At 37.9% G+C, this 72,089-nt stretch overlaps 1 protein-coding gene across 1 annotated transcript; it reads left to right on the top strand.

Moving 5' to 3' along the window:
- The first annotated feature begins 14,651 nt into the window (after positions 1-14,651).
- LOC143027049 (thiol S-methyltransferase TMT1A-like) lies at positions 14,652-55,342 on the top strand. The gene is made up of 7 exons (XM_076187933.1): positions 14,652-14,669; positions 15,651-15,782; positions 15,900-16,017; positions 45,150-45,310; positions 45,533-45,667; positions 46,811-46,929; positions 54,765-55,342. The coding sequence occupies exons 3-7, from the start codon at positions 15,911-15,913 to the stop codon at positions 55,023-55,025; spliced, it is 783 nt and encodes a 260-aa protein (XP_076044048.1). The 5' UTR covers positions 14,652-14,669; positions 15,651-15,782; positions 15,900-15,910; the 3' UTR covers positions 55,026-55,342.
- Positions 55,343-72,089: the final 16,747 nt, after the last annotated feature.

Genomic DNA, 72,089 nt, shown 5'->3' with positions numbered 1-72,089 from the left:
TAGCTTTATGAACTTCAGTTTACCCTGTCTGAAGAAGGCTGAAGTAGTATCAGACCCACTAAATGCATGTAAGAAAAGGATGTTGTCCTTGATAACTGAACCAAATTTCATGGAAGATGGTGTGTAGAGTTTACTTTCTATATTTCCTTTACCTGGTTTTAACATATAGATATTTGTGTTTGATTCACCCAAGGCTGTAAGGATAATTAAGAGGTCTACATCTTCTCCAACTATTGTTACAGATTTAGCTTTGGTTGACTCTTCAATAGCAGTTGCAACAATCAGTGTGTCTGCATCTTCAATTGCTTGTTTGACAGTAAACCCCTCGTTGGTCAATTTAGTGCTAAGCATTGCAATAAGTCGGCTCTTATTTCTTTCATTTAGAAGAAACTTACTTTGGCTTAATATTGCTGACATTGTTTCCTGTGTCACGGAAACAGATCACTGGTTTTCTATTTTTGTTCACAGAAACAATAATATCATGTCCATATCTCTCTATCAATTCAGATTTTATGGTTTTATCAGTTGGTAGCTCACCCTCATATTCTGAAAAAATCTCACTGAAAGTAAACTGGCATTCCTCTCGATTTTCCTCCAAGTAGTTAAAAGCATGACTCATTGCCTCAGAAACCGTAGAGCTTTTGGGACGACCACGTTTCATACCAGAAGATGTTTGGTAGAATTTTTTCATGCAGGCTGAATGGTACCTTGCCTCAGGAGCAACTAAATCCACTACGTTACGTATACGAGTACATACTTCTTTGCCCCATTCATCTTTTCTCATTTCACCAGCTTTCAAAATAGTATCCTTAACATGCAGCATCTCTATACAGTGCACAGATTCACGATCACCTAAATATTTTTTGCTTTCTTTTTTCAAAAAGTCACTTGATGCATCTTTTCCACAAAAGTGACAATCATGAAGAAAATCAAACTGTAATTCTTGACTTCTCAGTGACGTTGTCGGCACTTGCGAGGTTTTCTGCCTTGCTTGGAAAGTTTCAGCTCTCCGTTCTTTTGTATACACTTTTCTACATTTTTCATGCACTTTCACACTTTTTAGTCCTTCTAACAGAGAATGTTTTCCGTCTTTCCACTTAATGCTATAATCAATCAGTGTCTTTATTCCTTTCTCTTTAACTTCTCTAGTCTCACCCACAGAAAGCTGTCCATCGCATATTAAACATTTCCCCAAAGAAGACATTTTGCACCAACAACTGCCTGGGGTTTCACTGAAGCTTTAACTATCTATTTTAATAGTTCTGAAACAAAAGAAAGACTATAATCAAGTTAGGAACTTAGATATTTTATTCAGTATAGCATACAAAGGAAATTATTATATGATCTTTGTGCACTGTAGGTATCAAATAAAGATAAACACAATCTTTTCGCACATTTAGCGCAAAAACAGTGAGGTATATCACAAAATTGAATAAAATAACTTTTGTAGAAAATTTTATGTAGAATAAATTTTGTTTCGATACATTTTTCGTTAAAATTAGTTTCTAGTGAGATATTTGGAAAAAACTTTTTGGTCACAATTTTTTCAAGATGGCGGCCAAATACGGGGGGGGGGGTAGAGGGGTGCAAAATTAATATGTTATTAAGTAAGGTGTTATAAACACATTAAAGCTTATTGCAGCTTTCCCTGATTTTTTTCCTTATTCGCCTTTTTTTACTGCTCTATTGACTGGCCTAAAATCCAACAGCTCAGGCCATGACATCTGTATCAGGACTCACTATAACACTATTGTGATTACAGCGTAGATCACTAACTTCAGCTACACACATAGAGATACCATCAGAAGAAGAAAGGCTATGGCATTATTTTGTTACCATGAGCAACAAATAAAGTGACATCTTCAAAGAGGGATGAATCACAGGTTGTTCAGTATGAGTACAGTAACTCAATTAGTATCTCCTTGTTCTTTACACACGGCATTTTTTGTAATTATCTGGGCACCTTTTGATCAGGTCTTATGATGTAATATATCTGAACTCCTTTAGATGCTCTTTTATCCCGATCAACGTGGGAATGAAAATTAATATAGCAATGAGTGACGATATTACAAGTTCTGATGATGAATTCTAAATTAGTCTGAAAATGTACTATTTTTTAATTAATGTAAATACATTGTATTTACTTTAAATGACTTACATAAGTAAATATATATTTGCTAGGTATGTGTAAATGATCAATCATGACCGTAAGCGCGCGCCATTTTTGGCGGGAACATCGACGACAAAAATGGCGTCTTTATTACTGACGTATCAAATTCACAACTAAGAAATACAGAACGCTATCATAATTTCCTCCCTGATTATTCGTTGAATTTTTTTTATATAAAAGAAATGAATAAATTCCGGTCAAATAAGAATATATATATATATATATATATATATATATATATATATATATATATATATATATATATATGTATATATGCACATATATTGTATATATGCACATATATTATATATATGCATATATATATGTATATATATGCATATATATATGTATATATGCATATATATATATATGTATATATGCATATATATATGTATATATTCATATATATATATATATATATATATATATATGTGTGTGTGTGTGTGTGTGTGTATACATATATGCATATATATATATTTACACACACACACACACACACACACACACACACACACACACACACATATATATATATATATATATATATATATATATATATATATATATATATATACAAACATAAATATATATGATACTAATGACCCACTTTCGGAAAATAATAGGCGAAAGTGGGTCATTAGTATTATTTTACCGATGTGGGACGACAATACTTTGTTGTGATATATATATATATATATATATATATATATATATATATATATATATATGTGTGTGTGTGTGTGTGTGTGTATATATATACATATATATATGTATGTATGTATTATACACTATATATATATATATATATATATATATAATATACATATATATACATATGTATATTATATATATATATATATATGTGTGTGTGTGTGTGTGTATTATACAGTATATATATATATATATATATATATATATATACTGTATAATATACATACATACACACACACACACACATATATATATATATATATGTATATTATACAGTATATATATACATATATGTATATATATATATATATATATATATATATTTGTGCAGGCAGGTAGGATATTTTCTTGTAGGCAGACGTGGTTAAAAGCTATTGAATATTCATTTTTTATTATCTTCTTGCGTATAGTCTCTCAACTAAACATACGAAGCAGAAAATAATGGATGCCTCCCCTTCCATGATGTACTCGTCACCGCACGAAATACAGGCTTCGTCACCACAGTATACACCAAACCGACAAACACTGGACTCTGCTCAAACGGAAATACCGAGTGCCCGAAGCGCTACCTGCAGTCCACCATCGGCGCTTACGTTAGAAGGGCCCTCTCACATTGCTCCACCTGGACACAGACCCACCAAGAATTGGAGAGAATCACACAAGTCCTTATCAACAATGGATACGCTAATTCAGATGTATCACAAGCAATACAAACACATTTAAACAAATGGTACATCGACGGAGACAAAAACACCACAAACGAAAGCAAACCTATAAGAATCTACTACAAAAGCCACATGTCCACAGAATACAAAGCAGACGAAAAGATCATAAAAGACATTATTCACAAAAATGTACTACCTACCGACCCAGCAAAGCACATCCAGATCATCATATATTATAAGACAAAGAAGACATTCCATCTAAAGTACGCAATCGCCCCAGCACAACGAAAGCAGATTTACAAGAAGACCATGTTGTATACCAATACAGCTGCAACAGTGAGGAGTGTGGGCCTCACTCTTATATTGGTATGACGACCACAAAGCTAACAAGACGCCTGACATGCCATTTGGGCGACGGATCCATAAAGTTCCACCACACTTAACAGACCATTAACAAGAAAAGATCTGGACCATAACACCACAATCATTGACAGAGAAAGAGATCCCCGAAGGTTGTTACTCCTTGAAGCACTCTATATCCAAGCAAAGCATTCATCAATTAACATCCAGGTGGAAGACCTACAGATATTGCCATCTATGAAAAGAGTGAGTGCTAAGAGGCCAACGAATCCCATCGCTTCGCTCACTGGGAGACCCCTCCGCGTGTGAAAACAACGCACGCTCATTGGCTACCTTTAACCAATGAACATCCAAATTTTCCACGATATAGTGTCCATGATCCGCACATCCCATATGTAATGAGCACAGAAAACTTGACCAAAATATCTGATGGATAGAGCACAAGAAAAAGCCAGAAGAACATATTGTAACACCTCTCAAGTAAACAAATTGAAGAACATTTTAGCAATTCCATATCATGAAAATTTTATCACCCTTCCTCAAATATTTAAAAGCTTTGGTATTCAGGTGATATTTAAGAACAACAATATTGTTAAGAACTATCTTATTAGGAATTCTCCAAATGAAAAAGAAGGATGTATCTACAGTATACCTTGTAAAGTGTGTTATTCTAAGTACATAGGCCAAACAGGAAAAGATTTAAACAAAAGGATTAGTCAACATAAATACAACATAAGAACGGGTCAAATGTCAAGCGGACTTTTCGTCCACCAAAAAGAGCTCTCCCATAGTATTGACTGGGAAAACACAAAAATTATTACATCATGTCATAATATTGTAGAACGGAACATATTTTGAAAATAATATGAGTTTAAGCTTAGGTTTGTATAAATTAGATAATTTTATTATTAAAAAGATTGTAAATAATTCTTCTGGAATCAGGTAACATTGGACCTTTCCCAGTTCCTCTACCACCTTGTACATATTGTGACCTTTGGTAATTTTTTGTATCCTGATGATGTCTTGAATAGACGAAAACGTTCGGTATTCATTTCTTTTATTTTCCAAGTGGTTTCTGCAAGTATTGTTGTCACGTGTGTTTAGTGATTTGTCGCATAAGTACCATTTTATTTTATTTCATTCTTTTTATTGCATTGTTTCATTGTACTTTATTTCACATTGTTGTATTTTATGTTATTTTATTATTTATTTTATTATATTGATTTCCTCCGCGTACAAGTGCGGAGTACATTTTTTTCAAATTGTTGCACAAATGTCAGTTTATCTTATTTTATTTTATTACATTTTATTTCATTGCATTTTGTTATATTGTATTGTACTTTGTTGTATTTAATTTTATTATATTGCACTTATTCTTTGTAAATTGAATATGTAAGGTGGTCCAATCGTTCGGTACTCGGAGTGACTGAAAGAGGAGGGGTACCCGGACAGCTTCGGCTGTGCGGAATACCTCTCCCAATTCCAACCACGGACAGTTAATAGCTCATGTGAACACTACATTCCCACACTCCTGAAGACGGTCCTAGGACTAGGACCGAAACGTCGGGCATTCAACTTCCTACTTTGAGTCTGGTGTTTACGCTTCTCCCCTTACAACATGGATCTCAGACTCCAGATCTTCGCACACACATATATATATATATAAAACATATTATATTTACTAAAAGCTTTTTCGCCATTATGGAGGAGGTAGCTAAGTCAGAGGCACGTACCTATTCCCACCCATTTCACTCCCCTCCCTCACTCTTTCCACCCCTCCCATCTCAGCTCCTCAAGGATGACGGGTCATCCCATCCATCCACTAACTGCCCTGGGTCAAACTCAATGCAGCAAGACACAGTACATCCACAGCAAGGCCGCTTCACTTAATCGGCAACCCCCCCCCCTCTCCGTCCCCTCATGCAGAGAAAGAGAAGACGAAGAGAAATTCCTTTGGGCTGCGTCAAGATATCATTCACACATAAGCACCCTCCTACCTTGATCCCCCATACCTCCCTTCCTTGCATAACGGTATCATCCATACACAGTCATTCTCTACTCACCCCTACCTCCCGCCTTGCTCAATAGACATTTCCCTCTTGCTCAGTGCTCTTTCACCTCATCCATCCATCTCATCCTCGTTCGTACCCTCAAGTTCACTTGCTCCACCTCTGCCTCCCATACCTCTTTTGCTAATCTTTCTTCACCTATTCTTTCCATGTGTCCAAACCATCCCAATAATCTTTCATCACCCCTATTTGCCATCTCCTTTTCCACTCTCGCTCTCCTCCTCACCTCCTCGTTCCTCACTCTATCCAACCTTGTAACGCCTACTATATTTCTCAGGCATTTCATCTCAAACACATTTAAACTTTTCCTTTCCGCCTCTCTTCAATTCCGAATCTCTGCACCATACAATGCCGTCGGCACAATCACCCCTTCATACAAGCTCCTCTGCATCCAGTTCCCTATTTCTCGTAATACTTTTTAATCCCTTAAGGCATTTACTCGCCTCTCTCATTCCACAATTTACCTTCACCTCCATTCCTCCCTTTCTGCCACATGCGACCCCAAAATCCATCCACGTCCTCCAGCATCTCTCCATTTAGACTTACTTCCAACTCACTGGCATCCTCTACCCTTATAATCTCATCACCTTCCTTTTACCAACATGTACCTTAAACTTTTTCCTATAGCACACATTTCCAAATTCCGTCACTAACGCTCTTAATCCCCCTCAGTTCCAGTCTGTTCCGAAACCCCAGCTTGTGAACTGCAATCTGTTCCGAGATCTCAATTAGTGAACTGGTTTTGCTGCCGAGACACCAACTAGTGAATACCTACTGTGAAGTTTATTACTTCATATGAACTTTATTACTTCCTGTGAAGTTTATATCTTAGAATAGTGACAAGTGATTGTGTTATGTTTCTTGTAATTGTATTCGTATAGCGTTATACAATTACAGGTATAAGATAAAGCGTAGTTTTCTAGTGATTTTAAATCAAAATAGTAGTCTGTTACTGTACTCCAAAGATAAGAATAATAGTATATGGTAAGCAGAGTAAGCTTAGTGCATTTAGTTTATTTAGTGACCGCTTTTGTTTTGGTCATTTATATTTTATCTTTGCCGTTTGTATTGCCGAAGGAGGAGCGAAATGGCTTGTGAAGGTTGTGTGAACCTGGAGGACCGTCTCAGGATGTGTGAGGAAGAAATTCGTCTTCTCAAGAGTGCGCTCTGTGACATGAGTGAATCCTCTTCACAACCTAAAAAGCGTTCCACCTCTTCCACTTCTGCCACTGTCGTGAGCTAGTGGCGCTCCATAGGGTCCCGTTTGTCGAGCCCGCGTTCGGTAAACGGGTGCCCTGCGGAGCAACCGCTAGTTCTAGCCAATTGTTTTGCTCTGCTGGATGATGAATTGGCTGAAAATCAGGAGTTCTTGGTGGTGGGTTCTCCATGGTGCGGAACTATGGCGACATCCTGCAGCGGATGACTAAACAACGTTGCAAGCTTGTATGTCAACCGGGCCGTGGGATCGGCGGTTGTACCCAGACCATCAGGGAGTAAAGGCGGACGAACACGGTTACGATTGTTCGTACGGGAAATAACTATTTGGGTAGGGTGAGATCAGAGGAACTTGTTCGGAATTACAAGGTCCTCCTTCAGGAGATGAAGGAGCGTGGAAGCCGGCACGTAGTATGTGTGATCCTTCCGAGGATCTACGCTGGCTCATGTTGGAACAGTAGAGCCATAGGGATCAATGAAAGGATATCACAGTCGTGCACGCAACTGGGATACCACTTTCTTGATTCTTGGTATCTCTTTTCTAGGCGTCATGACCTTTATGCTTCCGATGGGATCCACCATACTCGTAGAGGTAAAGATGTTTTTACAAACCTCATTCTGGGAGTTTGTAATTAACTAGTTCCTTTTTTTGGGTAGAAACAAAGGGAAGGGGAAATACTGTAGAGTGTAATGGGGATAACAGAGTAGGGCGAAGCAATATGTCAGTGTAGGACGAAATATTATTTTAGGATATAATGTCGGTAGAGGACAAACTATTACATTAGGATATGATATCAATGAAGGACAAAATATCACGATGGGATGTAAAGATAATGGAGGACAATATATCATGGTAGGATATAATGTCAGTGGAGGACAGAATATAATTTTAGGAAGTGATGCCGCCGGACAGAATGTCAACGAACGACAGGTGGCCGGTATGGGACACGGTGACGTGGGGGTGGGGTGGGGGCAGAGTGTTCATGAGAGACCGGATGATCGTGGGGGACCAGATATCTGTGATGGGGCAAATATCCATGAGGTACTGAATGTCAATGAAAGACCAAATGTCATTATAGAGCAAGGTGGCAAGAACAAAATTATAATGTAAGGCATGATGTTGAAAATCAAAACGAGTAAAAATGAAATAATAATGATTTTTCTTAAAATCATATACTTTAATGCTCGTAGTATTAGAAACAAATTCCAAGAAATCCAGGCGTATGTCAAAAGCGAAAATCTCGATATGATAGAAATAACCGAGACATGGTTAAATGGTGAAGAGTTTGAAGCTGAATCTAATATTGCGGGATTTATACACTTTCATCAGGATAGAAACCACAAGAAGGGTGGGGTGTTCTGTTGTACGTTAAAAGCAATGTCCATGCCTGTGTTTTAGAGAAAGTGAAACAAGATGCATATGGTAGTTTGTGGGTAGAATTAACCCAAACAAATGAACAAGAGATAAATGTAGGTATGATACATAGGCCAAAAACATTATCATTAGCAGACGACAAACTGTTGTTTCAAGAACTGTCTAGTTTCTGCACCAGGGACTTTTTGATAATGGGTGATTTCAATTTTACTGACATTGATTGGATGACCCTTGAATATAGCCATATTGGAAGTCGCTTGCTAGATTTTCTCGATGACATTTACTTAGTTCAGCACGTAAAAGAGCTCACAAGACTCGATCTATTGATTACTAGCCGCGAAAGCATGATAACCGAGTAGAAGTTGGCGAAACCATTGCAAGTAGTAATCACAACTTAGATTCAAACTGCTATTTTTTTTTTAGAATAGATACTTGTGTATCTAAAATATCCGATTTCAGTAAAGTTCAGTTCATAGGACTACGTCAGGAGCTTCAGCTTACAGATTGAGAGGCAAAATTAAGCGAAAGACCTGTAGATCAGAAGTGGGAAATATTTCAAAATACGATAAGATGAAAAAATATTGCTGAAAAGAGACAGGCTTATAAGAAATACAAGTGCTCGGGGGCACCTAATGATTATCAAAATTATGTAATAATAGAGATAAATAAAAAGAATATATAAAAAAAACGACAGTACGAAATAAATATCACTGATAAATCCAAAGAGAATCCCAAAGAATTCTATAGTTACATTAGAGATAAAAAGGTTATTAGGAATCACATTGACCATCTTTTATCTGCTGTCAGTCAACTTGAATATTCAAATGAAGGAATGTGTGATATTAAAAAAAATATTTTAGCTCAGTATTCGTAAACGAAATACCTTAAAGTGAACTTCAAACTGAAACCTGTGAAAAGTCTAGGGTAAACCTACTCACTACAGTAAATATGACAAAAGAAAAATTTAAAGGGTGTATAGAGAAACTCAAAATTAATAAAACACCAGGGCCTGACGGTTGGCACCCAAGATTCTTAAAGGAAATGAAAAATGAGATTGTTGTTCCATTAGAAATTATTTTCAAGAAATCCATCATATCCGGAGATGTCCCGAGAGAATGGAAGCTAGTTAACGTTACTCCCATATTCAAAAAAGGTGACAAAAAGAAACCAAATAACTACAGGCCTATAAGCTTGACTTCAATCGTAGGAAAAATGATGGAAACTATCATCAGAGATGCTATCGAACACCATTTAGAAAATAACTGTTTGATAAATGATAGCCAGCATGGATTCAGATGGAAACGTTCTTGCGTGACTGACTCGAATTCTACACCACAGTAATCTCGAATCATGACAAAAGAAACAATATAGATCTAATACATCTAGATTTTGCAACAGCTTTTGATACCATCCCCCTCGAAAGATTACTTTCTAAATTAGCTTTACACGGAATAAGTGGTAGCCTATTAAATTGGACTAGTAATTGGTTAAACGATCGAAAACAGAGATTTGTTTTAAATGGCAAAACTTCTAGATGGAAAGATGTTACGAGTGGAGTTCCTCAGTGTTCCGTTCTTGGGACACTTCTATTCATAGTAAATATAAATGATATAGACCACTGACTGAAATCTATTGTCTCCAAATTTGCTGATGATACCAAACTGTGCGGAATGGTAAATCAAGAAGATTCAGATAAACCACAGCAATGGTCTGAAAAAGTGACTGATAAACGGCGAGTAACGTATCAATGCAATTCAACTTAGGAATTTGATAACACGGCTATTACTCATTTCCAAGTACTTGGTATTGAAAATAATTTTCTTGGGAAAGAAATAATTTCATGAATGCATAAAATAATAAAGATGACACTGACTACAGTCTGAAACTCTACAGATACTCAAGCGTCAAGCAACAATACCTGTGGACAGTTATTTCAGCAGTCATCATGACAATAAAAATGCACGGGAATGCGATATCAGATATGAGTAGGAGCGAGAGAGAGAGAGAGAGAGAGAGAGAGAGAGAGAGAGAGAGAGAGAGAGAGAGAGATTGCCGGTCATTCCCACCATTCGGAAGTGTGACGTTTGAGTAGTCAGACATCGCTATTCACACTACATTGTTAAAGAGTTAAATATTGAATTTATTTAATAACTGTGAGGAAGTTTAATAGTTAAATATTGAATTTATTGAATAACTGTGAGGAAGTTTAATATATCATGGTCTATTGTGTAGCTGCTGAGTGTAAGAATGGTTAAAGAATGTACAAACAAAACCAATACTGTCAATGGTTTGGACTTCCACGTCTTTAAGACTAAGCTTACAACACCTGTTGATCTGTTCCATACTATTTCTGATGTTTTGGGGTCCTCCCTTCTAATATATAGTATCCTAACATATATAAATACAAACATTTTCATGCAGAGGGTACCCTTATCGAGTATAAAAGTCCCTCCCTCTATGACTGCGGAATATTGAACAAGGCATAAAACATATATATATATATATATATATATATATATATATATATATATATATATATATATATATATATATATATGCGTAAGTAACCACTAGGGAAAAGTAAACTACCGAAGCAGAGCACTTTCGTATAATTACATCTTTGTATCTGCACTGAAGATGTAATTATACGAAAGCGCTCTGCTTCGTTAGTTTACTTTTCCTAATATATATATATATATATATATATATATATATATATATATATATATATATATATATATATATATATATATATATATATATATATATATATATATATGCTTTTTGTTCATATAGCTATACTGGTTACAACATTTGATAGTCCAATTTGACGCATTTATGTTACAATAAATGTCTTTCTCATAATAAACAAAAGTCGAAAAGACTATAAACTAACCGAGCAAGTGGGTTTGCCCCACATATATCAGAACTCTTACTTCTTTCCATTTTCGTTCTTTCCTTCCACTAAACCACTAAATCCCCCCTCCCTCCCTCTCCCCCATCTTATCTATCCTGCCCCCTTTTTTTTTTCTCATAATCTTTATAACTCAGAATTGTATATTTGGTTGACATTTTCCTTATGATCCTGAAGAGTGATTTATGGGACGTTCCGCGCACACGAGAACCCCCACCCCAATAGATTATAGGCCTAGATAGCCTGTGTAACGCACATTTTGTGAATCTGCACAGATTATGAATATCCATGATATGTGCAGCACCAATAATGAATTCATATGTGGACGCACAGATTACGAATCCATATGACATGCACATATTGTGAAGATTCGCAAAAAGGCTAGGTTAGGTTTATAATGTGTGCATGTTTAATGGCTTTGTTAATTGTGCGACCAATTGTGAATTCCTCATTGGTGCTGCACATATTAATGGGTATTTAGAATATTTGCAGATTGCGTGCATGATAGCCTACACAAATGACATACTTAAGCCTAGGATCTATGATAGACCATGGAGCTAAATATGAATGTCCCAGCACTTCCAAGTGATGTCCTGTGTTTTTGGCCTATGCTAAAGTACTTTGACATGAGAGTGAGACTGACATAACTGGCACTAGGCCTATGGATGTTCCCCCCCCCAGATTCCCCCGCCCCCCTGGCCAGCGAGGGGGTGGGTGACCAAAAGTCATGGTTTGGCCTATGACCACTGCACCAATACATTGAGTAGATTAACTTAAGAATAATATGATGATTTTGTGTCACCATAGGCCTAGCCTATTCTTAGACATAAGCTACTCGTACCAGTCAGTATTTCCTATTTTTTCTGCCCTGTATCCCTGGTTTTCCTGTTCCTGTTCCTGTTCCTCCCCATTTTCCTCACTGCTATGGTCGAACTTCCCATTTTCATCATATTCGTCAAGAAGGTCAATTTCGGCGTGTTCACTAATTTCCTGATCATCTTCGTTTGGTGTTGCATTATTGGCTCAAACATGTATGGTTGGACTGATAATGAACAATCTCCACCGTCTAACTCCTCTTCACACTCACTTAAATTCTGCTACTTATTTCAATAGAAACAGCGAGTGTGTACGCAACAGTTCTAAGGCGTTATTATTTAGCTACAATGTTTGACTACTATTGGTTCGGCCATGTGAAGAGAAGAGATGAAGAGTACGTGGGAAGGAGAATGATGGAGATGGAGGTACAGGGGAGATGCAGGCGAGGGAGACCCAAGCTGCGTTGGAAGGACAGACTGAGAGAGGACCTTAAGCGGCCCCTAGACGTTCAATATTATTGCACAATGTGGGTTGCACAATATTTTGGCGCTGGCCCCTACACGGTCAATATTATTGTACAATATTTTGGGTTGTGCAAAAGATTGTGCCGTATGGAGGCAATATTGAAGGTTGTGCAATATATTGCGCAATCGTGAGCGCAGACGTGCAACCACAATGTGCAAACAGTCAGTCCTTGCCAGAACGTCATAACGTGAACATGTTGACTGACGGTGATCTCTGTTGCGTGATCATTGCTATGGCAGCAAGTCATAAGAAAGGAAAGAAAAAAGGCTCGCAGAAGGGCAGAAAATGGGCCAAACAGTGGCTTGTTGATAGGGAGAAGTACACACACGAAAGATTACTAAATCAACTGAGAGTGATAGAACCGAATGATTTCCGCAACTTCGTACGAATGAACACAATCATTTGATGAACCGCTGGATAGACACTGACAGGATATTGCGCAATATAGCCTACAGACGACACAATGTTATCCCGTTTGCGCAATATGTTGTCAAGTTTTTGAAAATCACACAATATATTGCACAACCTTTCAATATTGCCCACACACGATCAATTATATTGCACAAACCAAAATATTGCGCAATAATATTGAACGTCTAGGGGCCGCTTTAAGGAGAAGCATATGTAGGAGCAGGTGATGGACCGAAACAGGTGGAAACGACTAGCGAGGAACGGCGAACCCATATGAAAATGGGAAACGTCAACAGGAAAAGAAGAAGAAGAAGAAGTTTGACTACTATGATGTTCCACCGATGCGTGACGAATGGCTGCGTGTATCGGCGATCTTCGGAAATTTTTCGGAAATCCGCTCTTATAAACACACAGTTGAAGCAAAAATATGATTATTAAGATGGTGTAATCGACTAGGATAATTTACAAAACATTTTCTGAAAGGGAATGGGTGGTTACCGTGGTTTAAAAAAGTCACTTTATCTATTGCACTCAATAAATAACATTTGTCGAGTGGGAATCTTGTCCCAAATCCTCTTTGCACCAACTACCTGTTGATGCTCTTCAATGACGTCCAAGCCATAGTCAATCGGGTGACTGTGTACGACGATTCTGTGCTGTTTATCCTCGGGATTAATTTTCTGAATCGTCACAGGACTGCCGCTGAGTTCCTTGATCGCTTCCAGCTCCTCAACGAGTCGGTAGGTGCTTAGTGTGATTAGCATGCCATCGTCATGAGGCTACATGAGGCTACGACCTAAGCTGGGAAGCTTAAGGTTCACCGCCAAAGTGGCCTCATCCTCATCCTGGCTCACTTGTTGCCTGACGCGCTCGCTGGGGGATCAACTGCCGATTGGGTCGCGAAACGAAAGAGAGAGAGAGAGAGAGAGAGAGAGAGAGAGAGAGAGAGAGAGAGAGAGAGAGAGAGAGAGAGAGAGAGAGAGAGAGAGAGAGAGAGAGAGAGAGAGAGAGAGAGAGAGAGAGAGAGAGAGAGAGAGAGAGAGAGAGAGAGAGAGAGAGAGAGAGAGAGAGAGAGAGAGAGAAAATATGGGGGGCGCCGGTGCTAATTGCCGCAAACGAGTAACGTTTGGTCCATTTATCTGGCAGTGAATGGTAGTCCTCTAGTTAGCCTAAGTACGCTAGTTATAGAACAAGTGGTCTCCCTCCTCCTATTGTGCCAACAAGCACAGGCGAGTTATAGAGAACATTCCCTGGCAGAGCAGATTTGGCTCGGGTACCAGAACTTCAGGAAGATAAACAAGACCTGACAGAGCGAATATATCGGGGAGCAGGCTTGGTGGAAAATAGAGTGTGGATGTACTTCATAGAGAAGTGCTAGTTCGAATGAGTCTCTAAGAGACTTAACATAATTAGACGTGATTGGAAAATGAACAGTTTGGTACGAACCTTTTTACAGATGCAGTGCTAGTATGACAACATTAAAAGATAATTAATTCGAATTCTGCACTCTGTGGTAAAAACCTCTTATGGTTTCAAGTCATAAAGACGTGATGAGATTTAAACGAAACGGGACTCTCGATGTTGCCAGCGGTAGTCCACATTTTCCACAAGGATCTACAGACATGATATAATTGACAAGTAGTGGGTGCCAAGCAATTTTATTCAGATAAAACTGTTTGGTATAATAGGATCCATTATGATATAGGAATCTATAGGTAAGGATATCAGTAATTATCATATATGAATAAATACACAGTAAATGTGGTGATGGAAATTTGCGAGGGGAAGGCAAGGAGAATCATAATGGGGTACAGAAAGTGCGCGACTGTGAAGAATGCAGTGGGAGGTAGGAATGCAAAGATGGCGTCTTTGTATGCTCTATGACGTCAATCCCCCCCTCACCTCCACCTCCCAAATGCACAAGCATCAAGCATATGCACTACTTTGTAAAAGAAGCAAACACACTTGTGCTTACATGAATCTGACAACATGTGTCAGGACTAATGCACTTGATAAACATACGACAAATATAAACAATCTAAACCAAATATCTACTGCCTGTTGTAACATGGAAATTGTACGCACAATGCAATGCACATGAAACGTTGATGTGGAAATAAACGAAAAACAACGCATAATACTGGTTATGCATGATTGTAGCAAGTAACTTAATTGAAAATAGGAACATATAGATAATAGACCGTAAATTTCTCTCTAACATTCACTTGTATTCCAATACACATTTTCATTTATTTTCGCTCATTCTTATTGTCTTACGAACTTGGCCAATGTATTTTTCTTGATTTATTTATTTTTCACATTTTCTAAAAAAATATATTCTTGCAGTCCACCATTACATTTTTCTTTTAAATATTTTTGCCAAAAAAAAAAAAAAACGCTTATCAGTTATTTGAAACAGATACGGCGATAGCTAAAGACAAATACAGCGATGTCTCAGTCCCACCGTCCCCTGTTCAGTCAAGCATCAACGCCGAGCTCAGTGGGACAGAAGCAGTATCGTTGTTAGTACTGCGTTGTAAAACGGTTAAAGGTACGAGTAATCTGATATCTCATCCCCATATTTTTGACATTCTAGCAATTTTATGTGCTATGAATAGATGGATTTATTTTAAGAAAACGAATTGCATTTATGATACATACGTTTCAGATATCATCATCATGGATAAAATATCATGGAAAGATTCGAAGGAACTACAGCTTGGAGTAGCCCTTATTATCGGAGGGATTATTATTTTGTATCTCAAAGGACGGAACATAAAACAGAGGTAAGATGTACGCCTAGTGTTGTTTTGCATAAACACTGCTATGCATTTAGGGGTTAAATGGCAAATTGTTGGCTATAGTGATCGTCTGGCTAAGGTGTTGGCGAAAAAGTGTAGTGTTTACGTCTCCAGCGGATTTTCGCTAGAAACAGTTTCAGTGACTGGTATTCATTTCCCGCCAACCATGAGTGTCCTTCATGGTATTTATCTTTGTATATGCTATTTTTTGTTTTCACTATCCTAATTGTAGTTCTAAGGTTTCAACTACTTCGTTGATCGTAACACCTCTTCAGCATACGTTTTGGTTTGAATTATTATTATTATTGTTATTATTATTATTATTATTGTTATTATTGCCATTATTAGTTATTATTATTACCATTATTATTACTATTATTAGTATCACCATTATTATTATTATTATTATTATTATTATTATTATTATTATTATTATTATTATTATTATTATTATTATTATTATTATTATTATTATTATTATTATTATTATTATTATTATTATTATTATTATAATTATTATTAATATCATCATCATCATCATCATCATCATCATCATCATCATCATCATCATCATCATCATCATCATCATCATTTATTTATTTATTTATTTATTTATTTATTTTTTATCGTACGCGCAAGTTTCTTTTGTAGAGGAAGGGAGGGGTGATGAGTGGGAGTGAAGTGTGTGGAGATTAAATGGGTGGGAGTGGATTTATGCCTGTGATTCCGGCTACCTCCCTTGTAAGAGTGTATATATATATATATATATATGTATATATATATATATATATATATATATATATATATATATATATATATACTGTATATTATATATATATATATATATATATATATATATATATATATATATATATATATATACATATAAATATATATATATGCGTGTGTGTGTTAACACGCCTGTCTGGGGACACGCTGCCCTGTGTATAGTGAGAAGCACATGTGAAGCTTTGGTATGTTGGGTTGGCTGTGGTTGTGAATGAAGTCTTAAATCAGTGTAATCAGCTCGATCATACTGATTAGGTGCTAACACACACACACACACACACACACACACACACACACACTTTCAACGAACGGACGGCTTGAAGAACGTTCTGAAGAAAATATTTCTTTGTCGCGGCTCGTGCCGCTTAAATTCTTCTTATCGGCTTAAGAAACCTGCACAGCGAAGCTATAGCGATAATCCTATACCACACTCCTGGTCATATGGCCATTTCCCGAAGGTTGAGTGTGGTTTGAATTTTCCGCCAAAATCATCGGAAATTTAAAATTCCCGGCTCTGTGCAGGCATGCGCATTGTCGACCCCACCTCCCCCTCCCTATCCCCTCCCTTCTTACCCGGCTAGCTCGAGCCGGGCGTCGCGTCACTTCAATGAGAAATGAAGGCTTCGCCTGTGGGAGGAGGGAGGGACCCTAAATCTGTGCAGGTTTCTTAAGCCGATAAGAAGAATTTAAGCGGCACGAGCCGCGACAAAGAAATATTATCGGCTGAAAGAAACCTGCACAGCGAAGCTATGCATGAGACGAGGACAGGTGGGAGGAGAGGTGAAGCCTGAATCAAACCGTTATTACGTGTGTCTTTCCTATGGGAGACTTATTCATTTTATCACTCAGTAGAGGGGAGACAGAAACGTCAAGTACCCACGCCGAAGAATGTGACATGCACAACATTGCACTGTTCACACAATGCGTAAATTATACGAAATTTGTATCCTGTTCAACGGTTCCTGGCCCCTCCCCACTCCTCGGTCGCCCTTTGCCCCCTCCACTTTTTTGAGATGAGAGGGGTGGAGCCGTTTCCATGGCGACACATGGGACAGGGGCGACCGAGTGGTAGAGACACCGTGTCCCCAAGGGAGTCGTCGATGTCCAGTCCCTAGGTCCCGCACCCGCTCCACAGAGTGGGTGCGGAGAAACTCCAGCGATGCCACAAAGTCCCTGATGCTGTGGGCGTGCGGGGCATGGCCCGGGTCGGCTCTCTCCCAAAAAACGGAAGGGCAGGTGCGCCCGGGACCTCGGGGTTAGGGGAATCCTAAATTTCGAGTTGTAGAAGATATGATCCTCAGAAATCTCTTCCGTGTGGTCCACGTAGTCTTCGAACGCACGGACCGGGCGCAGTGGATGTGGGCGTCCTCCCTCCCGGAAGGATTGTATTCTGAGAGGGCCGATCATGTCGTCCGCTCGGCCGTTCCTGGCCAGGAATGTTGGTGATGGAGAGAGGGTTAGGGCCGAGCTGTCCTCCTCCAGTTTGGAGACGGACGGGTGGCGGGTGATTGCCGCCAGCTGTGAAGCCCTGTAGTCCGTAGTCAAGGCGAGCAGAAAGGCGACGCGTCGAGGGAAGTGTTCTTCCTCCATAATGGCCCTTTCGAACGCCAGGTACTGCAGAACACGATGCAAGGACCAGGCCAGGACCGGTTGATGTCTCGGCTCTCTCGAGGCGCTGGTCCCCTTCATTAGGAGGGTTCACGCCCTCTGTGGCACTCGGATGTTCATGCCAAAGCGTAGCGGATCAGTGAGGGCTGTATAATGAGGCAAGATAGTCGCCGGTGCCCTGTTGGTGGAGGTAGCCAGCCAAGTCAGGAAGTCCGGGACCATGCTGGCGGAGATGGTCACCATCGCGCGTCTCCGAAGGCAGTTCCGGAATCTCCGTCAGCAGGACCCACACTGCCGCACTGAGGACGGAAGGTGAGCTCTGAGCATCTTGTCTGCTGCCTCTGTAGAGAAGAGTTGGCTGAGAGCTCCCCGTAGAAACTCCAATGATCAAGTTGGAGTGACGCTTGGAGAGGCGCGGTAAGGCTGTTGGTTAGGCAGGCTGACCCCAGTAGAAGGGGAGAAGGGCCCCATCTCATTAGCTCCCCGAACCACGGCTGGGTTGGCCAGTAGGGAGCTATCAGGAGGACCTGACCCTTGAAGGATCTGAGGGTCTGCATCACCTTCAGGAGGACTAGTGTCGCTGGAGGAGGAAAATGAATACGTACCTCCAGCTGTTCCAGTCCTCCGTGAAGGCGTCTGGGCCTCCTGTGCGTGTCCTTTGGATGCAGGTGAGGTAAAGGGGGAGCTGGGTCGTGTTTGGGGAGGCAAACAGGTCCACCTCTGGGGTGCCGTAGCGAAGGGAGAACGACTCGAACACTTGTGGGCGTAGTTGCTACACTACGTAGATCTCTTGAAACCTGGATAGAGCGACCGGCGTAGGGGCCCCCGACCGAAGCCAGGGACGCAACAACCTGTGGAGTGCTGAGGGTATCGGCCCGGGCAGGTCACGCGGGAGAAGCAGTATGCTCCTGTCGACCTCCCGTACCAGCCGTCGGCGCCCCAAGCGGCTCAGTGGAAGGGCCGGGGTCGCGAAGTTGAGGCCCCCCCCCCCCGCCACCGAAGGAGGGAGGACGTGTGAGAGAAGCACGCTCTTTTGGCGCAGGGGAGCACCCGAAGGACGCTGACTGTGTCCCAATCAATCCCGAGCCAATAAAGTCTCTGTGTGGGAGCAAGGGCAGACCCGTCCCAGTCCACCCCGAACTCCACGTCCGCCAACACACTCAGAGCCACTGAGATGTCGGCCGATGAACCCTCCCCGGTGGGCAAATGCATCAACTAGCCGTCTAGGAACATGAGTGTGGAGACGCTTGCTTCCGTCCAACGTACGCCTACCACTCTCACTAGTTTCGTGAAGATCCTCGGGGTAAGCGAGAAACCGAAAGGGAGTATGCGAGGCCAAGTTCGTTTCCGAGCGACCTCGTCCGTGGGCGTTAGTCAAGAGGCTTCGTCCTGGGTGAAGACGTTCCCTGAGCGTCTCCCACGAAGACGGGCCTGGACCCTCGGTATGTATCCAACTCACCCCAAGTCTTCCCGCGGGAAGTCCTCGAAGCCCGTGGCGAGCGTCTTCATCCAATAGTGTGCTATGGCAATTTGTGACGTCTCATCACCCACAAGCGGACTTCTATATGTTTAATACCTAGTGACATCATGTGATTATACTGTGACGTCACCGGATTGATCATGGCGCCATAGGATCGTCTCGTGACGCCACAGGGACACAAATTGACGTCATAGGACTACATGGTGACGTCAATTGATCACAATGACGTCATCTTATCATACCGTGACATCACTGAGTCACAGTGAGCGTTGAAATACATTTTGACATGGTAAAATTCTGGACCATCATGACTGTAGATTAAATTAAGTTGAATAGGAAAAGTCATGTTCATTTCGACCTAAGTCACAGTGAGCGTCGAAATTAATTTTAACATGGTAAAATTCTTGACCATCATGACTGTAGATTAAATTAAGTTGAATAGGAAAAGTCATGTTCATGTTGACCTGAGTCACAGTGGGCGTTGAATTAGTTTAACATGGTAAAATTCTTGACCATCATGACTACAGATTAGCTTAAGTTGAATAGGAAAAGTCATGTTCATTTCGACCTAAGTCACAGTGAGCGTCGAAATTAATTTTAACATGGTAAAATTCTCGACCATCATGACTGTAGATTAAATTAAGTTGAATAGGAAAAGTCATGTTCATGTTGACCTGAGTCACAGTGGGCGTTGAATTAGTTTAACATGGTAAAATTCTTGACCATCATGACTACAGATTAGCTTAAGTTGAATAGGAAAAGTCATGTTCATTTCGACCTAAGTCACAGTGAGCGTCGAAATTAATTTTAACATGGTAAAATTCTCGACCATCATGACTGTAGATTAAATTAAGTTGAATAGGAAAAGTCATGGTCATTTCGACCTGAGTCACAGTGAGCGTTGAAATTAATTTTAACATGGTAAAGTTCTTGACCATCATGACTATAGATTAGCTTAAGTTGAATAGGAAAAGTCATGGTCATTTCGATCTGAGTTACAGTGAGCGTTGAAATTAATTTCAACATGGTAAAATTCTTGACCATCATGACTATATATTAGCTTAAGTTGAATAGGAGAAGTCATGTCCATTTCGACCTGTGTTTTTTTTTTTTCAAGGTCAAGGCATTTTATTTATGTAATACCTAGCACTTTGCGCCAACTTAAACTGTACTATTTAAAACTGATTCTCCTCTTCTCATTACACTAAATGATTGTAGTTTCTTTGAACTAATTTATACTCATTTTAACTAACACTAGACTCCCTAAGTCTAAAGTTCTTTTGTGTTTTACTTGAGGGTGGAACATCAGGTAAGTCATCTTTAAACTCAAGCCAAGTGAAGTTGATAAGAGGTTGGCTGTGGCTCATGAGAAGGGCTGGGTGGTGATTTTTTTTTTTTTTTTTTTTTTTTTTTTTTGCTTGAGAAACCTGGAAGGAGGGTGGTGCCGTGAGGCGTTAGAAGACCATTGAAGCTCGGAGGTATGGGGCTGCCGAGGCCTGAGGATCCTCGGGGAGCCACCCTCCGTATCATAAGACACGTCCCCTTGTCCTCCAAGAGGCCCGGGTTCTTACCACGGACGACTTGAGGACGTATGGGGAACGGAGTACGAGTGGAAAAGGTCAAAGTCTACGCCTAGGGCCTGACAAAGAAAGTTATAAGGCGTGAAAGGACCATTATTGATCGAAGGTATGGGGCTGCCGAGGCCTGATGACCCTCGGGGCGTCACCCTCCGTATCATAGGACACGTCCCCTTGTCCTCCGAGAGGCCCGGATTCTTACCACGGACGACTCGAAGACGTATGGGGAACGGATTACGAGTGGAAAAGGTCAAAGTCTACGCCTAGGGCCTCACAAAGGGAGCCATTAAGGCGTTAGAGGACCATTATTGGTCGGATGTATGGGGCTGCCGAGAGGCCTGATGACCCTCGGGGGCACCCCCTCCGTACCATAGGACACGTCCCCCTCTCTTCCGAGAGGCCCGGGTTCTTACCGCGGACGACCCGAAGACGTATGGGGAACGGATTACGATCGTATAAGGTCAAAGTCTACGCCTAGGGCCTGACGAAGCAAGCTATGAGGCTGTTAGAGGACCATTGATGACCGGAGGTTTGGGGCTGCCGAGAGGCCTGATGACCCTGGGGGGCGCCACACTCCGTACCATAAGACACGTCCCCCTGTCTTCAAAGAGGCCCGGGTTCTTACCACGGACGGCCTGGAGACGGGGACGAATTGCGATCGTATATGGTCAAAGTCTACGCCTAGGGCCTGATACAAACCGTGAGGCAATAGAGGACCGATGATGGTCGGAGGTATGGCGCTGCCGAGAGGCCTGATGACCCTGGGGGGCGCCACACTCCGTACCATAAGACACGTCCCCCTGTCTTCAAAGAGGCCCGGGTTCTTACCACGGACGGCCTGGAGACGGACGTATTGCGATCGTATATGGTCAAAGTCTACGCCTAGGGCCTGATACAAACCGTGAGGCAATAGAGGACCGATGATGGTCAGAGGTATGGCGCTGCCGAGAGGCCTGATGACCCTGGGGGGCGCCACCCTCCGTACCATAAGACACGTCCCCCTGTCTTCCGAGAGGCCCGGGTTCTTACCACGGACGGCCTGAAGACGGGGACGGATTGCGATCGTATATGGTCAAAGTCTACGCCTAGGGCCTGATACAAACCGTGAGGCAATAGAGGACCGATGATGGTCAGAGGTATGGCGCTGCCGAGAGGCCTGATGACCCTGGGGGGCGCCACACTCCGTACCATAAGACACGTCCCCTGTCCTCCGAGAGGACCCGGGTTGTTTACCAGGGACGGCTCGAAGACGGGGACGGATTGTGCTCGTATAAAATCAAAGTCGAAGAATGAGACAAACCAGCAGCCAAGCGGAAAGCGATAAAACTAACAGACGATTAACCAGCAGGAAACGGGACCGCCTGCTCCCATGTGGGCAGCGAGTTAACCATTCGGTCCCGTTTCCGCGATCTAAGGGACGCGACGCCCGGCTCGAGCTAGCCGGGTAAGAAGGGAGGGGATAGGGAGGGGGAGGTGGGGTCGACAATGCGCATGCCTGCACAGAGCCGGGAATTTTAAATTTCCGATGATTTTGGCGGAAAATTCAAACCACACTCAACCTTCGGGAAATGGCCATATGACCAGGAGTGTGGTATGGGATTATCGCTATAGCTTCGCTGTACAGGTTTCTTTCAGCCGATAAGTGCCGATTGTGGATCCCAACGCAAAGAGAAGTGCCTTTTTGTATTTACAGGGTGGGGGGGAAATTGCTCGTGGGGTAGTGGGAAAGTAAGGAAAGAGGAGAAGGGGAGGGATTGCTGGGGAAATGGAAGGAAATGAGGAAGTAGAGGACTTGGCCCAAGCAGACCGCCGAAAAGTAAACAAACGACCGCAAGCCCAACTGGAAGACGACGAAATGTCTAATAAGAATGTAAAGATTAGAAGTATAGATAGGAACAATACAGTAGAAAGTGATGAGAATATTTTCAAGGGATTTAAAGAGGGTGGGGGGACACAACCCCCCCCCCCCGACTGACAAGACTAGAGGAGAAGGTTGATAAGGTGATCGAGGACTTGGAGAGTAGGTTAGGTCATATGAACACCATTTTACAAAGGGTTGAAAGATTGGAAGAACTAGAAAAGGCGAATAAAAACTTAACTGATGAAATAGAAGACCTAAAAAGACAGTTAAGAGATGTAAAGGTGGAGAATGAGGAATTGAAGAAGAATAGTAAAGAAAACAGAGAGACAATAGCTAAAGAAGCTAAAAATTGGAAAACAACCCAAGAAGGAAATAAGGTTTCATTCACTGACATAGTCAAACAGCAATTGAAAGAATATACTGAAGACTCAGTTATTAAAGTGATGAGACAAAAGGAGAATATAGTAAGAGATTTAGCAGACAAGAAGAAATGTATAATTATATTAGGAATGAAAGAGAAACACAACCCAGATAGAACCACAAGAATCAAAGAGGAAAATGAAAAAGTAAGCCAATTACTAGAATCAGTTCAGGAAGATGAACCAGAAATTATGAAACAAATCGAAGAGAAATTTAGACTCGGAAAGTATAGCACAGACAAGACCAGACCAATTAAGATTAAATTCAAGTCACAAACAACGGCAGAGAATATCTTATCCAAAACAGGGAAACTAGCAACAAGTGAACAATATAAAAAGATATGGATAAAAAGGGAAATGAATAAAGAGGAAAGAGAGGAAGAAAAGCAGAAAAGACTGGAAGCTAAGGCAAAAAACGAGAACAGAACGGAGTCAGAGAAAGAGAGATTCTATTGGAGAGTAGTGAACATGAAACTAAGGAAGTTCGACATACAAAAGAAAAACATAAGGGAAACAGAGAACACAATGGAAGTGGCAGAAAACTAAGAGTGTCTTACACAAATATAGATGGATTAATAAGAGGATTGAATGAGCTGAATGATTATTTGAAGGAAAAAGAACCGGACATAATGGGAATTGTAGAAACAAAATTAAAAGGCCCACTACCACCCAACAGTGTAGGACATGATGTATACAATTATTGGATTAGAAACAGAGAGAAAAAGCAAGGGGGTGGAGTTATGTTCCTGACTAAGAAGGATATAAACGTGAAGTGTGTCATATATGGAAAGAATACAGTAGAGATGATTATGATAGAAGTGGAAGACAGAGATAAGAAGAGCAGAAAATTTGTGATAAATTATGTGCCTCCAAAAACAGCCTCATGGGAGGAGAGTGAACATAAAAGTATGTTAGAGGACACAAAGATAACATTAAATAAAATAATGGAAGATGGAGGAAGAATAGTTATGATGGGCGACTTTAATTGCAAAGAAATCTGCTGGGAAGAAATGACAGTAAAGGGTGGAGACGACTCATGGGGAAACGCTCTACTTGAGATGATTATTGACCACACAATGACACAATGGATACAGGAGAACACTAGGTATAGAAATGAAGAAGAACCATCGAGACTAGACTTATTAATTACATCTGAACCTAGAATAGTGGACAAGATTGAATATAAAACACCAATAGGTAAAAGTGACCACATATTGATTGAACTGGAACTTAATGAAGAAAAATATATGAAAAGAAATGAACAATATAGAAAAGGAAGAATGATGTATGAAAAAACAAACTTTGATAAAATAAGAGAATTCTTTCAACAAGAAAACTGGAAAGAAATATACAAAGAAGAAACAGCAGTGGAAGAGAAATGGAATATTTTGACAAAAATTTACAAAAAAGGAGTGGAAAAGTATGTCCCAAGACAAAAGCAAGAAAAAGAATATGTAAAATGCTGGTACAACAAAAGTTGTAGGGAGTTAAGACAAAAGAGACAAAGCCTGGACCAGATGGAAAAAAGACAGAAGACCTGAAAAATGGAAAATATATACCGGTTATAGAAATGAACATGTACAAACGTGCAGAGAGGAAAAAAATATGAAAAAGACGTCATAGAAAAATGAAAATATCAACCAAAACTATTCTACAGATTTGTAAACAATAAACTGAAAAACAAACAAGACTTGGAGAAATTAAGACAAGGGGGAGTTGAATACACTGAGGAAATGGAAATGGCGGAAATTATGAACAAACATTTTAAATCAGTGTTTACAAGGGAGAACATACAACCTGAAGAGATTGAATGGAAAGAGAAAGTCCCCCCTATAGAAGAAATAGAAGTATCAAAGAATGAAATATTGATACACTTGAGTAATCTTGATGTCAGAAAATCGCATGGACCAGATGAAATAGCAAACTGGATTCTGAAAGAATGCAGGAATGAACTGGCAGACAAAATACATAGCATAATAAGCAGTTCCTTAAAAGAAGGAAAAGTTCCAGAAGATTGGAAAAAAGCAAATATAGTACCTATATATAAAGGAGGAAATAAAGAAGAACCTACCAACTATAGACCAGTCTCTCTAACAAGTACAATAGCAAAAATTTGTGAAAGAATTATCAAAAGTAGATGGGTAAAATACTTGGAAAAAAACAACGTACTAAATCCAAGGCAATTTGGATTCAGACAAGGACGATCATGCGTCACCAATTTAATATGTTTCTATTTAAGGCTAATAGATATAATACAAGAAAGAGATGGATGGGCTGATTGTGCATTTCTAGACCTAAAACAGGCTTTTGACAAAGTACCACATAAGAAGTTGCTTAAGAAACTAGAATCTGAAGGAGGAATACAAGGTAAATTACTAAATTGGATGGAAGACTTTTTGCAAGAAAGAAAAATGAGAGTAGTGATAAGAAACCAGCACTCAAAATGGAATGAAGTAATAAGCGGTGTCCCGCAGGGAACAGTTCTGGCCCCAATAATGTTTGCTATATATATTAATGATATGGATGAAGGAATTGAAAGCTATATGAGCTTCTTTGCAGACGATGCAAAACTACTGAAAAGAGTGAAAACTGAAGAAGATTGTGAATCACTACAGAGAGATCTAAATAAAGTACAGGAATGGAGTAGGAAGTGGGAGATGGAGTTCAATACAAAAAAGTGTAGTATAATGGAATTTGGAAAAAGCAAAAACAGAATAACAGGATCATATAATTTGGGAGAAGAAGGAATAAAAAAAGTAGAAAAATGAGAAGGACCTGGGAGTCATTGTTATGAATAATATGTCACCTGAGAAACATATAAATAAGATTTTTGGAGAAACTTATAATTTAATAAGAACAATCAAAGTGGCATTTACATACCTGGATGAAGAAATGGTGAGGAAAATCCTAATCACCCTGATAAGACCAAGATTGGAATATGCAGCAACGATATGGTCACCAAGTACAAAAAAATGTATAAAAAAACTTGAAAGAATACAAAGAGCAATTACAAAACTGGCACCAACACTCTCAAAACTATCATATGAAGAGAGACTACAAAAACTTGAACTACAGACACTAGAGCAAAGAAGAGAGAGAGGAGATTTGATAGCTATTTACAGAATCATGAAAGGCATAGAAATTACTGATAGAGAGAATCTGATAAAATGGGATGACAGAAATACAAGAGGACACGGAAAGAAAATAAAAAAAGACAGCTATAGAAGAGAATTGAAAAAGAACAGCTTTCCTCACAGAGTAATAGACAGTTGGAACAAGTTAGATGAGAAAGTGGTGTGTGCCAAAACAATACATGAATTTAAAAATAGTTTAGATAAAATGAGATATGAAGACGGGACCCCACGAGCATAGCTCCCCTTCCCGTAAAATACAACTAGGTAAATACACACACACACACACACACACACACACACACACACACACGACTCGGTGGCGCGGTTGGTAGAGCGCTGGACTGCCAGCACGGTGGTGCTCGCAGTACCTGGTTCGAATCCTGCCCAGTGTCGAAATTATTTCGGTATCGCTGCGCTTCGGGTCGTTACTCTGACTCTCGTGGGCGGGGAGTTGGGTGTGTGTGTGTGTAAGGTGCATTACCCATAGATTGGTCATACGAGCTCTGAGCTCTTTTCCGGGAGGGAAATAGCTGTCGATCACGAGTCCAACACGTGATTCAAAAGACCAAGACCAAGGTGAATACACACGCACACACACACGTAGACGGATTCACAGCGAAGATTGGAGCTCCGAAAAAGAAGGGACATTTTCGTGGATCTCAACGTCAAGGAAGTACCTTTTTGTATTTATAGGGAAGGCGAAAGCTCGTGGTGTTGTGGAAAGGTGATGTAAAAGGAGAAGGGGAGGGATTACTGAGGGAAATGGAAGGAAATGAGGAAGGGGAGGACTTGGTCCAGGCAGGCAGACGCCATATCAACAAACGCGGCCCGGAGGAATTTGGAGATGAAGAAGGGATTAACAAAAATTTTGGAGATGAAGAAGGGATTAACAAAAATTTTGGAGATGAAGAAGGGATTAACAAAAATGTAAAGATTAGAAATTAGGTAAGAGCAGCACAATGGAAGGTGAAGATAATAATTTCCATGGATTTAATGAGGGGGAGGGGGAGCCAACCCCTCCCCCCGATTAGCAAGCCTATAAAGAAAAATTGAGAAAATTGTCAAACATTGGGAGGATAGGTTCGGTCAACTTACGCAGATCACGCAGAGAGTTGAAAAATTGGAAGAATTGGACCTTTCGCAGTGAGCGATTTGATACCAGACACCGCCAGATGTTGTAATTCTTGCCGGAAAATAAATACTTTTTTTGGGCAAGTTTTATAAGCTTACAGAGGTGTATCGTTGTACATTATTGTGTCTGAAATTTAAGTCAATTAATTTCATGATTGCAAACGGCATATAGCATTGTTTGAGCCTCTATTTATAATTACAGATGATATTCGTAAAACAGCCTATAATTGTATCAAGCCAAGCAGTTTGTCATTTTCTACCGACTTCAATGGACGTATACTGATATATACTTTCATTTGAATGCATCAAGCAATAGGCAAATCCATGTAATGTATAGAAAATATAATTTTGCATCGAGGACTTAATTTTTCCGGTACGATTAACATTTGTCTTTCTCCTACTTTTTCTTGAATCTGACGTGCAGTCTGCCAGGCACACGTAAAATTAGTCATATTTGTTTGAAAATAGCTCCCAGCAGATCTAAGAGGCTATTCTATATATAAACGTAGCTCACTTCGTACGCCCGCCACCACTGTTATCTTTTATCTCACTGATCATCTTCATATACAGGACGTGACAGTGATATCCATTATTTTTCAGCACTCTCAGATAAAATGCACAAAACGAAATCAACATCCTGTTATCTTTACTGCTCATACTTCAGTAAAAATAATTACCTATTTTTAGTTTTACCTTATAGTTAGATTAACAAAGCCTTATCACACACCAGTAAGTAAGAATCATAACATTAAGAGTCATGTTTTTAATTTTAGATACATTTATGCAGCAATTTATGTCGTATCTTTTTTAAATATCGGTTTCCAAATTAGCTAAGTCACCCCTTTGCCTCGTGAAATCCGAGACAATTGAAAATTCTAGCGCTAATAGGAATCTATGAGCCTGACTGCGAAAGGTCCCATTAGAGAAGGTGAACCAAAAACTAACTAAAGAAACAGAAGTATTAAAAAGACAGTTAAAAGAAGTAAAATATGAGAATGAGGAATTAAAGAGGAATAGTAAAGAGAATAAAGAGTCCATAGCAAAAGAAGCACAGGGTTGGAAAAAAATCCAAGAGAACAACAAAATTGCATTTAATGATATAGTGAAACAGCAGATGAAAGAACAAACTGAAGACACAGTTATTAAAGTGATGAGACAGAAGGAGAATATAGTAAGAGACTTAGCAGATAAAAAGAAATGCATTATTACATTAGGGATGGAAGAGAAGTATAATCTAAATAGGACTACAAGAATTAAGGAGGAAAAAGAAAAAGTAAATAATATATTAAAATAAGCTCAGGAAGATGAACCTGAAATAGGGAAACAAATTTAAGAAATGTATGGACTCGGGAAATATAGTACAGATAAGACCAGATCAATTAAAGTTAAATTCAGGTAAAGTAAATAATATATTAAAATTAGCTCAGGAAGATGAACCTGAAATAGGGAAACAAATTGAAGAAATGTTTGGGATCGGGAAATATAGTACAGATAAGACCAGATCAATTAAGGTTAAATTCAGGTCACAAACGACAGCAGAGAACATCTTAGCAAAAACAAGGAAACTAGCACAGTGAACAATATAAAAATGTATGGATGAAAAGAGAAATTAATAAAGAGGAAAGAGAGGATGAGAAAACAAAAAGACAAGAAGCTAAGGAAAAAACGAGATGAGAACAGAGGAATTCTATTGGAGAGTAGTGAATATGAAAGTGAGGAAATGGCACATAACAGAGAAAAATAAAAGGGAAACAGAAAATACAATGGAAGTAGCAAAAAATTAAGAGTGTCTAACACAAATATAGATGGCTTAATAAGAGGATTGAATGAATTGAATGATTATCTGAAAGAAAAAGAACCGGACATAATGGGAATTGTAGAGACAAAATTGAAAGGTCCACTACCACCCAACAGTGTAGGACATGGTGCATATAATTATTAGATTAGAAACAGAGAGGCAAAACAAGGGGGTGGAGTTATGTTCCTGACTAAGAAGGATATAAAGGTGAGGAATGTCACATATGGAAAGAATAGAGATTATGATGGAAGTGGAAGACAAAGATAGGAAAAGCAGAAAGATTTTAATAAATTATGTGCCTCCTAAAACGGCCTCGTGGGAAGAGAGAGAACATAAAAGTATGTTAGAAGACGCAAGGATAACATTAAATAAGGTAATGGAAGATGGAGGAAGAATAGTTATAATGGGTGACTTTAATTGTAAAGAAGTCTGCTGGAAAGAGATGACAGTAAAGGGTGGAGACGACTCATGGGGAAATGTACTACTTGATATGATTATTGACCATACAATGACGCAATGGATTCAAAATAACACTAAGTATTGAAATGAAGAAGAACCATCGAAACTGGACCTAATAATCACATCAGAACCTGAAATAGTGGAAAAGATTGAATATAAGACACCTATAAGTAAAAGTGACCACATATTGGTTGAAATGGAACTAAATGAGGAAAAATACATAAAAAGAAATTAACAATATAGAAAAGGAAGATTGATTTATTATTATTATTTTTTTTTATAAAATAAGAAAATTCTTTCAAAAAGAAGACTGGGAAAGAATATACAAAGAGGAAACAACAGTGGAAGAGAAATGGAATATTTTGACAGGAATTTATAAAGGAGTGGAAAAGTAAGTCCCAAGACAAAAGCAAGAAAAAGAATATGTAAAGTGTTGGTACAACAAAATTTGTAGGGAGTTAAAAGACAAAAGAGATAAAGCTTGGACAAAATGGAAAATATGTACTAGTTATAGAAATGAATATGTACAAGTGTACAGAAAAAAAAAAGAATATACGAAAAAGATGTCATAGAAAAATGTAAAGACCAACCAAAACTATTTTACAGATTGGTAAATAACAAAGTGAAAAGGAAACAAGATTTAGAGAAACTACGACATGGAGGAGTTGAATACACAGAGGAAAAAGAAATGGCAGAAATTATGAACAAGCATTTTAAATCAGTGTTTACAAGGGAGAACATACAACCTAGTGATATCGAATGGGAGGAGAAAGTCCCCCCTATGAAAGAAATAGAAGTAACAAGGAATGAAATAATGAAACACTTGAACAATCTTGATGTCAGAAAATCGCATGGACCAGATGAAATAGCAAACTGGATGTTGAGAGAATGCAGGAATGAACTGGCAGACAAAATACATAGTCTAATAAACAGTTCATTGAAAGAAGGAAAAGTTCCAAAAGATTGGAAAAGAGCAAATATAGTACCTATATATAAAGGAGGAAACAAAGAAGACCCTACAAACTATAGACCAGTCTCTAACAAGCACGATAGCAAAAATTTGTGAAAGAATGATCAAAAGTATATGGGTAAGGCATTTAGAAAAAAAAGTACTAAATCCAAGGCAATTTGGATTTAGACAAGGACTATCATGTGTCACTAACTTAATATGTTTCTATTCAAGGCTAATAGATATAATACAAGAAAGAGATGGATGGGCTGATTGTGCATTTCTAGACCTGAAAAAATCTTTTGACAAGGTGTCACATAAGAAGTCGCTTAAGAAATTAGAAAGTACAGGGCAAACTGCTGAAATGGATGGAAGACTTTTTGCAAGAAAGAAAAATGAGAGTGGTGATAAGAGACAAACATTCTAATTGGGATGAAGTGATTAGTGGTGTTCCACAAGGAACAGTTTTGGCCCCAATAATGTTTGCTATATATATTAATGGTATGGATGAAGGAATTGAAAGTTATATGAGCTTCTTTGCGGATGATGCAAAACTGTTGAAAAAAGTGAACGCTGTAGAAGATAGTAAGTCGCTGCAGAGTGATCTCAATAAAGTATGGGAATGGAGCAGTAAGTGGGAGATGGAGTTCAATACTAAAAAGTGTGGTATAATGGAATTTGGAAAAAACAAACCCCAGCAGGATCATATAAATTGGGAGAGGAAGGAATAAAAAGTAGAAAATGAAAAGGACCTGGGAGTCATTATTATGAATAATATGTCCCCTGAGAAACATGTATACGTCCCATACACATGTGAGTATCAGTCAGTCATATGACCCACACACCCCTCCTCTCAACTACCCCAACCACACTCTGGACTTATCGGCGCCATCCATTTCCTGTCAAGATATTGCTGAGCTAAACATCACGAGGATCAAGCAACACACACACACACGAACACACACACTCATAAGTGCAATCAACCACCAACACATTACATTACAGAAATACCCCATAATAACGACCTCTTCCCCCCGGGAAATATTATAATATATAGATAGAAATGTAATAATACTTAAGTACCAGCTGAGCATATTGTGGGAGACTGAATACCCCCACTAAAAACTGTGCAAGTACGATTGCTGGTAACCAAGCAATTGTGCTCGTTCAGCAGTTTGCTGAACGAAACCGAGGCGCACGGGACAGGAACCAAGGTCGGTCGATGAGTTACTATGTACACTGAAGTGACAGGGAAGATGTGATAAATACTATTGATTTAGAACTTTTAATTGTGTAGTGACAATAAGTGATTAAAGTGGAACAAAGTGACAATTGGTGTTTCACAGTCGCCTACACCTTTGGGGATACACATATAAACAAGATTTTTGGAGAAACTTATAATTTAATAAGAGCAATCAAAGTGTCATTTACATACCTGGATGAAGAAATGGTGAAGAAAATACTAATCACTTTGATAAGACCAAGATTGGAATATGCAGCAACGATATGGTCACCAAGTACAAAAAATGTATAACAAAACTTGAAAGAATACAAAGAGCAATTACAAAATTGGCACCAACACTCTCAGAACTATCATATGAAGAGAGACAAGCAAAACTTGAGCTACAGACATTAGAGCAAAGAAGAGAGGGGATTTGATAACTATAGAATCACGAAAGGCATAGAAACTATTGATAGAGAGGATCTAATAAAATGGGATGATATAAATACAAGAGGACACGGAAAGAAAATCAAGAAAGACAGTTATAGAAGAGATCTAAAAAAGAACAGTTTTCCCAACAGAGTAACAGATATTTGGAACAAGTTAGATGAGAAAGTGGTGTGTGCAAAAACAATACATGAATTTAAAAACAGTTTAGATAAAATGAGATATGAAGACGGGACACCACGAGCATAGCTCCCCTTCCCGTAAAATACAACTAGGTAAAAACACGTCGGTCGGGGTGGCAGCGAAGTCTGGAGCCCGGCGAAATCTTCAAAATTATGAGGATCATAACGACAACGAAGTACCTTTGTTGTATTAATAGGGAAGGGGAAAGCTCGTGGTGTAGTGGGAAGGTGAAGAAAAAGGAGAAGGGGAGGGATTACTGAGGAAAATGGAAGGAAATGAGGAAGGGGACGAACGGGCCCCGGATCTTAGGAGAAGCGTAAACAAACGGGGGGCAGAATACACAGACGAACAACAAGGAAGCAGAGGTGTCAAGAGCAGAAATATAGATAATAGCAGCTCAATGGAAAGAGAAGATAACTACTTTTATGGATTTAATGAGGGAGGAGGTGACAACCTCCCCCGACTAGTAAATCTAGAGGAGAAACTTAAAAAAAAAAAAAAAAAAAAAAAAAAAAAAAAAAAAAAAAAAAAAAAAAAAAAAAAAAAAAAAAAAAAAAAAAAAAGAAAAAATGAACGAAGAATGGGAGGTTAGGTTTGACCAATTAACTCTAGTTGCCGAGAAAGTTGATAAACTGGAAGAACTAAGGAAAGAGAATCAAAATCTAACTAAAGAAATAGAAGAATTAAAAAGACAGTTAAGAGAAGTAAAGGAAGAGAATGAGGAATTAAAGAGGAATAGTATAGAAAATAAAGAGTCCATAGCAAAAGAGGTAAGTGGTTGGAAAAAAGTACAAGAGAACAATAAAATGGATTTTAGAGGTATAATGGAACAGCAAATGAAAGAACAAACTACGGACAGAGTTATCAAAGTGATGAGGGAGAAGGAGAATATAGTAAGAGACTTAGCGGATAAAATGAAATGTATAATTATATTAGGGATGGAAGAGAAACATGATCAAAATAGGACTACAAGGATGAAGGAGGAAAAGGAAAAAGTAGATAATATATTAGATGTAGTTCAAGAAGATGAACCAGAAATAGGGAAACAAATAGAAGAGTTGTATAGGCTCGGGAACTACAATACAGATAAGATCAGACCAATTAAGGTTAAATTCAGGTCACAAATGACAGCAGAGAATATCTTAGCAAAAACAGAAACTAGCAGACAGTGAGCAATATAAGAATATATGGATAAAAAGAGAAATGAATAAAGAGGAAAGAAAGGATGAGAAAACAAAAATACAAGAAGCTAAGAAAAAAAAAACAGAAAAGAACAGAGTCAGAAAAAGAGAAATTCTATTGGAGAGTAGTGAATATGAAAGTGAGGAAATGGTTCATATCAGAGGAAAACAGAAGGGAAACAGAAAACACAATGGAAGTAGCAGAAAAATAAAAGTGTCTTACACAAATATAGATGGCTTAATAACAGGCTTGAACGAACTGAATGATTATCTGAAGGAAAAAGAACCTGACAGAATGGGAATTGTAGAGACAAAATTGAAAGGTCCACTACCACCCAACAGTGCAGGACATGGTGCATATAATTATTGGATTAGAAACAGGTAAAATAAGGGGGTGGAGTTATGTTCCTGACTAAGAAATATGTAAATGTGAGGAATGTCACACATGGAAAGAAAAGAGTAGAGATGATTATGATGGAAGTGGAGGACAGGGATGGGAAGAACAGGAAGTTTGTGGTAAATTATGTGCCTCCTAAAACGGCCTTGTGGGAAGAGAGAGAACACAAAAGTATGTTAGAAGACACAAGGATAACACTAAATAAGATAATGAAAGATGGAGGGAGAATAGTTATAATGGGTGACTTTAATTGTAAAGAAATCTGCTGGAAAGATGGCAGTGAAGGGTGGAGACGACTCATGGGGAAATGTACTACTTGATATGATTATAGAACATACAATGACGTAATGGATTCAAGAGAATACTAGGTATAGAAATGAGGAAGAACCATCGAGACTGGACCTAATAATCACATCAGAACCTGAAATAGTGGAAAAGATTGAATATAAGACACCAATAAGTAAAAGTGACCACATATTGGTTGAACTGGAACTAAATGAGGAAAAATACATGATAAAATGAACAATATAGAAAGGGAAGATTGATGTAGGAAAAATAAATTGTGATGAAATAAGATAATTCTTTCAAAAAGCAGGCTAGGAAAGAATACACAAGGAGGAAGCAACAGTAGAAGAGAAATGGAATATTTTGACAAAAATTTATAAAGGAGTGGAAAAGTATGTGGAAAAGTATTGGCAAGAAAAAGAATATGTAAAGTGCTGGTGCAACAAAAGATGTAGGGAATTAAAAGACAAAATAGATAAAGCTTGGATAAAATGAAAAAAAAAAAGACAAAATACCTGAGAAATGGAAAATATATACTAGTTATAGAAATGAATATGTTTAAGTGTGCAGAGAAGAAAAGAGAAAATACGAAAAATATGTCATAGAAAAATGTAAAGATCAACCAAAACCATTTTAACAGATTTGTAAACAACAAACTGAAAAACAAACAAGAATTAGAGAAAATACAAGGAGTTGAATACACAGAGGAAATAGAAATGGCAGAAATTATGAACAAGCATTTTAAATCCGTGTTTATGAGAACATACAACTGAGAGATGTCGAGTGGGAGGAGAAAGTCCTCCCTATGAAAGAGATAGAAGTATCAAGGAAAGAAATAATGAATCACTTGAGTAATCTCGATGTTAGAAAATCGCATAGTCCAGATGAAATAGCAAACTGTGATTTTGAGAGAATGCAGGAACGAACTAACGGACAAAATACATAGTCTAATAAGCAGTTCATTGAAAGAAGGAAAAGTTCCAGAAGATTGGAAAAGAGCAAATATAGTACCAATATATAAAGGGGAAACAAGGAAGACTCTACTAACTATAGACCGGTCTTTCTTACAAGTACGGCAGCTAAAATTTGTGAAAGAATGATTAAAATTAGATGGGTAAAGCATTTGGAAAAAACAACGTACTAAATCCAAGGCAATTTGGATTTAGACAAGGAAAGTCATGTGTCACAAACTTGATGTATTTCTATTCAAGACTAATAGATATAATACAAGAAAGAGATGGATGGGCTGATTGTGCATTTCTAGACCTGAAAAAAAAAACTTTTGATAAGGTGCCACATAAGAAATTGCTAAAGAAATTAGAAACTGCAGGAGGAATACAGGACAAACTACTGAAGTGGATGGAAGACTTCTTACATGAAAGAAAAATAAGAGTGGTGATAAGAGACAAACACTCTAACTTGGATGAAGTAATTAGTGGAGTTCCACAAGGAACAGTTTTGACCCCAATAATGTTTGCTATATATATTAATGATATGGATAAAGGAATTTAAAGTTATATGAGCTTCTTTGCGGACGATGCAATACTGCTGAAAAAAGTGAACACTGTAGAAGATAGTGAGTCGCTGCAGAGTGATCTCAATAAAGTATGGGAATGGAGTAGGAAGTGGGGGATGGAATTCAATATGAAGAAGTAGTATAATGGAATTTGGAAAAAGCAAAAAAAAAAAAAAAAAAAAAATAGTGGGATCATACAAATTGGGAGAGAAAAAAAAAATGGAAAAGGAGAAGATCCTGGGAGTCATTAAATACAATGTCCCCTGAGAAACATATAAACAATTTTTTTTGAGAAACTTATAATTTGATAAGAACAATCAAAGTGGCATTTACATAACTGTACGAAAAAATGGTGAAGAAAATACTAATCACTTTGATAAGAACAAGATTGGAGTATGCAGCGACGACGTGGTCACCAAATACAAAAAAAAATGTATAACAAAATTTGAAAGAGTACAAAGAGCAATTACGAAATTGGCACCAACGCTCTCAGAACTATCATATGAAGAGAGACTGGCAAAACTTGAGCTATATACATTAGAACAAAGAAGAGAGAGAGGAGACTTGATAACTATTTATAGAATCATGAAGGGCATAGAAACTATTGATTGAGAGGATCTATTAAAATGGGGTAGTAGAGATACGGAAAGAAAATCAAGAAAGACAGTTATAGAAGAGACCTGAAAAAGAACAGCTTTCCCCACAGGATAATAGACGTTTGGAACAAGTTAGGTGATATTTGGTGTGTGCAAGAACGATACACGAATTTAAAAACAGTTTAGATAAAACGAGATATGAGGACGGGATACCACGACCATAGCTCCTCTTCCCATGAGATACAGCTAGGTAAAAACACGCACACATATATATATTCATATATATATATATATATATATATATATATATATATATATATATATATATATATATATATATATATATATAATATATATATATATATATATATACATATATATATATATATATATATATATATATATATATACACATATGTCTATATATATATATATATATACATATATATATATATTATATATATATATATATATATATATATATATATATATATATATATATATATATATCGTACGCCAAATTGCAAACATGAGCTTGGAGGACGTATAGATGAAGAATGAAATATTAATAAATGAAAAATATATGAAAAGATATGCATACACGACAAGGTTTTTCCCCTTTATAAGGAGGGTGGCCTATCCCACACCCATTTCTTTTCGTTTCTTAGCTCCTTGTGGATGAAGGGGTGGGGGGCATCCCTGATCTCTGCCCACTGCCCGGGTCTGAGGCAATGCAGCAAGACACAGCACCAAGGCAGGGCCCAACAACCGAGGCTAGTTTACTCCCAACCGCTTCATTTTCATGGCGACCCTTCCTTTTCGCTCCCACACGCCTAAATAGAAAAATAGAGGAGGACACTCTCCCTCTCCCCAACTCGACAGGCATTCTCCTTATACCCAAAGTCCCCTTCACTCCATCCATCCATCACATTCTCGGTCCTCCCCTCTGTTTCATTCCATTCACCTCTGTCTTTCACTCTCTTTTTGATAGTCTTCCCTCACTAATTCTTCCTATGTCCAAACAATCACAACATACAATAGGTGCAATCGCTTCCATCGTTTTCTCTATGCGTCCATACCCAGATACCTGTTTTTTATTACAATTTTCGTTCCCCCGTGGCATTTAATTGGTTTCTTTATTGTATACTGTAATTATTTTTAGATAAGTCAGTGGCGACACAGAGTTGTTTTCATCTAATAACTTTAGGAAGTCGGCATTCGTAATTGTTCTTTCGAACTATGTGTTCTTTTCATTATCTGCACTTCATGTATGCCAAATAAATTATTATTATTATTATTATTATTATTATTATTATTATTATTATTATTATTATTATTATTATCTATCTAATACTTAGGAAAAATATTCAACTTTTTTGATTGGTGAAAACGGTCATCTGAGAGATTACTGTGCATCTCTAATTAATACTAGTAATTAATTAGGGTTGAAATCAGTAAGCAAGCATTTCTTTTAGATCGATATTCCACATTTGATACTTTTGTGTGGTGATATTAATTTGTCAAATAAGATTTTTGTCAGTAATCACGCTCATATTTTTTCCCTTGAGGAAAATACAAGAAATCGTTGGACTAATTATAATAACATACCCTTGTGTTGTTTTGAAAATGGCGAGGAAATGGGAACTGGGACAATTCAGGAGATCGTAGGAAATAATTCATACGGGAAAAAATTTTTCGTACTCGATCTTGTCCTCTCGTGACGAAAGAGGCGTGGGAGCGAAGCGTGACTATGGAAGCTAGAATTTCGTAGCTTAAATTAGGAATTCATTAATTTCATTTCACTACCCTTATATTGTTTGAGGGGAAATCCAGAGTGGTGTAGTTTTTTTCTGGCGGTGTCCACTAATATCATAATGTACAGAAACAACACAACCACTGCAGTTAGAAAGTATCTGAGAATTGTGTGCCAACATTTTAGAGTAATTTGTCGACGTTTATATCGTCGACAAAATTGGACATCTTTTATAACGACACCTGGGAAGGAATTTGCTACGGAAATTATGCATAATTGAAGGTGCTTTGAACTTGACATGATAGAATTGTAGTGGAAAACAAACGTAAATCAAAACTACTTGGCAAAAAATATTACGACAAACATGGCGTCCTTCGGGAACCATTGTTATATTGTTATAGCACCAGGCACAAGCACTCTCTATCAGTATTAAAAGGTTCTTTCATTGCCAGGTAACTTTGATCAAGAAAATAAATGATCGTGTGTATATAGGACTACAAGTAGTTACTAAAGTACGAAAAAATAAATAAATTACAGTGGTTTTGAAAGAAATTTCCCTGGACTGTCCCAATACGAAACTTCATTTGCCTTCTTGATTTATTTTACAAATATCTTGACTGAATTACTGCTAATATATAGATTTCACAAAACGTTCATAGATGGCACGGGTGTAGTTTGTAGTGACGTGATGCATCCTACGACCCGTCACACACTAATCAAAGAAATCTTCGGAGCTAGCCTTTCCAAGTTCCTGTAGTTGGCAAGCGTAGTTCGCAAGGGTGTCCCTGCCAGCCAGCAGTCAGCCAATCAGGAACTTGGAAAGCTCCTCACGTTCCCGCCAGCCTCCTTTAAAGGTCGGCAATCGCCGAGATGGGCAGAACAGTACCGACCAGACCGACCAGCGCACAAACTACATCTCCTTGTCCAGTCTTCTAGGTGTCCCATTGAGCCTCGCCGTCATCATCTGCTACCGCCTCGCTGACGTTAGGCTCCACGTCCAGCTACAACCATAAGCTCCACTAAGTTGTACCCTTAGTCCGACACTTCTAGTGTCGCACCTTGTGGCTAATTACCAAAAGAGATTAGATATTTTGTGTTGATTTTCATTTGTCCTGCCGTTGTTCTGAACTAAAACTACTACAAGTTCATTAACAGTTGTAAAATACTGTGCATGTGTGATATATATATATATATATATACATATATAGATATATATGTATATGTATATATATATATACATATATATATATATATAATATATATATATATATATATATATATATATATATATATATATATATATATATATATATATATATATATATGAGGAGGACCACAGAGAGTGGTCGAAATATAGTTAATTGTATTCTTCATCCTCTTACTGTCTCCGACAGTGGGATTTTTTCAATGTATATATATATATATACATATATATATATATATATGTAATATATATATATATATATGTAATATATATATATATATATGCATAAATAACCACTAGGAAAAGTAAACTAACGAAGCAGAGCGCTTTCGTGTAATTACATCTTCAGTGCAGATACAAAGAAGGAATTAATTCCTTCTTTGTATCTGAACTGAAGATTTAATTACATGAAAGCGCTCTGCTTCGTTAGTTTACTTTTCCTAGTGGTTATTTACGCATTTGTGAACACACGCTCCTAGTGTTTTTATTGCATATATATGTATATATAATAGCTCCCCATATTTATTGAAGTGAGACAAGAGGAAAACAAGAGGACATGAAAAGAAACTCAAAAAGGATAGTTATAGAAGAGATCTGAGTAGTGGATATCTGGAATGAATTGGATGAGGCAACAGTTTGTGCAAATACTATTCAAGAATTTAAGAACAAATTTGATGCTGAAAGATACAAAGATGGGTCAACTAGGTAAATACACAAGTGCTCAATCTCTTGGGATCATTGGATGTGACAAAAGCTTCGGGACCTGACAGGATCTCAAATGGATATTTAAGGAATGTAGGGAACAATTAGCAGACAAGATTCACAGTTTTATTACATGTTCATTGAAAAAAGGTATTGTGCTGCTTGATTGGAAAAAGACAAATTTGGTGCCAGTTCACAAGGTGGAAATAAGGAGATACCACAAAATTATGGATATGTATCACTGACCAGCACAGTAGTAATAATATGTGAAAAGATTGTGAAATATTGATGAACCAAATATCTTGAAAAGATAAACATTCTGACAGCCAGTCAATTTAGGTTCAGATCTGGAAGCTCGTGTGTTTCAAACCTATTAAGCTTTTACTTGAGAGTGATTAATGTGCTCCAAGAGAGAAAGGAGTGGGTGGACTGTGCGTACCTTGACCTAGAGAAGGCATTTGATAAAGAAACTGACAGTCTACTTATGTGGAAATTAGAACATATTGGAGGACTGAGAGGAAAACTACTTGAATGGATGAAAGATAATTTGAAGGAAAGATACATGAGGACAGTAGTAAAGGACAAGATGTCAGGATGGAAAGCAGTAACAAATAGAATTCCACAAGGGTTAGTGCTTACACTAATAATGTTTCTTGTCTATATCCATGACATGATGGTAGGAAGAACAAGCTATGCTGATATGTTTGCAGATGATGCAAAAATCATGAGAAGAATGAAAAGGTGGAGGGTGCAAAAAGATTGCAAAAAGATCTAAACACTATTATTGCAAAGAGATTTAGATACTATTTTTGCATGGAGCCAAGAATGGGAAAAGAAGTTCAATACCAAAAAATGCAAATTACTGGAAGTGGGCAATAGTTGCAGAAGACCATCCTTAAACTATTCCTTGGGAAGTGAACTCATTACAAAAGCAAAAGAGGAGAAAGATTTGGGAGCCCTGATAAAAGACAACCTGTCACCCAACTGACATGGCAGGATTGTGAGATTGAAATATGTAATACTGCAGAAGATTAAAATGGCATTTCACTATATGGATGAAGAGATGATGAAAAAAATTATCAAAAGTTGATACTTCCAAAACTGGAACATGCATCAACAGTAAGGTTCCCACACAGAGTGAAGGATATAAGCAAGATTGAGAGGATACAAAGGGCAGCAACAAAACTGGTCTCCAGCCTGCCAGATAAACCATATGAGGAAAGACTTAATAGTACTTGGTCTACTAACTTTGAAAGATCAAAGAGAAAGAGGTGATATGATACCAGTATTCAGGCCACTAAAGGGGATAGACTGCATTGAAAGAAGAGATCAGATTAAAGATGGAAGGGATTTAAGAGGTCATGGGAATAAATTAAGAAAGACCATATGTATAAAGGATGTGAGTAAATCCTGTTTTCCATATAGATGCATAGATACATGGAATAGCTTAGAAGGTAATATAGCCCAAGCTCAAACAATACATGAGTTCAAATCTAAGTATAATAATTGGAAATCAAGGATATAGATTAAGTTGGAACTGTACATTAATTTAAGGCTAGGTATGATAGATTAGAGAATAAGAGATGGGACTCAACAAATGTTGCTCCTTTTACATTTAAAGTGTAGTTTTTTGCCTGATGACACAATGTAGACCCACAGAAAATAATATGTCATTTTTATCTTACTTCTAATGCTTTGGTGGCCCTTAGTCTTCAGGTAGCTCTGGAGACATTTGGGTGCAGATGAAACCAGATTTTGGAGGGGGGATGGTTCTAGATTGCTTCAGGTCTCGTGGAGGTGGATGTGTTGCAGCTCCTTATCTAGTGCTTCTTCAGGCTCAAGAATTTTTTTTTATTGGGTTTACAATAAAATGGTACTCTTTTCTTCTTTTGCAATACTGTAGCACTGCATAGCATGCAGAGGTGGACAAGAAAAAGGCAGGAATGCAGGAAGCAGCAAATGGCTACTTCAAAAGCAAAGGTCATGGCAGCCTTGTGTGACTTCTGAGAGAAACCTGAAGGTGCTGAAGCATAATGTGGACAATGGGCCTCACATCAGAGCAAAAAGATTTAAGGAAAAGAACCTGAAGCTCTTTCAGGACATTTCAGTGTGGATGATACAGAGATCCTGAAGCTCTTTTAGGACATCTCAGTGTGGATGATACAGAGATGCCTTTGTAATGACTTCAAATTTGAGTAATGTGCATCATGAAAGAAACACATTTTGATAGCACTGCACAAGAAGAAAAGACTACTGTTTTGCCATAAATATTCAGCCTGGAATCCAGAGAAGTGGAAGATAGCTTTGTGGTCTGATGAGGCCACCTTTACACTGACTGGTAACCAAAGGGGGAAAATCAGGTTGCAACCTGGCTTGGATCCTCACTTCCCAAAGTACACTAAGGGGACTGTAAAACACCCAGATAGTGTGGGGGAATTTGGGTACAATGTCATTGGGAATTTAGTGGTGTTAACAGAAAACCTCACAGTGAACAAAGAACATTGTCTTGAGCTTCTTGCTGACCACTTAGAGGACTGTTTCACATCTGCAAAAGTGAAATATCTATGCAGGACAATACATCAGCTCATACTGCCAAACTGATCCTTAAGTAGTTTGAGTGCATGGGCATTGACTCCATCAAGAACTGGCCAGGTAATAATCCAAATCTAAACCCAATGAAAAAACTTTCAAGTGTGATGAAAAGCTGATTATGGAGCTGTGACACATCCACCTCCAGGAGATCTGGAACCATTCCTCCTCCAAAACCTGGTCTGCTTCTTCCATCTTCAGTCTTATATATATGTATATATATATATATATATATATATATATATATATATATATATATATATATATATATATATATATATATATGTATATATATATATATATATATATATATATATATATATATATATATATATATATATATATATATATACTCACCAACCAATAGGATAATTCATCTTATTTTCCTCTTTTACATGTTTCTTTAGAAAATTAAACTCGTATATTTCCTATCTTTTACCCTTTGTACATTTGGTTATCTTATGGAACTCATGAAAATAATTTTCCTCTGTATCTTATTGTTATGTCAGGGAAAGTTTCTTCTTGTTTATGTTGAGGTCACCAAGCAGGGTCATTGCTGGAGTTTAGTATGTTTAAGTTAGGGTGTTGATCCTCTGTGGTCCGTTGTTTGTATGTTAAACCAAATTAGGTTTTGTACATTGAGATCACCTGCAAGTACAGTATATGTTTTGTTTGAGTTTATTGGTTGGAGTTTAGGAATGTAGCCTTGAGAGGTTTATGTGGTGGGTAATATGTAAATATTTGTGGTGTTATACATATTTGTTTTATTAGTGTTTGGAATAAGATTATTTTTGTTATGGTGTCTGTGTTTATTTGGTTTCTTTTGTTTTATTGGAAGAGGCTATGCTGTTGTTTACTAGTGTTATGAGTCCACCTCTGTATTTTGTGTTGTCTTCTCATATTGTTGTATAGGTAGTGAATGTGGGTAGTATAGTTTGCGGTGTTAGTTTTGTGTCTTAGAGGAGTCCTCCGTCTATGTTGTGTTCATGTAAGAAGTAGAGCAGCTCCGTGTATTTGTTTGTGGTTCCTTTTATGTTTATTTGTATTGTTTTTAGAGACTGTTGGTGTATTTTTTGGGAAAATGTGTTGTTGTGTGATGTTTCTTTGTGTACTGGTTTGTGTTGGAAAGTGTAGTGCATGTGAGATGGAATTAAGAGCAGCATATGTTAGATATTACATATAAATTCATAATGAGTTCTTCAGTTAATGCATAGGGACCCAAAACAAATTATGTTCATATATAGAAAACTCTATGTACTGGAATTCAATTTAACAATTGTATATTTCTTACACTCTTGTTTTATATCTGGCATGTTACTTATTTATCAATATTTTAATTGGGTATTGGGAAAGAGGGGATTCTCTGCTGAGGAAGGAAAGGAGAAGAAGGGAGATAAGGGTGACTGGAGAATGGTTGTGTATGGGTGATGCTGTGATTGCATGGAAGGGAGTGGGTGGGGGATGGGGGGTGAGGGAGTATATGTGAATGATATTTTGATGCAGCCTGAAGGGATTTCTTCCTATCTTCTCTTTTTTCTGCATGAGTGGATAGGGAGAGGGGGTTGCTGTTTAAATGAAGTGGCCTTGCTATGGGTGTGCTGTCTCTTGTTGCATTACTTCTGGCCCAGGGCAATGGGCAAGATGCAGGGACGACCTGTCATCCAGGAGGAGCCAAGAAGGGAGGGAGGTAGGGGTGGTGAAAGGTAATTGAGTATGTTGGAATGAAATGGGTGGGAGTAGATTTATACTGCCTTTGACTTTGATTATCTCCCTTGGAAGGGAGAAAAAGCCCTTGGTATATGTATGTATGTATATATTAATATTTTTATGAATTTAGACTGTTTGCAGCATTAATTTCGTATGTGGTGAAGAAAGATTCCCCTGGACTTGAAAAGCTGAAGGACAAGCTTCTGGAACCTATTTCAGAATTGGTATCTCATATTCCTGACCTAAAGGAAAAGAAAGCTGTTAAAATCCTTGAAATTGGAGTTGGTACAGGTGAGTTTACAGATACAAAATTGGGATAAAGAAGGGACAGAGTTATTTTGTAAAATTTGCCCTGTAATTCACCATTCAAGATTTTAGATGTTTAAGTGAATAATTTTCAATAAGTATATTATGTTTTAAATTACAACTATATTGAAATGGTATGCTGAGTAAGTAATAAATGTTTACTTATTACTATGAATTCTTAATATTTTTTTTGCCTGTGCCTTCAAGGAACAAACTTCAAATACTATCCCAACGGATCTCATTTAGTGGTTGTGGATCCAAATCCCTTCTTTGCCAAATATTATGATGAAAACAGGAAGAATTTTCCTAACATTACTTCAGAGGATATCCTTGTGATGAAAGGTAATCTAGTAATTAATACTTATAAAATCACTATAGCCATTAGTAACACCACTTAGATTTCTCCATACTGAAGTATTGGCTGCATAGTTATATGAAGTTGAGACTTTAGCAACTTAGTGACACCCCTACAATCCACAGTCATGCATCATTCTTCTATGTTTGGAAGTAAAAATTACACTCATAGAGAAATGTTTAGCCACTTTATCATTTTCACTATTCTTCATCTTATGTTTTTGTTGTTCTTCTTAAATTGCTTCTTTTCTTATGCTCCCATGGTATGGGTTAAGAATATATCTATGCATGTTTTAAAAGGTGACTAAATGGGTTGCTTCCCCTCTAAATGAATATAACACAAATATAAGAGGCCCTTTTTATTCCATCATGAATCTGTATTTTACTCCTGCAAAAAGTCAATGCATTCTTTGACTTGACCACCCTCTTTTAAAGGGGAAAAGGTCATTGGTATATTAGTATACATGATTTCCATGGTATAGGTATCATTCATTAGATTTTAACTATTTCAGGTATATAGGCTTTATTTTTTGGAAGTCATGTACAAGCTTCACTTATAGTCATACTTGTGCATACTTCTACAAAATATACTTATTCAAGTGTACTTGATGTGGCCATATGACTGCAAATGTAAGCATTACTGACATCTGATGGCACTGTGATTCATTCAGTTGTATCAAAACTACCTGAAGATGAACCCAACAGAGGTAAACCAGAGGGCCTTAGAAACTGCTTTACCTGTCATTTTACCATTTTCAGCAGTTGTAGTAGCCTGAGGTTGTATACATTTGATGTAATGAAATGGGTGAGTAGGGTTGAAGGCTCTTACATAGAACTGTTAGTATTAGTGAGTCTGAACCTTAAATCCAGGAATAGGTCTAATAGGGGATTGGGATTATGGTTACAAACAAAATTACTGGTGTAATCATTAAGCTCTATCTAGGGATTCTTAGATGTATCCTTGACTATAGAGTACAGTTTTTGTCACAAAAATCTTATTCATGACCATTTTTGTATTAGTAAAACACTGCTTCAGGATTATATTAATCATTTGTATTCAGTGTAACATTTATTTTCTTCTACATATATCACCGTGACAAAATTCTATTCAAACTTTATTTGCATGAATAGGTGAGGACATGGACTGCATTGCAGATGAGAGCATTGACGTTGTAGTGGTGACACACGTCCTGTGTAGTGCTTCAGATTTAACAAAGATGCTTCAGCAAATATGCAGAGTTCTTGTTCCAGTAAGTATTTATATAGTTGTGAAAGAACAGAGGTATAGATATAATTTAAAGAAAGGAGAACATATCAGCTTTCAATAGTTTGTTCTTGTTATGAGAATGGGAGTAAGTATTCTTGAAAGACTCATGAATCTTTAGAGCTGGGAGATCAGTATAGAATCCTGGAAAGACAAATTTCTCTGGTTTGGAGATCTTTTATTTATCTATTTATTTATTTAGTCATTTATTTATTTTGAAGAAACCTATTGGGAGTTCATGAATACAAACAAAATTGAGAAGAAATGGAAACTTTCCAGACCTCTTTGACTTGAGTTTGAATAAACATGTGCCAAGGTTTAGTGGAATGAAATTTTAGTTAAAGGTTTTACTCAACAAAGATGCCTGGGGATGTGGCATGGAGAAAATAGATTAAGAATGGAAACAAAAGAACAAAAAATATAAAAATTACATTAAATCTGTAGAAAGGAAGAGATAAACAATGAATAGGATGTGATTGATAGTTGCAAAGGTGAGCTTCAATGGGTCAAAGGTAAATTGGGACACAGGAAAGTAATCTTCAAGCAAATAGTGAATGAAAAGATGCATGAAAAGATATCAACCCATGCTAATATAATTAACAGAAGTTTCTGATCAGTCATCACTAAAGAAAAGATCCAGGTGTAGAAGGTAATGGTGGGTTGAGGGGATGAAATGCAGGTGGGAAAGTAGAATATTGTCTTGAGTTGGGAGAAATAAATGTGGTAGTGAAGGAGGTACACAAACTGAAGGAAACATAGGATGTGAAGAAAGCTCCAAGACTTGGTGTACCTCAAATTGGAAATTGAAGGACTGCAGAGAACAACTGGTGATCAAAATTTACCTAGGTGTAGTATCTGGAGTTGGAGGCTTGGAGCTGTGCTCATGTATTTACCTAGTTGTATTTTATGGGAAGGGGAGCTATGCTCATGGTGTCTCGTCTTCATATCTCATTTTATCTAAACTATTTTTTGCACACACCACTTTCTCATCTAACTTGTTCCAACTGTCTATTACTCTGTGAGGAAAGCTGTTCTTTTTCAGATCTCTTCTATAGCTGTCTTTCTTGATTTTCTTTCCGTGTCCTCTTGTATTTCTATCATCCCATTTTATCAGATTCTCTCTATCAATAATTTCTATGCCTTTCATGATTCTGTGAATAGCTATCAAATCTCCTCTCTCTCTTCTTTGCTCTAGTGTCTGTAGTTCAAATTTTGCTAGTCTCTCTTCATATGATAGTTTTGAGAGTGTTGGTGCCAATTTTGTAATTGCTCTTTGTATTCTTTCAAGTTTTTTATACATTTTTTTGTACTTGGTGACCACATCGTTGCAGCATATTCCAATCTTGGTCTTATCAGAGTGATTAGAATTTTCTTCACCATTTCTTTGTCCAGGTATGTAAATGCCACTTTGATTGTTCTTATTAAATTATAAGTTTCTCCAAAAATCTTATTTATATGTTTCTCAGGTGACATATTATTCCTAACAATGACTCCCAGGTCCTTCTCATTTTCTACTTTTTTTATTCCTTCTTCTCCCAATTTATATGATCCTACTATTCTTTTTTTGCTTCTTCCAAATTCCATTATACTACACTTTTTAGTGTTGAACTCCATCTCCCACTTCCTATTCCATTCCCATACTTTATTTAGATCACTCTGTAGTGACTCACAATCTTCTTCCGTGTTCACTTTTTTTTAATAGTTTTGCATCATCTGCAAAGAAGCTCATATAACTTTCAATTCCTTCATCCATATCATTAATATATATAGTAAACATTATTGGGGCCAGAACTGTGATTCCATCTCTCTGCCTCTACTTATCAAACTTTGCCTTAGATTTATTTATGGTGTTGGTCTGGCTTATATTTTCATTATACTTGTTCTACAAATCTATGCATCCATGTTGAAAGCTAGACTTCCTAACATTGTTTAAACTGTCTTTCTTTTTCAGCTTTTTACTGTGACCTCTTGTTGATCTTTCATCCCATATTGGCTGGTCTTCTTTCTATTTTTTCTATACCTTTTTCTGATCTAAATATTATTATCATGTTGCCTGTCTCCCTTTGCTCTTCCATTGTGGGAAGTCCCAGTGTTGTATTTCCTCGTATATCTTATCATATAGGCTTGGGGATCATCTTAGTTGCTACCCTCTGTACTATCTATTTTTCTTATATCTTTCCTTAAGTGTAGTGACCACCACTGCACATTCCAGTCTGGGATAATATATATGTATATATATATATTTTTTCATCATATCTTCATACATGTAACAAAATACCACTGTTATATTCTTCAGCAAATTATAAATTTCTTCTGTTATTCTCTTGAAATGACTATGTCAACAGATCATCCCTGATTAAAATACCTAAATAATTTTCCTCCTTCGCTTTTGCTCCTCTATCTATTTATATACCAAGGGATTTTTCCACCTTATAAGCTTATAAGGGAGATAGCCAAGTCAAAAAGCACATACCCACTCACACCCATTTCATTCTTGCCCATTCCATTCCCATCCACCACCCTTTCCTCCCTCTCATCTTAGTTCCTTGTGTCTGAAGGATCATCCCTGTATCCCACCCACTGCCCTTGGTCAGAAGCAATGCAGTAAGACACAGTACATTCACAGCAAGGCTGCTTCACTTATTCGGCAACCTCCCCTTTGTCCCCCTCATGCAGAAAATAAAGAAGATAGGGAGAAATCCCTTTAGGCTGTGTCAAAATATTGTTCACATACTGTATAACCACTCCCAACACCCCCCATCCATACATCACAGTATTATCTGTACACAGCCTCTCTCCACTCACCTCTATCTCCTGTCTTCTCCCTTCCTTGCTCAATAGACATACCCCTCCTGCTCAGAACCCTTTTCACTCCACCCATCCATCTCATCCTTGATTATCCATTTAAGTTCACTACATTCACCTCTGCCTTCCACACCTCTTTTACTAATCTTTTTTCACTCATTCTTTCCATGTGTCCAAACCATTCCATAAAAGCTTTTGCTATTACCAGTAAATTATCTCCCTTTCTCATAATATTTCCCCCTATTCTCTCTCTCTCTCTCTCTTTTATTGAGTCATTTATTTATATATATATTTTTTACATATATTTCTTTTTATCCAGCTTCAAGATTTTACACATCAAAGATCCGGCAGTGAAAACCAATAAGAAAATAGACATACTAAAATCAGTCACCAGAATGGGCTTTGGACAACAGAGGAAACAAATTACGGTCTTTAAATAATTCTTGAGAATCACACTTAACTACACTTCTACAACATGGATCTCATCAACAAGAAAAACATAGACTCAGTTGAAAATATACAAATTAAAGCATTGATAATCATAACAGTGTACACCAAAACCACTCCAATAGAACACCTACACACAGAATAAAAAATTCACCCTTAGAACATCACTTGAAAATCATACTTATACAGTTGTATCCAGGAGCCTTCAACCTTACCCATTTCATTACATCATGCAAGCAAAAGTAATTGAATACAATATGAAAATTACATTGGCAGCATGCTACTCAAACATCAACAATAACACTGATCAACAAAGAATTTGTCCCAAGAAAAAGGACACTTGGTTTTCATGAATTTCTACATTCTAAAAAAAAAAAAGAAAAAAAAAAGAAAAAAAAAAAATTGTATCATCCATAGTTTTTGTGTTTTCCAGAACACTCCTGTCATTTGATGTGATATGCAGTTTATTACAGAAATTGGCTGTAGTATTGTAGAAACTAGAATCTTGAGGATGGTCTACTATTCTACAATGATGTCCAGTCTGTTATGGAGGAACTTGGTCATGAATATGACACAAATAAGCATTACATGTTTGTTGACTCTTCCAAAGCTTGAAAGCATTCCTACTCCATAATGGAAATAAGTTTCCTTTTATTCCTCTGGCTCATGGAACTAACATGAAGGAAACATGTAAGAGTATGAAGCTTTTGTTACAAAAAAGAATTAAGTATGAGGAATTTAAATGGAAAATCAGGTGACTGAAAGGTTGTAGCACTTTTACTTGGAATACAGATGGACTACATTCAGAAAGTGTGGCCAAAGTGATCACTGGCTCTAGGAGAGAAGAATGTCATTAGTGCTCTACTTGTTTATCCAAAGAAAATCTGTCTGCCTCCTTTACATTTTAAGCTGGGGTTGATGAAGAATTTTGTCAAAGGGATTCAAATTGGCAAGGGATTCACATATTTGAGAAATAAACTTCGTAGAGTTAATAATACAAATATCAATTAAAGTATTTTTGTAGAACCACAAATTAGGGAACTAATGCAAGATCAAAGGTTCAATGTAGTTCTTACTAATGTTGAAAAAGCTTCATGGCTATCATTCAGGAAAGCTTGCAAAGACTTTTTGGGGGAATACAAATCAGAAAATTAACGTGACATTGGGAGAGACCTACTGAGTTCGTACAAAAACCTGGGGTGCAATATTAGCCTAAAAATTTACTTGGACTCTCACTTGGCACCAACAGACACCAACACAATATTTCTTCTCTGAGTGACATATTGTTCTACCCAGAGGCTGTTGCCAATTTCCTGAAAATAGGTTGGGAGGAAGTAGGAGAGAGACGAAAGTGTGTTTTGTAGTTCTACATAATTATAGAGGTGGGGAAAATTGCAGTATTTTGCAATGGAGAGGTGTTTGAATCCTTGTTTAGTTCTGGTTCCTCCACTTCCCCATCTCCTGGATGGCAGTGGTGCCTCTTGCAGGTACACCAGTGCAGCATTTGTGTACCAATGACTACACAAAGTCATTCAGTAATGAGTTCACATGGTTACAGACAAGTTTGCATCAGTAGGATGCGATATTACTGTGGGCTTTCAGAAAGGTCTGAGCAATTGGTAATAGAGTATTGTATTGAAATAGAGATGGGATGCATTGGGTATGACTTGTTTTCTCTTAAAACTTGTTTAGGTAATTGCATTAACTTAACTCAGACAGTACTGTATCATTTCTTTTGTGAGAGAGGGGTCAATAATAGGTATCAGTGGTGGTTCTCAAAATTTATCAGCATCTACAGGAACACGAGTCTTTGGACCAAGCTAACCAAAGGCCTCAGAAAACTACATTGCATTGTAGATATTATTGTGTTAGAAGCTTGTGATACTGATCAGACATATATTATTTGCAAAGCAATGATAACATTCATCTCAATTCACCATTTTATTCCAGTCTTCTACAAGAGGAACCAGGGGCAAAAGATTGATTGATGTCAGTGTTAAAAAATTGCCTATAACATATGAGTGGTCAAAATTGAAGATCATATGCCAGAAGGCATGTAGCTGTGGCTGAAGCCATCAACTTTGCACTATGCTTTTGGGCTATTGGGGCTAGAAATTGGAGAGTGTGGAACTTCAGACTGCAACTAGGAAGATGTGAGAACAACACTCTTTTGATAATGCTACCTCTACACAAGAAAGAATAAATTAAGATGACTAGTGGCTCTCAATATTTTCAGTTACTAAATGTAAAGAAAATATGTCGCACACTCACTGAACCCCTTAGATATTATAGAAATTGATAAATATCAACAAGTAGAATAATGAAACAATGAGGAAAAAATAATATGATTGTTGTGTTCAGCTGACTGAAGAAAATGGACAAAATTAAGTGAGATCTCCTGGTTTGGAATGGGAAGGTATCAAGAGGGAATGGGAACAGATTGTAAAAGATCACATATCTGAAGGATGTGAAGAAAGTTTTTCTTGCAGATATGTATTTACCTAATTCTATTTACCTAATTGTATTATACAGGAAGGGGAGCTATGCTCGTGGTGTCCTGTCTTCATATCTCGTTTTGTCTAGACTGCTTTTAAATTCGTGTATTGTTTTTGCACACACCACTTTCTCATCTAACTTGTTCCAAACATCTATCGCCCTGTGGGGAAAGCTGTTCTTTTTCAGGTCTCTTCTATAACTGTCCTTTTTGATTTTCTTTCTGTGTCCTCTTGTATCGCTGCCATCCCATTTTATTAGGTCCTCTCTATCAATAGTTTCTATGCCTTTCATGATTCTATAAATAGTTATCAAGTCTCCTCTCTCTCTTCTTTGCTCTAATGTCTGTAGTTCCAGTTTTGCTAGTCTCTCTTCATATGATAGCTCTGAAAGTATTGGTGCCAGTTTCGTAATTGCTCTTTGTATTCTTTCAAGTTTTGTTATACATTTTTTTTTGTATTTGGTGACCATGTTGTCGCTGCATACTCCAATCTTGGACTTATCAAAGTGACTAGTATTTTCTTCACCATTTCTTCATCCAGGTATGTAAATGCCACTTTGACTGTTCTTATTAAATTATAAGTTTCTCCAAAAATCTTGTTTATATGTTTCTCAGGGGACATATTCATAATAATGACTCCCAGGTCCTCATTTTCTACTTTTTTTTATTTCTTCCTCTCCCAATTTATATGATCCCACTATTCTTTTTTTCCTTCTTCCAAATTCCATTATACTACACTTCTTAATATTAAATTCCATCTCCCACTTCCTACTCCATTCCCATACTTTGTTGAGATCATTCTGTAGCATCTCACAATCTTCTTCAGAGTTCACTTTTTTCAACAATTTTGGATCGTCCGCAAAGAAGCTCATATAACTTTCAATTCCTTTATCCATATCATTAATATATATAGCAAACATTATTGGGGCCAGAACAGTTCCTTGTGGAACTCCACTTATCACTTCATCCCAATTAGAATAGTTGTCTCTTATCACCACTTTCATTTTGCTTTCATGCTAGAAGTCTTCCATCCATTTCAGCAGTTTGCCCTGTATTCCTCCTGCAGTTTCTAATTTCTATAGCAATTTCTTATGTGGCACCTCACCAAAAGCTTTTTTCAGGTCTAGCAATGCACAATCAGCCCATCCATCTCTTTCCTGTATTACATCTATTAACCTTGAATAGAAACACATTAGGTGTGTATAATAGTTGAGATGATATCATCCAAGCTGGAGCCATACATGAATTTAAAACTAGGTATGATAATTGGAGAATGAGGGACAGGATCCCAAAAGTATGACTCCTTTCCTGTATTCTAGAATTAGTGAGATACAAGTATGGCAAACTGATAATCAGCAGTCGTTTCTGTCCTGTTGTTAACCAGTGACTTAGAAATCAATCCACACTAATACAATACAGTTCAGAGTTTTTTATCTGAGAGGTTTATAGGATGGTCCAAGGATTGTCACTAGTTACAGTGAGGCTGAAGGTTTTCAATTGGGGAAAAGATTTATGGGAGACCTTAGAGATCATTGTCAGTTTCTATGGGGCTGCATGTTTTTGAAGACACCTTAGGCACTATTAATAACTATACTTATCTTGAGTATGCTAAGCTAATCAAGATTCATAGAAATGAACCAAACTCACTGTATCCTATCTACTTTATTTAGATGAGTTCAGAATCTAGTCATTGATTGCCTTGCTCCAAATATGTTGGGATTATATTAGGTTTTTACTAGTTTGTGTCCATATACATTTGCCAGTAGAGTGATCATTCCTCTGTATGTTTCTGGTTCTCCCTTCCTTGAGCAGTAAATTTCAAACCATGAATATATTTTGCATGTAAAAAAGAAATCAAGATACATATTAGGTAAGGAATAAGAATAGAATGGTTTTGTACATGGTGTATTCAAATGGATAATTATTTAATTTTACATTTAAGAAAAGGACCCAAATAACTATTGTGTTGATTTAATTCATTTATTTTATTTTGTTTATTTATTTTACCCCATGGATACTGTCTAAATTTTGTGTGACTTGATCGGTATCATCTCATGTTTACTTTATATTGGCAGAATGGCAAGTTATTCTTCATGGAACACATTCGAGAGTGGGATGAGAAAGAACATGGCCTGCGTCAAATGCTTCAGGACTTTCTTACTTTCACAAGAATCTGGCCTTTCTTTTTTGAGGGCTGCATTACTAATAATGACCCTGTACCTGTAATGCATGAAGTTGGATTTACAAGTGTATCTTGTAAGAGTTTGTATGCTCCCATGCCCAATTTCATATTTGAAATATGCTCTCCTCATGCTTTTGGGGTTGCTGTTAAGTAATAGATACAGTAAACTCCTGATTCTCTAGATTGTCTAAGTCCTAAGGAATAGGTTATTCTGAATAATAAAACTCTCTGGATAATTAAGAGACATATGTGCTCCTAAGTGATATGCCTCAGAGCAATCCTTGTTTATGTCATTTGTCATATCTCCTGCCAGTCACATTTGTCTAATATTAATCTTTTTATTATCAAATATTGTATTATTTTGTGATTTGCTCTGGATGTTCATCAAATATTAAAGTGAGAATGCTAACAACTGAGTAATTATTATTTTAGATTATGGTTAGTACTGAAGATTTTAGAATAAACAATAAATTTGTTTTATTAACCCTTGAAAGACTAGCGTGACCATATGGTCACACAAAAAAAGATTTTGTATATATGCCATTAACACTAAAACAAGTACAGGATAGCAAAAAACAAGTATGCCACAAACTAGTGTATGATTCATTCTACAAGAACTTACGCAGCAAACGTTTATACATGCATACATATACCAAGGCTTTTTCCCCCTTACAAGGGAGGTAGCCAAAAAGGGAAAGGCATAAAATCATTTCCACCCATTCCATCCCTGAATACACTCAACACCCCTCCACCCTCCCTCTCATCTGAGCACCTCCTGGACGACGGGTCATCCCTGCACCTTGTCCACTGCCCTGGGTCAGAAGCAGTGTTGCAAGACACAGCACATCCACAGCAAGTCCGCTTTATTAAATCGGCGACCCCCACTCTCCGTCCCCTCATTGCATAAAAGGAGAGGACGGGGAGAAATCCCTTCAGGCTGCGTCAAATTTTGCTCACACATACTACCTTACCCCCACCCCCCTGCCCATTCCACCTTATGCAATCACAACATCATCCATATACAACCATTCTCCATTCACCCCTATCTTCTGTCCTCTCCCATCCTTCCTCAACAGACATTCCCCTCTTCCCCAAAGCTCCCTTCACCCTATCCATCCACCTCATCCTAGGACGTCCTCTCATGTTTACTCCCTCCACATCTGCCTTCCATACCTCTTTTACTAGTCTTTCTTCACTCATTCTTTCCATGTGTCCAAACCATCCTAATATTCTTTCATCAACCCTATCTCCCAGCTCCTTTTCCACCCCTGTTCTCCTCCTCATTTCTCACTCTATCTAGCCTAGTAACCCCCATCATACTTCTCAGACACCTCATCTCAAACACATTCAAACTCCTTCTCTCTTCCTCTCTTATGTTCCATGTTTCTGCCCCATACAGTGCTGTTGGCACAATCACTCCTTCATACCTAAATAGGGTATGGAACTGGAGTCAGAAATGGGAAGTGGACTTTAATACTAAGAAGTGTAGCATAATGGAGTTTGGAAAAAGCAAAAACAGAATATCAGGAAAATATACAATTGGAACCAAAGAAGTAAAGAAAGTAGGATCCGAAAAAGATTTGGGAGTAATTATCACGAACGACTTGTCCTATGATATACAGATTAACAAAATTGTCGGGGAGACTTACAACTTGCTAAGATCAATAAAAGTGGCGTTTACATACTTGGACGAAGACATGATAAAAAAAATATTGGTTACATTGATAAGGCCTAGATTAGAGTATGCAGCAACATTGTGGTCCCCCAGTACCAAAAAGAATATAAAGAAAATAGAAAGAATCCAAAGAGCAGCTACAAAAATGGCACCTGCACTTGCAAACCTATCATACGAGGAGAGATTGGCTAAACTGGAGTTACCGACACTGGAGCAAAGAAGAGAGAGAGGTGACCTATTGACCATCTACAGAATCATGAGAGGCACAGAGGTACTCGATAGAGAGAACTTACTTAACTGGGACAAAAGAAACACAAGATGACATGGAAAGAAAATAAAAAAACATAGCTATAGAAGAGAACTGAAGAAAAACAGTTTTCCTCATAGAGTTTTGGACACTTGGAACAAACTGGACAATGAAATAGTATGCGCAAAAACCATTCATGAGTTTAAAAACAAACTAGACACTGCAAGATACAAAGGCGGGACATCACGAGCATAGCTCCCCTTCCCGCAAAATACAACTAGGTAAATACTATTTCCTCTTAGCATCCATTTCCAAATGTCTATTTCTCATTACACTCTTTAATCCACCAAGGCATTTACTCGCTTCTCTCAATCTACATTCTACCTCCACCTTCACTCCACCTTTTCCTGCCACATTTGCACCCAAGTATCTAAAACCATCCACTTCCTCCAGTCGCTCTCCCTTAATGCTCACTTCCAGTCTACTGCCATTTTCACCCCTTGTACATCTCATCACCTTACTTTTACCCACATTTATCTTTAGGTTTCTTCTATCACATACTCTCCCAAACTCTGCCACCAACTTCCTCAATCCCTCCTCCGATCCTGCCACAAATGCAGTGTCGTCTGCAAACAACAGCTGGCTCACCTCCCACTTTTCTCCATTTTCTTTAACCATCTCCAATCTCTTGCCCACTACCCTTGCATTTACCTCTCGCACTACTCCATCCATGTATAAGTTGAACAACCAGGGTGACATAACGCATCCTTGACGAAGTCCCACCTTTACCGTGAACCACTCACTCTCTCCATTTATAATTGTGACACAAGCTCTACTACTCTCATAAAAACTCTTGACAGCTCCCACAAACTTTCCTCCTATCCCATATATCTGCATAACCTCCCACAGTGCCTTTCTGTCTACCCTATCATAAGCCTTTTCCAGATCCATAAAAGCCCAAAAAACATCCTTCCCCTTTCCTATAGCTTTCTCACATATCTGTCTTACCACAAAGATCTGATCCACACAACCTCTACCTGTCCTAAATCCACACTGTTCCTCACCGATTACTCCTTCTGTTCCTCTCCTAATCCTCTCAATCAAGATTCTCCCATAAGCCTTCCCAACTACACTTAACAAGCTAATCCCTCTGAAACTACTACACTCACACTTGTCCCCTTTTCCCTTGTAAAGAGGAACTATACAGGCACTCCTCCAGTCCTCCGGCACTCTACCCTCTCTCCAGCAAACATTAAATAACCTCACCAACCAGTCCACCATCACTGTACCTCCTTTTTTCAGACATTCTGCATGGCATCCATCCAGACCAGGTGCCTTACCTGCTTTCATCATCTTAACAACTGCCTTCACCTCATCCTTCCTTATTTCTCCTCCATTCTCCTCACTCATCACTCTCATTTTCTTCGCATTTCCCACTGCAGCTATCTTTCCTTCCCTATCCTCCTTCACATTTAACAACTCCCTAAAATATTCTGCCCATCTTACCCTTACTGCCTTCTCTTCCATTATCATCTCTCCATGTGCACCTTTTACCTTTTCTTCTCTACTTGATTTGCCTCCTCTTCCTCTCTTAATTTCTTTCCAAAACATCTTTTTATTACTTTCAAAATTTTGTCATACTCTTACCCCATTTCACATCTGCTCTCTTCTTTGCATCCTTTACCTTTTGCTTTACTTCTCTTTTCTTTTCTTTGTATCTCTCATATGACTCCCTCGTCCTATTTTGTAACCAATCTGTGAAAGCTTGCTTCTTCTCTTCTACAACCTTCTTTGTTTCCTCATCCCACCATTCACTACCCTTTCTTCTATTTCCCCCTGTCCTTCTTGTTCCACACACCATCCTTGCACACTTTATGACTCCCTCCTTGAACCATCCCCATTCCTCCTCCACACCCAGCTCTACTCTATCCTTTACTCCCTCCCACTCCTCCTTCAGCTTCTTTCCGTACTCCTTCTCCTTTTCATTCAAAGAGTTCACTCTAAGAACCTCCCTACCTTATGTCTCTTTCCTCCTTCTCCATCTATCCTCCACTCTCAACTTACCTTCCACCAAAAAATGATCTGATATTCCCCCACCCTCTCCCCTTAGCACATGTACATCCTTAACTCTTCCTATCATAATCCTATTTACCACTACATAATCCATTAGCGCTCTATCTACCACCCTTCCCTCCACCACCCTCTCCCATGTGTACTTATGCTTGACTTTCTTCCGAAACACTGTATTAGCTATCATCAACTCTCTTTCTAGACACATTTCCACCATCAACTCTCCACTACGATTCTTTCCTGGAACTCCACATTTCCCAACCACTCCATCGATTGGACCATTTCCTACCCTAGCATTAAGGTCTCCCAGTACTACTACATTGACATTTCTTCCTAAATCCTCTATGCACTCATTTAAATCTATCCAAAAGGCCTCCCTTTCTTCTACACTCTTCTCACTGCCAGGCCCATATGCACTTACAAAGACCCACATCTCCTTTCCCAGTTTCACCTTCATCCACATTATCCTTGAGGAAACCTCCTTCCACTCCACTACCCATTTACCTATCTCTTCACTTACTAGAATAGCCACCCCTTCCCTCCCTTGCCCTCTCTTCACTCCTGATAACCTCCCACTTACACTCCCAAACTTACACTCACCCTTCCCTTTCAACTTAGTTTCACTCAAAGCCAACACATCCATCTTTCTTCTCACAAACATACTACCTATCTCTTCCCTTTTACTCTCATCTGTACCACATCCACGCACATTAAAAGACCCAAACCTTAGGGTGCTGGTCCGAGAACTTCCAGACCCTCTTATGCCTTCTCTTTTTTGTTTAGGAATGTCCCCTGTGGGGCTACAAGGAGAAGGATGCCTAGTCCCAATCCCCGTCCCTTTCTTCTCGCCTCTTACGATCCAAGTGGGAATACTTGGTGGCAGTATTCTTTTCCCCCACCACAGAAAAAGAATACTCAGAGAAATGGTACAGGACAGCAACAAGGGGTTGGGGGACAGCATAACAGAGGGACAGTCGTAGTATAAAAGTGTCATCATTTCTCTATGAACAGAGTTTTCCTCTATCATAGACAAAATGATGTGTGGCTCTGGTCCATAGGGGCACCCCATATAGACCCTAAAGTATCAACTGCATGCTACTTTGCCACAATAACAAGCAGCCAATACCCCAGATAGTTTATAACATTATACCGCTTATAACATTTAAGATAATAAACATGAATTTAATAAAAATCTAAACAAAAAATAATTCAGTCCTTAGAGGGTTAATATTGTGTATCCATATACTTTGTGCTTTGACTCAGCCATCTTACTCATCAAACAGAAAGAGCTTTTGGTATGTACACTTCCACTCAATCAGTGGACTATGAAATCAAAGAAATTAATTTACTTTCCACAAGAGACATCATACATAAGCAACAACCAATATGAAACAACAATAATATGTACAAGATTCCCTGGAATGAGTGCTCTGCTGCATACATCAGAGAAACATCATATAGGATACAGGAAGTGATAAACAAACACAAAAATGACATGTGCCATCACAGAATCTCAAACTCACTGATGATATATGTCTAGGATCACAACCACCTTCCTGTCTGGGCTAAAGTGGAAACATTACATGTAGGAGGGGACAAGAAAACAAGAAAAGCCATTGAAAATGCATTTATAACCTCTTCAAGGTTCACCAAGCACAGGTAAGGCTTCATATTCCATTCAGCAGCCAGCCTCATCATAGCTGGGATGCCTCCAGCTCTTGAACCATGGAACCAGTTAGCTTGCTCTATATTTCAGTGAGCTGCATAATAATCCCTCCATTTTTCACACATGGAAATATGATAACCGGTAACTATTCTTCTCCTTTTCCTACCAACCAGTGACACAGAAACAGCTCCACACCTGGTTTGATGGTGAAATCAATTGTTCTCAATTGCTAATTCAGTGATTTGAGTTGGAGCCCTGCCCTAGGCTAAAAAATTCAGCATTGCTATCACTGCAAGCTAGCATTCCAATTTTGGTGGACAAGGAGTTGGTGTTGTGGGTGTGTAAGTCAGCTCTGAGCTCTCTGAGAGGGTAAAAACTGTCAATCATGACTCCAACATGTTATCCATGACCATGGTGAATCACTGATACAACACACACAATTGTCCCATGCTTCTTCCTACAGAGATCTAAGAGAGCATCCAATGGCCATTGCTGATTACTGCATGGCTGTAGGGTTTGTAGTCAGTAAAACTAGGCAACAATTACAGTATCATTATTGATATTCCATGGTATGGCAAGTGATTTAGATAAATACAATGCTGGTGTAAAAGTAACATAATTGTTACACACTAATGGTACTTACAAACAGATTGACTCATTGATACTTCACTAAACATACAGAAACTAGACTTGTGTCAGAACACATTTAGATATGTTTCAACCTGCACAGGCTAATGTTCTGATAAAATTTACTCTGCCAGTACTACCAGATCTTTCTTCTCAATGGGGACATGCTCTCTCTCTCTCTCTTTCTCTGTCTCTCTCTCCCATTCATAGGTCTTTCTCTCCGAAAAATAATGAAGTAATTCATTAGTCATATTATTAATATATTACATTTTGTGATTACACTGTTTGAAGAAAATATGAACATTGTGCCACAAGAAAGGTAAGCGTGATAAGAAAAAATATTATTTCATATTTGGATTCAGCATAAAAAAAGGTTCCATATGAACACCCATCAAAAACATGGGACTAAATATTTTCTTTGTGATAATGAACTGAAACAATTATTTAACCTAAACAAAATGAATATTGCATAATATGATATAAAAACTAAAAGGATTTTTGGCTGTGGATATTAGCTGCCACTTTTGCCTCATGAACTATGATAGCCAGGTAAGGTGACAGCCAGTAACTGCCACTGAAAAATTAAGTGGGACTGTATAGTTGTAATGTACCAATTCACTATGTGTTGCTGATTTGTGTAAATAACATGGCCAACATCATGTCTCAATTCAGGTCTCCCACCCTACAAGAGTGCTTCCTGAAATCTGTGACCAGTGTGACCGTGGCTTAAGTGAATAGGATACATAATATTTGCAAGCCAGCTTCTCTCCCATAAACAAGTCTAACTCATTTTCTGATGCATACTTTTTCACCAGACAGTGTTTGCAGTAGAAATACTGTAAAAGGAAAATACATATACCAAGAGCTTTTTCCCCTTTACATACATTGATATATTGGAACAAAATAGTATACTGTGGATGTTATTATCTATTTGTATATCTCATCACTTGTTCCAGATTGATGACTGCAAGGAAATATAAATGATAGAATCTTCAGTGTCCATGATGAATATGTAGCTGCTACCATAGCAAAGCATTCAACCACACAGGCAAAGATGAAGAAAAAACTTATTTTGCAACTATTGGTTGTCAGTGCCAAGTAATTGTGCAACCAAGTCATGCTTGACATTAATCAGCTGTGGTAACTGGTAATTTGCTGTCCCAGTGTATGTCCTCATAGCAACAGGTTACATCATTTCAAAACATTACCTAAAACAGAATTCTAACCAAGTGCATTTACAGTTTTTACTTCACCAGATATGAATGCCTTTGTTATATCTTACAAATATAGATGCAGTGTTCTACAACATTTTCTGTACTCTATCTTAGTCTGGAGTTCCAGAAGTACTACCACCTGCCAAGTGTCATTCACCAAAAAATGCAAGATCTGCAAGAGCACCAATTTCTGATAGAGACTGACATTTAACAGTTTTGTCATAATAAGATCCAAAGTGGTATCATCACTGGGGACACATTGCTGCAAACCTGGTTTCCCTAGTTGCATGTGTGTTGATCCACCCACATGTGGCAGGTTTTACATGTGACGTAGCAACACCAGTGGTAACGACAGTGACACCTGTGTGACACTCGAACCACCTGTGTCTTGTAACCTCGACCACAACACATGAGTTCACAGCCATCTCGTCCTCGTGAAGTTGCGTTGCATTCCCTATGGATACAAAATATGTCGTAAAGAAAAGGACTTCTTGGTCTTGTTGCACTATATATGTATATAAGATTCCATGTAAGGAGTTAATAAATGTTTCATTGGACAAACAGGTAGGGATTTGAGTGGGAGGCTCAAACAACACAAATATAATATTAAGATAAGTCAAATGTTTAAAGGGATTTTTGTACACATTAGAAATAACAATCCTATGTATTTCCCGAAGATGGAAACATTTGGACTACTCTGATTTTCACTGTGGCTTTCAACATGCTTGGTAACCAGTGTATAAACTTTATTGTGTATGTAATTACGTAAAATTTAAGTCATTGCATCCTTAACTGCTTACAGTTACCAGGTAGATAAGAGATCTGGTATAGATGTACACATTCAACATTAATGATAATTAAAGTGATCACAAATAAAGAAATTAAGCTAAAAGTAGAATGACATTGATAATGGTAGATGAAGATAGAGTTGAATCCACACAGAAATACTAATTTCCTTCAATAAGTATTTGCCCTAATATCTATACTATACAGTATATACTATGAATAACAGGGCATGATTTATATATATATATATATATATATATAAATATATATGTATACATAAGTATATATATATATATATATATATATATATATATATACCAAGATCTGGAGTCTGGGATCCATGTTGAAAGGGGAGAAGCGTAAACACCATACTAATAGTGGTAAGTTTAATGCCCGACGTTTCGGTACTAATCCTAGGACTGTCTTTAGAGGAGTGAAAATATACAGTGCTCAAATGACCTTATTATACTGTCCGTGGTTGGAATTTGGAGAGATATTCCGCATTGCAGAAGCTGTCCGGGTCCCTCTCCTCTTCCAGTCGCTACGAGTACCAGACGACCTTACATACCCAATTGTGCATACATTTAATTTTACAAAGAATAAATATAATATTTTTTATTTCATTGTATTGTATTTATTCTTTGTAAAATTAAATGTATGCACAATTGGGTATGTAAGGTGGTCCAGTCGTCCGGTATTCGTAGCGACTGGAAGAGGAGGGGGACCCGGACAACTTCGGCAGTCGGAATACCTCTCCCAATTCCAACCACGGACAGTATAATAAGCTCATTTGAGCACTATGTTCTCACACCCCTGAATCAACTCAGCGCTCGTAGAGGTCGGACGTCTCTTCAACCAGCTCTCTCAACAAGCTCCAAGAATCTTCGCCGGCCGGTGGTGGCTGGGAGATATATCTCCTAGCTGCTGCCGGTCTGGCATGGCCGACCTCTACGTTGACGTCGGCAGGCGGGTTTGCACCAAGACAAATACACACACACATTTCCCAAGTCACGTAAATCTCTGTTTTCAGAGTAGTGCTTGGAAGAAAAGAGGCACACGCACACTTTCTCGCTGGCAAAGCAGAGGCCCAAACCGTCTCTCTCAGAACGCCCAATCTGATCGCAGGCTGGTTGACGGAGAGACTTGGGACACCTCTCTGTCCAACCGGCCCGCAACCTAACGCTGGCCTCTCGCTGACGCTGGTGAGCGAGTTTACACTTCTGACATTTACACACAATTCCCAATCGCGTAATTCTCTGTTTTCAGAGTTGTGATTGGAAGGAAAGAGACCATACAACACCCGCCCGTCTGCCCCTCCCTCGCACCGCCACTGAATCGACTCTTCCGGAATCCAAACCCAGCCTGGGGATAAACAGGCAACGCTCGCCCCACCTGTGGCTCATCAGGAACGCGCTCGCCAGCGGTGGCGGCGAGGAGTTATCTCCTTGCGGCTGCCGTTCTGGTTACGGATCTCTTCGTTGACGTCGGCAGGCGGGTGTACACCGCCCGTCTGCCCCCCCCTCGCACCGCCACTGGATCAACTCTAAAGGACTTCAAACCCAAAACCTGGGGATAATCAGGGTACGCTCGCCCCACCTGTGGCTTATCAGGACGCCCTCTACACGCGGGAAGTGAAATCAACTCACTTCTCGTAAGATACACACATACACCTCTCACGAACAGAGCCACAACACACGCACAAACATCTACACCTACTTTTTCTTCGACTAAAATTCGCTCCCTTTCTAACTTTCTCTTCTACTACATCTTCTCATTTCAGTTTACCTCCCACTAAAGATTTTTCCGTTTTTCCACCTTTCTCTATTACTACGCCTCCTACCATTTTCTAAACTTTTGTTGGTGATCCTAATCCTAACCCCGGCGTCAAGCGCTGCCCTACAAGCTCCCGGTCCATTTCTCCTAAGCCACGACAACAAATAAGCCCCTAATCGCTCGCAATTCGCCCGGTGGCAATAGCCCTCTAATACACTACTATCTTTTCATTTTCCTACAGACATTCTTCCCCTCCCACAAAACCCGATCCCGCGCAAGCGAGGTGGTCTTTCCTTGGAATCCAGGACACCCCTGAAGACGGTCCTAGGAATAGGACCGAAGCGTCGGGCATTAAACTTCCCACTTTGAGTCTGGTGTTTACGCTTCTCCCCTTTCAATATATATATATATATATATATATATATATATATATATATATATATATATAATATACATGTGTGTGTGTACATATATATGTTTATATATATTTATATATATACATATATATATATATATATATATATATATATATATATACTTATATATATATATAGCCACTGTCCGAGTTACGACCTAGATCGGTTCCGACCAACCAGTCGTAAGTAGGATCCCATTTAAGATGGCCGACACGAGGGTTAAACTCTAGGATACATGAAATCAATCTGTTGCGCTTTTAAGTAACTTTCTATTGAATACTCATACAAGCTGTTTACTGTTTATCAATTTTATGCCTTTTAGTTTCATTTTTATAATTTTTCTTAGTTTTTTAATGTTTTAATACTGTACTGTATTTCAGTATATATACGTATGCGGTTAGTGTATGTATATACTATACCTGTATACACACACACACGTATTAGATATAACCTTGCTTACCATTTTTAAGGTTTTGAAATTGTAGTTTTCTTTTAATAATTTTTCTTTACTCTTCAATTGTTATATGCACTCTAAATATATGTGTATTTTAAAATCTATCTTATCCATTTTAATCCATTTTAAGTGTGAGATACAAGTACAGTACATTTATCTTTGTACACAACATTGAGTAAAAGCAGCAACGACCGCAACAGCACTGTAGGAGAGAATCCAAACGCAGAGTATGGGATCCAATGTATTCAACGTTTCGCCCAGCAGGGCTTCTTCAGAAATAACATAGTGGACAAACATCTGACCACTTACATAAACCGAGCTTGCGGGGAGAAACGAACATGAAACTGGTGTAAACACAATTTGAGTAAATTGTTTGTTACGTTGTTGTCAAAATTGTAAATTGCTTGTTACGTTGTTATTAAAATTGCTAAAGGTTTATTTATTGTAAAAATCCATTGTTTTGATATATATTATCAATGGGATATATAAAAGGAGATTCAAAACATCTACGTTTCATAGTATGATTTTCATATTTAATAATCTTAGAATTATTCCAGTCAGCATTATGGCCTGTATCGTATCTGTCTAACAATGGCATTACAAATATTGTAAGTTTTCATATCATATTTATGTTCCTATATTCTTTTATCAACACCACGGAAACTTTCACCAATGTAGACCCTTTTACAACCTAAACATGGCACACAGTAAACACCTGCTTGACGAACATTTTCCCTATTTTTTTCGGCTTTTTATGAGATTGCCAATTGTTACCGAGCTAATTTTCACAACATTAACATCAGCTCGATAACAGTTGGCAATCTTATAAAAAGCCGAAATAAAAGTAGGGAAAATGTTCGTCAAGCAGGTGTTTACTGTGCCATGTTTAGGTTGTAAAAAGGTCTACATTGGTGAAAGTTTCCGTGGTGTTGATAAAAGAATAGAAACACATCAGGTTTGTGACACATGATCTTCCTTGTCTAAATCCAAACTGCCTCGGATTTAGTACCCTTTTTTTCAAATGCTTTACCCATCTAATTTTGATCATTCTTTCACAAATTTTTGCTACCGTACTAGTAAGAGAGGCCGGTCTATAGTTAGTAGGATCTTCTTTGTTTCCCCCCTTATATATTGGTACTAGATTTGCTCTTTTCCAATCTTCTGGAACTTTTCCTTCCTTCAATGAACTGCTTATTAGACTATGTATTTTGTCTGTTAGTTCGTCCCTGCATTCTCTCAAAGCCCAGTTTGTCATTTCATCTGGACTATGCGATTTTCTGACATCGAGATTACTCAAGTGATTCATTATTTCATTATTTGTTACTTCTATTTATTTCATAGTGGGGAATTTCCCCTTCCACTCGACATCTCTGTTGTATGTTCTCCCTTGTAAACACTGATTTAAAATGCTTGTTCATAATTTCTGCCATTTCTATTTCCTCTGTGTATTCTATTCCTCCTTGTCGTAGTTTCACTATTGTTTATTTTTCAGTTTGTTGTTTACAAATCTATAAAATAGTTTTGGTCGATCTTTACATTTGTCTATGACAGCATTTTCGTATTTTCTCTTTTCTTCTCTGCTCACTTGTAAATATTCATTTCTATAATCAGTATATATTGTCAATTTTTTTTTTCTTTCCTCCATTTTATCCAAGTTTTATCCCTTTTATCTTTTTAATTCTCTACATCTTTAGTTGTGCCAACATTTTACATATCCTTTTTCTTGTTTTTGTCTTGGAACATACTTTTCCACTCCTTTATAAATTTTTGTCAATTTTTCCCATTACTTATCTACTGTTTCCACTTTGTGTATCCTTTCCCAGTCTGTTTAAAAAAAAAAAAAAAAAAATAATAATAATAATAATTTTATCAAAATTTGCTTTTCCATACATCATTCTTCCCTTTCTATATTGTTCGTTTTTTACATGTATTTTTCCTCAGTTCCATTTATACTAATATGAGGTCACTTTTACTTTTGGTGTCCTATATTCAATCTTGTCCACTATTTCGGGTTCTGATGTGATTACTAGGTCTAGTCTCGATGGTTCTTTCTCATTTATATACCTAGTATTCTCTTGTATCCATTGTGTCATTGTATGTTCTATAATCATATTAAGTAGTACATTTCCCCATAGGTCATCTCCACCCTTCACTGTCATTTCTTCCTAGCAGATTTCTTTATAATTAAAGTCACCCATTATAACTATTCTTCCTCCCTCTTCTATTATCTTATTTAGTGTTATCCTTGTGTCTTCTAACATATTTTTTGTGTTCTCTCTCTTCCCACGAAGCCGTTTTAGGAGGCACATGATTTACCACAAACTTCCTGCTCTTCTTGTCCCTGTCCTCTATTTCCATCATGATCATTTCCACTCTATTCTTTCCATATGTGACATTCCTCACATTTATATCCTTTTTAGGAACATAACTCCACCGCCTTGTTTTACTTCTCTGTTTTTAATCCATTAGTTATATGCACCATGGCCTACACTGTTGGGTGGTAATGGACCTTTCAATTTTGTCTCTACAATTCCCATTATGTCAGGTTCCTTTTCCATCAGGTAATAATTTAATTCATTCAAGCCTGTTATTAATCCATCTATATTTGTGAAGAACACTTTTAATTTTCTGCTACCTCTATCCTGTTTTCTGTTTCCCTTCTGTTTTTCTCTGCTATGAACCGTTTCCTCACTTTCATATCCACTACTCTCCAAACAAATTTCTCTTTTTCTGACTCTGTTCTGTTCTCGTTTTTTCCTTAGCTTCGATTCTTTTTGTTTTCTCTTCCTTCCCTCTTTATTCATCTCTCTTTTTATCCATACTTGTTTGTACTGATCATTTTCTGCTAGTTTTCCTGTTTTCGATAAGACATTCTCTGTTGTCGTTTGTGACCTGAATTTAATCTTAATTGGTCTGGTCTTGTCTATACTGTATTTTCCTAATCTATATATTTCTTCAATTACTTTCCCTATTGTTCACCTTCTTGAAATATTCTTAGTACCCTGTTCACTCTTTTTCCTCTCCTACTCTTTTAGTCCTATTTGGATTATGCTCCTTCCATTCCTAACATAATTATACATTTCTTTTTATCTGCCAAGTCTCTTACTATATTCGCCTCTCTCATCACTTTTATAACTGTGTCCTTAGTGTGTTCCTTCATCCATTGTTTCATTATATCTCTAAATTAAATTTTGTTTTTTTCCTGAACCTTTTACCAACCGCTTGCCTATTTTTCTATAGACTCTTTATTTTCTTTATTATTTCTCTTTAATTCCTCATTCTCATCCTTTACTTCTTTTAACAGTCTTTTTAATTCTTCTATTTCTTTTTTATCTAGGTTTTGGTTCTCCTTCTTTAGTTCTTCCAATTTATCAACTCTTTGTGTAATCAGTGCAAGGTGACTGAGCCTAACCTCTCATTGTTCCCTCATTTTTGTTAGTTTTTTCTCTAGACTTGCTAATCGGGGGAGGTTGTCATCTCCTTCCTCACTAAATCCATGGAAATAAATAGCTCCACCTTCCATTGCGCTGCTATTATCTATATTTCTAGTTTTTACATTTTTACTAATTTCTTCGACTTCACCTCTGTCGTCTGCGCATCTTTTGTTGACATTCCTTCTGACGTCCGGGGCCCGTTCGTCCCCTTCCTAATTTCCTTCCATTTTCCCCAGTAATCCCTCCCCTTCTCCTTTTTCTTCACCTGCCCACTACACCACGGGCTTTCCCCTTCCCTACTAACACAACACAGGTACTCCCTCGTCGTTGAGATCCACGAAAATTCATGTTTTTTCCTGGAGTTCCAATCTTCGCTGTCACTTCGACTGTCGTGCGTCTGTATATATATATATATATATATATATATATTTATACATATATATATTATATATATATATATATTATACATATATATTATATATATATACATATATATATATATATATGTATTATATATTTATATGGCTCGGGTTCCAAATAGCGACTGTCATAACAGCGACTGTCATAACAGCGACTTCACAATCGCGATTCTTTCAAAACAGCGACCACATAATAGCGATTGTATTATAAGAGCGACTGTCATAACAGCGACATTATCGCATCAACTGCATGTAACTGCTCAGTGATAAAAATTGAAACCCAAAGGGAATCTAAAACAACTTTTTATTTGGGATAACTATAGAAGGCACATGATTTAAAAAGAAAAAGTCTAGTCAAGCCAAACAACAGAAAGTTATCAAGCCTTACAATAAAAATCTGTCATCAAGTGATCAAGCAACGTTTATTTCTAAATTGTGAGCGAGGGCTCGAAGAAATTCCAGAAGATCATACTGATCTCGATTTTGCTGCACAGCAGTGATTCGTGCGTTCATTGTCACGTATTTTTTCATTCGCTGAGTCAGGTATCTGCCTTGTAGGAGCTGGGTTCGGTTCGTCCGTTGAAGGGCTTCCTCCCGTCTTAAGGCTTCGATGAATCGAAAGATGGTAGGATGATGGGTTTCCGTTGATCCCTGGAAAGCATTATGCCAACTCTCCAGCTGGTTGTTGGTTCGTGGCAGCCCTGCATCTTGCCTGGCTTTCACACTCCACATATGTACAGGAAACAATGGCTGTCGTCTGTCTCCCCGTCTGTTCCTCCGCCCCACGTAGTTGTCTTCGAAGTAATTCACGAGAGGCATTACTTCTGCTGGGTAGTCTGCCACCAATTCATCAAAGGCATCGCTCACTTCATCCACAGATAGAAAGGCAAGAGAAAGGAGCATTTTCAGTGCCATCCGAACATTTTCGTCTTTCAAATATAACCGTTGCAGTCCGTTTTCTTGAATCTTTCTCCAGAGCGATTGTCCCAGGTGAAAGTAACAGCCGTAAATGTGCGTTTGAGGAAATGCTTCAATGAGTGCAGCTTTGGAAGCTAGTTCAAAGTCGATCTGTACACTTCTTGGATGTTTCGGCCACTGACGTTTCGGCCAGAACTCTACAGGGTACGACGTTTCGGCCAGTCCTCCAAATGTTGCTATTATTATTTACTTATTATTGAGAGAAAATATATCATTAAAAGAATTAAGAAATATATATATATATCATTTCAAGTGACAATATTTTTTCAACATACTGTGTGAAAACGAAATTAATTTTATGAAACAAATTATCTAAATTGAAATTATACAGTGCACCAAACTATCTAAATTAAAATCATACAACTTTCATGTGTGGACTAAGGTAAATGGTGTTATTGTTGCACAAAAAGTTGCCTAACATTGATAACATATCATAACAAGGAGTCTAGGGTTGGGTTGTTCAAAAACTAATTCTGGCGTTAGTTTATCTTGATGTTCATGATGCTTAATGTCAGGTAGATTTAACGCCAAGATAATGCAAAATTTTGTTTTGAACAACCCAGTCCAGAAGTTCAACATCATTATGAGCATGCAGGAGGGGAGCGCATGGAATGTAGGATGTTTCGGCCACTGACGTTTCGGCCAGAACTCTACAGGGTACGACGTTTCGGCCAGTCCTCCAAATGTTGCTATTATTATTTACTTATTATTGAAAGAAAATGTATTATTAAAAAAATAAGAATATATATATAATTTCAAGTGACAATATTTTTGCACATACTGTGTGAAAACGAAATTAATTTTATGAAACAAATGATCTAAATTGAAATTATACAGTGCACCAAGTTATCTAAATTAAAATTATACAGCTTTCATGTGTGGACTAAGGTAAATGGTGTTATTGTTGCACAAAAAGTTGCCTAACATTGATAACATATCATAACAAGGAGTCTAGGGTTGGGTTGTTCAAAAACTAATTCTGGCGTTAGTTTATCTTGATGTTAAAAGTCATGGTAACGCTCTGTGTTACCATGATGTTTAATGTCAAGATAGATTTAACGCCAAGATAGTGCAAAAAATGATTTTGAACAACCCAGTCCAGAAGTTCAACATCATTATGAGCATGTAGGAGGGGAGCGTATCGAATGTAGGATGTTTCAGCCCCAGACGTTTCGGCCACTGACGTTTCGGCCAAGACTCTGCAGGGTACGACGTTTCGGCCAATCCTAAATGTTGCTATTATTATTTACCTATCATTGAAAGAAAAATAATAAAAGAATTAAAAAACCGACGTAGGACGTTTCGGCCAGTCCTCCAAATGCTGCTATTATTATTTACTTAGTATTGAAAGGAAATATATTATTAGAATTAAGAAAATATATATCATTTCAAGTGACAATATTTTTTGCACATACTGTGTGAAAACGAAATTGAATTCCTGAAACAAATTATCTAAATT

The sequence above is a fragment of the Oratosquilla oratoria genome, chromosome 7 (genome assembly GCF_046742065.1).
Source record: "Oratosquilla oratoria isolate Oo_2021 chromosome 7, ASM4674206v1, whole genome shotgun sequence".
Lineage (NCBI taxonomy): Eukaryota > Metazoa > Arthropoda > Malacostraca > Stomatopoda > Squillidae > Oratosquilla > Oratosquilla oratoria.
The sequence above is the reverse complement of the archived record's forward strand: the minus strand, read 5'-3'. Positions and strand labels throughout refer to the sequence as shown.

Coding starts and splice junctions, on each gene's coding strand:
- LOC143027049 (XM_076187933.1), top strand. CDS start 15,911: ATGGATAAAATATCATGGAAAGATTCGAAGGAACTACAGCTTGGAGTA. Junction 16,018..45,149: donor GGACGGAACATAAAACAGAG/GTAAGATGTACG, acceptor TTATGAATTTAG/ACTGTTTGCAGCATTAATTT. Junction 46,930..54,764: donor TATGCAGAGTTCTTGTTCCA/GTAAGTATTTAT, acceptor TTATATTGGCAG/AATGGCAAGTTATTCTTCAT.